At 34.4% G+C, this 72089-nt stretch overlaps 2 protein-coding genes across 2 annotated transcripts; both read right to left on the bottom strand.

Moving 5' to 3' along the window:
• Window positions 1-10294: 10294 nt before the first annotated feature.
• Window positions 10295-11925, bottom strand: LOC101964802 (phosphoglycerate kinase 1). Its single transcript, XM_005318582.3, has one exon. The coding sequence runs from the start codon at window positions 11822-11824 to the stop codon at window positions 10571-10573; it is 1254 nt and encodes a 417-aa protein (XP_005318639.2). The 5' UTR covers window positions 11825-11925; the 3' UTR covers window positions 10295-10570.
• Window positions 11926-25834: 13909 nt separating this feature from the next.
• Window positions 25835-49187, bottom strand: Crisp1 (cysteine rich secretory protein 1). The gene is made up of 8 exons (XM_013355730.4): window positions 49110-49187; window positions 46396-46398; window positions 44080-44208; window positions 40419-40509; window positions 38870-39018; window positions 33695-33792; window positions 31517-31605; window positions 25835-25962 (listed from the first exon to the last, which is right to left on the bottom strand). Exons 1-8 carry the CDS (start codon window positions 49173-49175, stop codon window positions 25835-25837), a joined length of 753 nt encoding a protein of 250 aa, XP_013211184.1. The 5' UTR covers window positions 49176-49187.
• Window positions 49188-72089: the final 22902 nt, after the last annotated feature.

The following is a 72089-nucleotide window of genomic DNA, read 5'->3' as shown; positions in this document are numbered from 1 at the left end:
AATTCTACATTATAATGCAATTCTAAGGATTAAGTGACATAACATTGATAAAGTGTGTAGTCTAAACTTTAAAGAAATTCTCAATATATAGAATCAATCATTAACCCATGTGAAAAGGATGGATAAATACTATACTCACAATTTATAATTTAATCATTTGATTTATTTAATAAAACCATTTGAACTCCTATACTGTATCAAACAATTTTTATGTGTTTTGATGCCAAAATGAATAAGACAGTCCTCCTTTGCAAAACTTGTAGAGTGAAATACGCAAAACCAGATACAAATAGAGTGAACTACTAGCAGCTATCTAGTGAACGGGGCAGTCCTTGCTCATTGTGGGCTACAAAATCATCAAAGTGGCATGTAAAATAGAAGATGTCAAATTTTCAGTACTGGTATGATAACCTGCTTCATCACTAAGGAACAGAAGAATTAAAACCTCAATTGTCAAAAGTAACTTTTAAATACTAGGAGAATGACTGGAAATTAAGCAGAGTGTACATTACATGATTTCAGAATATACTCAGCCTCAAATTTTCCAAGGACATTTGAAGACTGTAGGTAAACAAATGGATTGACAAGCATATTGTAGGAATGGTCTGCCAGTTATTATAATTGATTTCTTGTAATGTGTCTTCTTTCCGAGAGAACTCTGACCTTCTGAAAATGTTATTAACACCAAGTGGTAGCTCAGATAAGTCATTTATCCTATTATTAAGAATACAACAGTGAAATAAGCCACCCCCACCCCCCAAAACAACAAAAAACAAAAATCCAAAGTTAGAATGTTTTCTCTGATATGTGTAAGCAAACCAACTTGAGATGGGGGAGTGGATGAGGCAAAATATAGAATTTTAGTAGATTAGTCAATGGGAAATGGAGGAAAGGAATGGGGAATAGGAAAAGGAAAGATAGTGGAATGAATCTGATATAGTTTTCCCATGCACAGTGAATCGTACGATCATGTACATCCATAAGAATGGGAGCCTGGCTAGAATAAGATATATTCCATGTTTATATTATTATATTAAAATGTATTCTGTTGTCATGTATAAGTAAAAAGTACAAACAAATTAACAAAAGATAATTAACCAAGCAAAAAAAATAAAAATGATTTAAGTGGTTACAAGTTTTTGAACTTTCTGCCAAATACTCTAGTAACCAATTTAGAAAGATTGTATCTTTTTTTCTTATTAGAAAAATAATTCAGTCCCATTAAATATGGCACAGTTTATTTGAATGAAGAAAGATCCCTGAATTTTCCAGCACTCAGAACCAGAAGACGTTTACAGAGCTTTGCTCAGAGGTGGGAACAGTGTCTACAGCCTAAACATAGAGGCAAAGTAATAGCTTAGTATGCTACAGCTAGGCATATGCATGATTTGAGTGGGATAAATTGGTAACACATAATAACCTGAAAATAGGCTACTTATTATACTAAGTTATATTTAGGTTTGTTTATTTGCAAGAGAAATCACGTATATAAAATTGTACAATATAAAAATGTTTAAAAAACTCATATAATTTACCTATTTTATGACCAAATTAGAGATCTCTCTTTATTTGGGGACTTGCTATATCACATTTAAATAATTAGGATGCAACATTAAAAAAAATCACTGATAAACTGGAGCTCAGATCTGAGCAAGGTGGCACATGCTTATAATCCAGATAAATCTGTAGGCCGACACAGGATTGCAAGTTCAAGATGGGCTTTGGCAACTTAGCAAAATCCTGTTTCAAAATAAAAAAAAATAAAGGACTGTCTATGTAGCTCAGTGGTAGACTGCCCCAGGTTCAATCCTATGTAAAACAAAACAACAACCAACAACAGCAAAAATTAAAAACAGTCAGTCAGTCAGAGAAGGCTGAGAAGCTAGATACTGCCTCCCTGTCACAACCTCTCTTCACACCCACCCCTGCCTTGGGAGTCTGACTCCTCAGAAGTTCTCTTGTTTTATCAATTTCTGTTTGATTCTACTAGTGGAAGACACATAGGAAATAGGGGTATGAAGAAAGAGTTGATGCATTTAATATGACCTACTGACTCACACAAAATTTGGCTGTGGCTCTGTGCCACCAGTCTTTCTCCAACTACAACTTTGACTTGCCTCCAGGTACAATTCCCTTTCCTTATTACTTCAGGCCTAAGGCTTTTCCAGTTACTGGCCATAAGGAAATTTATCTTAATCCTTATATCCACATAAATATTATTCCTTCAGAAACAGTCTTGGATGGATTCTCTGAATGTGCCTCCAGGGATGACCAATCATTCTAGTTGGAGTGAGACGCCTTAGTCTGGAGCAAAATGAGATTATCCTGTGCTTTTTTTAAAGAAACTTTTCTAATACAAATGTCTAAGAAATTTGAAGATCTGATGAAAATATATTCTATTTATTTGAAAAACAGAGAGAGATTAATCTGGAAAGAGAGAAAATAAAAGTTTTCTTCAAATAGTTGGCTTATTTTATGCCAGGTAATGTAGAAAATTTTGAGCAGTTTTATAAGAAGTAGAAACAAACATGTAAAATGGACTTATAGTAGAATATATAAAGCACTGTGGTTGTGGGGGATTCATTTTCATTCTCAGTGCTTATGTAGAAATGCTTAATTAATTTCAGGAATATACTTATAAAATGCTGACAGAACACATTTTTTTGGTGTGGTCAAGTATGTGTTAGAAAAATCAATGACCACAGTGTGTGATATAATATACTCTATGCACTTGTATTTGTCATCATACAAATAAGTATTTTCTGTACTTAATTTTGTTGGCAATGGGTTTTATATGCTGTTCCCACTTTGCCTTTCTGAGTCTTAATCTGCTTTAATAGAAACCAGAAGAAACGCTTGAAAGCTTCTGCTCTCATAAATTTAATCTACTTTAGAAAACCTGGTACAAGTCTTCATTATTTTTTCTAACACTTCATGTGCTTTGGAATACCATATCTTTTATTTTTATTTTCTTCCCTTCAATTTCCCTTTCAAATTAGCTTTAACTATATTTTGTTATCTAAGCTAAAATAATGAATTAGTTTATCAAAACTAAAAATAAAAACAAAAACAATATTTGCCACAACAAAAATCAAACCTAGTGTTTTATATTTTTACTGAAAAAAATAAAAAGAAAAAATTGTTATACATATTTGGACACATAGTGATTTATCTCCATCTGAGAAAGTTGATATAACCCATAGCTTCAGAGGAAAATATGTGGGAACATCAAAAGGTTCCCACTCCAATTTAATGTTCAAGATTGGCCTGGCATTACTGGAAGTCTCTAAGACTGTTACATATTGGACTGAGTGGTAGCTACCTTCTGAGTGAAATAATCTTACATTTGAAATTTATAGTGGGTAGGACTTGTTGGAATGGCCGGATAGTTTTAGTATGTTATTTTTCTAATAGTAATGAATGCCGTAATATCATATTTGAAAGAATATTTAATAAGAAATTTAAAATATGTTCAAACCTAAAAATGAAAAAAAAGATTTCAATCTTCTTCTTTAGCAGGTAGGGAGCTTAGAAGTTGACTCTCTGTTCTAGCAACAAATAAAAATAGACCAAATTAAAAAATCAACACCTATGCTTAGAAATTTTATAGAAGGTGCCAGGGCAAACCACTGTCCCTTGATTAGAGAAAAAGTCAACAGGTTAACAGAGAATAACAACTTCTTAGAGCAGGTAAACACCAACAAGTCTCCATGGGACTAGTACCAGTATAGGAAAATTGGAACTGAAGTTGAGGAATTTTCTGAGTCATGAGAACTCCAGGAGCACCCAATCTTGAGGTTTTATTTCCAGGGCTTCTACCAAGTTCTCACAGTGAGGATCAGATTATCCCTTAAGCAAAACAAACCCCACAAGGTGAGCTTCAATCAAAAAACCAAGGCGATACTACCCTCTTGGGATAATACCATAAGTTTTTTTTAAAAATATGTTCTTAACAAATATAAAATCAAATATTTTAATTGCATATAATTATAATTTCTACCTATAAAATTGTTAAAACTGTATAAATACTGTATTTAAATATATGCATATATAATATTGCATGTAGATGATAAATGTGCCTGTATAAACATTCATGTATAGATAGACGATTAAACATATGTGTTACTAAGTCTGCATTGCATTGTGTTTTTTTCCCAATGTTCTAATACAAGTTACTTATTCATTTCTTAGAACTATTCTTTCATTTACTCCTCTAATAGCATTTATTATTCTGTATTAGCAATACTTGAATTTGTTATTTCCTTTTAATGCTGTTTGCTAGTTTATCATCTGTCTATATTATGGTTAACTTAATTCATTTTAACTTCTTTCAAGAAGTATTTTTTGCCTATAATTGATACTTACTTATGCTCTAAAATATTGCTTTTTAGGCTAAATCATCTACAAAAACATGCTTTGTATGGGTCTTCCAGTATATCATAAAATTTATATTGGTTCTTGTTTTGGATGGCATCTTGAATCCATTCAACTTTAGTCTTCTTTCTTTTAGTTGTAGCTTTAACTTGGCCCATGAGTATTCAGCCTGAGAATTCACTGCCCACATTCCCTATCAGTTGAATGTGTTCATATTGCTGAGTTCATATTGAGGGCATGTAAGCAAAGTTGATGCCGATGAGTTCAGATGCTCTTCCCTGAAGAAAGCATGCCTGCTCTTTCCCAGCCCACTGAGCTGAAACATATCAACATTAGAATTGATCTTCCTGCTTATAGAGATGGAAGTGAATTGTAGATAATAAAAGAATTGTGTTTGGCTATACTGGGTCCTTAAGTGAGTTCAAGAGATGTCTATTTAACCATAATTACCCAGGAATGTTATCTGAGGGAAAAAAATAGTCTTTTGAACAATTATGTTTTTAAAATTTTTCATTTTAGATTTCAGTCATGAAGATGATGTCATTTTAGACTGGTTAATTCTATGTTGTAAGAGGCAATCCTGAATATTGTGTGGTGTTTAGTAGCATCTTAGACATGCATACTTGAAGCCAATAGCATCCTCCTGGATATGACAAACAAAAATATCTCTAGAATTCGAGAAATGTCCTATATGGGACAAATTTGTCCCTGATTGAGAACTACTAGTTTATAAGCTAAATGATGTAGAAATTGCTCCCTGTAGTGGGAGCAATTAATAAAACCCATAAAAATGACACTAAAGGATCAGGTGGGAAAAAGTAAATAAAGGGACATAGAAGGCTGAAAGGTGGTGATTTTTATACTATGAAATGTTGTAAAAATGTTCCTGATGGTATTGTAGTAAGCACAACATATTCCTAAAGAGAATAAAGCTGCAAGACAAGTGCTTACAAAAAAAGAAAAATTTAAGTGCATTGCAGTTGTTAATTGCTGGGTTTTTGTTTGTTTGTTTGTTTGCAAACTAGTATAACCTTCACCCCCCCCCCACCCTGCCCACACACACACAAAAGAGCATAGCCAGGAAAAACCATACAAATGGAATGAGAACTATAGGTGATAGGGCATTTTAACTGTGTGGTATATAAATACATCCTTGATTTCCTAAAACTGCACCAGAAGGGAGAAAGCTAGGAATCCTATGCAGTGGCTCATTGTGATCTATTTCTCCCACATCTGCTTTAGAAGGAGTCATGCAAGTTTTAGAAAACAATTTTAATGAACCAATGATTTATGTTGGTGAGCATTTTTATTGCAGTTATTCTATTTCTTTTCTACCAATTTATATTGGGATGTATTGAATGGGGTTTCCGGGAGACATGAGAAAGATAACAGTGCTTTTCAGGTTACCAGACTGTTGTGGGCTCTGTTCTGGCTCACATTGAAAGGGATGTGCATCATCCTGCGAAATCCAAATTTGAATAGGATGCAGCAACTGGACAAGACATTTGACTGTACCTCTTGGAGAAAAAGTGTTTTCTATATATAGGAAGGATACATGGATATCTGAACAGCCAGAATAACAGTCTGTCAGAAACTGTAGATTTTCCCTGAAGGATAACATTCATTGATTTTTAGTTGTGTAAAATAAATCAGGCTAGAGAGAGAAAACATTCTCAAACAGGCCTTCAAATTAGGCCTTTTCTCACAACTAATAGCCAATGAATGAGTCAAAACAATTTTTAACATTTTGAGTAACACATTTAAAAGAAAACTTATTGCCTTTCACTAGATTCCCCCTTCAGGCTGCCAATCCAGTAACAAAATCTCAGAAAAGCACCTAGGAAACATATTGAATCCACCTGTTGAAAGTAGCAGAACTGCTTTACCAGTGTGGTTCACTGCATGATTTAACCAAGAAGGTGCTACATTTTGCCTTAGACTTCAATATGAGATAACTATATATTTTGACCTTGGTTCAACTACTGAAATTTTAGTTCTTTGGGTTTTACCTGATTTTCTAAGTGTATACCTTAAATACTACCTCTTTCATGGAATTACCTGGGCATTACTAGTATTGTACTTGAACTATGCTGAAATTTTAGATGTATAATGATTTAAATTCAAAATACTGGAATATAAAAAATTGACCAGGATGAAATGACATAAGACATTACAGCTGAAAAAAGTTACTCTGCATTTTTACTCTTATTTTATTTTTTATGGATGTATGTATTTTATAGTACTGAGGATTAAACTTAGTAGTGCATTAGCAATAGGCTATATCTCCATCCTTTTTTATTTTGAAACGGTGTCTTGCTAAATTGCCAAGATTGGCCTTAAACTTGCAATCCTCCTACCTCAAAAGAAGCTGGGAAAACAGGCATGTGCCTTTGAGTCCAGATGATTATTATGAATTTCTTAATTGCATTGTTCTGTGTCAAATCTTTGTTTCATGAAGTAATCACAATAATTTCACATAAGTAATTTTGCTTCTTCTTCTATACATCTTATAGTTGCATTTTCTATTTTCTAATATATATAAGAGTTGTTAAAGCTCTATTCTTCCCAATGCCAAAATACTTATGTACATATTTATCTCACAACCTGGGTTCTGTAATATGGGCTTAATACTTATTATTAAATAATATTGACCTTAAAATTAAAATAATTGCTACTTTATTTACATTCTGAGTTTAATTTGTAGTTCCCTCTCTAATACAGATATATGTGTACTTACCCTTGTATATTGACATGAACAATATGGGTATAATTACTTTCCTTTTTTTAAAAAAATGGTCTTCTTGAGTTTAATATACATCTATTATTCCCTTTTTTCATATTAAGAAATTTTCTCTTAGCAAAGTTTTTATGATACCAAGAGTTGTAATTTCTCAGCTTATTTAAGTACTTTTATTGATAATAATTTTCCATCCTTCCAAATGAAGAAAAACTGAAAGCATTCCCTCTAAAAACAGGAAAAAAGACTAGGATGCCCACTTTCACCAGTTCTATTCAACAAGGTCATGGAAACTATAGCCAGAGGAATTACACAAAAAATGAAATGAAATGAATATAAATAGAAAAAGAAGAACTAAAACTAGCTCTGTTTGCTGATGACATGATTCTATATTTAGAAGACCCAAAGAAACTCCACCAGAAAACTTGTAGAACTCATAAATGAATTCAGCAAAGTAGCAGGATACAAAATTAACACCCATAAATCAATTGAGTTTCTATACACCAATGATGAATGAGCTGAAAGAAAAATTAGGAAAACTATCCAACTCACAAAAGCCTCAAAAAACAAAACACTTGGGAAACAGAAATCTAACAAAAGTGGTGAAGGTGGCTCAGCAGTAAAGTGTGCGCCTAGCACATGCCAGGCCCTGGGTTCAATCCTCAGCACCACATAAAATAAATAAAATTAAGATATTGTGTCCAACTACAACTAAAAAATAATATTTAAAAAACTTAGAAAAAAAGTGGTGAAAGACCTCTGTGATTAAATAACAGAAAACTGAAGAAAAAACTGAAGATGTCCTAAGAAGGTCAAAAGATGTCCCATTTTTTGGATAAGTAGAATTAATATTGTCAAAATGGCCATGCTATCAAAAATACTACACAGATTTAATGCAATTACTATTAAAATTCCAATGATTTATATGAACTTTATTTGGAAAAATAAGAGGCCCAGAATAGTCAAAGCAATCCTTAATGAGAAAAGAAAAACATCACAGCACCAAACCTTAAATTATGTTACAGAGCTATAATAACATAAACATCATGGTACTGCACCAAAACAAGTATGAAGATTAATGGAATAGAATTAAAAAAAAAACAGAAACCCACATAAATATAGTTTTCTCATATTAGACAAAGGTGCCAGAAACACACATTAGAAAAAAAAAAGATAATCTCTTCAACAAATGGGGCCAGAGAAACTGAAAATCCATGCTTTTAGACCAGATACTGAGCACCTACTAGAAGAAAATGTAGCCCCAACTTCACCACCTGGGCTTGGGAAGCAACTTCCTCAATAAGTGCAAAAAGTAACACCAAAAATTAATAAATGGGATAGTATCAAACAAAAAACTTTCTTCACAGAAATGGAAATACTTAAGAGCATGAACACAGAGCCTACAGAATGCTAGAAAATCTTTGCCACCTGCCCCTTAAATACAGTATTAATTTCTAAGATATTCAACAAACTCAAAAAGCTTAACACCAAAATAAAATAAAATAAAACCACCACCACCAACAACAAAAAACAAATAATTCAATCAATAAATATTAAATAGACACTCCTCAAAAGAAGAAATATGAGTGGATAACAAATTCATGAAAAAATGTTTAATATCTATACCAAATTAGAAAAATGCAAATTAGTACTACTCTCAGTGTACTGAGGTTTCACCTCACTCCAATCAGAATGGCAATTAACAAGAATAAAAGTAAAAATAAATGTTGGCAAGAATGTGGGAAAAAGAGTATACTCATATATTTTGGTGGGACCACAAATTGGTGCAACCACTGTGGAAAGCAGTATGGAGATTCCTCAAAAACCTGGAATGGAATCACCAATCGACCCACTTATTCCACTCCTCAGTATATATCTAAAGGAGTTAAAATAAAAATACTATAGTGATGTAGCCACATCAATCTTTATAGCAGCACAATTCACAATAGCTAAACTATGGAAGCAACCCATCAACAGATAAATGGATAAAGAAATTGTGGTTTACATACACAATGGAGTATTACTCAGCCATAAATAAGAATGATGTTATGACATTTGCCTGTAAATGGATGGATCTGGAGACTATTATGGTAAGTGAAATAAGCCAATCCCCAAAATACAAAGGTTGGACGCTCTCTCTGATATGTGGATGCTGACTCCTAACAAAGTGGGCAGAACAGAAGTTCAATGGATTAAACAAAAGACAATTAAGGGAAGAGAAGGGATAAGAACAGGAGACAAAATGAAATGCATGTGACATACCTTTCCTATAACATATATGAACACAACACTGTGAATCTCACCATCATGTACATTCACAACACTGGGATCCTAAGTAGAATAAGATATATCCCATGTTTGTATAAACATATCAAACTAGATTCAGCTGTTAAGTATTACTAAAAAGAACAAATAAAATTTTAAAATAAAAATTTAAAAGAAACAAAGGGAAAAGATTGGACTACTGGTATGATGCTGACATTCTAATTTTATTGACTGATTATATATAAAGACATACACCCCATAAAAATTTTAGCTGGGGCCTTGTATTTCTCAACAGTGACCCTAAATAAAATATATAATTTAAGAGATTTAAAATGGGATCACTTTGTGATACTGTATAAACTGCTGTTTTTCACTTAATATATCATAAAACAATTTCCACATCTTCACATTGTTCTACCACATAATTTTTAATATCTGCAAAAGTCTGATAGGGCATTTTGTGATTTTTTTTAATCGATCTTTATTTAGATACTTGAATTTCCCTCTGTGTTTTGCTATTACAAATAGTGCTATGATAGATAAATCTACTACAGATAGATTTATAGCTTAATATTATTAACTTAGGATAAAACTCAGAAAATGGAATTTCTAGGTAAGTATTATTTTTAAGAATAAAGTTTGTTTTCTTGGTGGGTACTAGGCATTGAACCTAGGTACCTTTAACCACCAAGTCATATCCCTAGAGCTTCTTTTTTATTATTATTATTTTATTCAGAGACAGGGTCTCACTGAGTTGCTTAGGGCCTTGCTAAGTTGCTGAGGCTAGCTTTAAATTCATGATCCTTCTCCTCAGCTTCCCAACCTTCTGGGATTACAGGAGGGTGCCACCACAACATGCAAAAATAAAGTTTGTACTGATAGAAAACAAAAAAAGTAGTCATTCAGCATATTCAACTCACTTTAATGGGCAACTTAAGAATATATCCTCCCTATAAGGCATAGCGGTGTAGTCCAATGGTTCAAAAGAGATCTTGAAGAGGGTAGGCAAAGGCATGACAGAGCTAAAGTGAACAAGTGCTTTCACTGATGTAAGGAGAAGTGGATAACACACTGCCTGCCCGTTTCCTGGGTCTTGATATCTGGTAGTTTTTAACCAAAGTCAAGCTGAGATGTTAGAGCACTGAGTTAACCTAAAGGCTGAGGACAGAAAACAGGAGGAGGAGACTCTGTCAGTTACACATTGCTGAGGGCCTCTACTCCTGGGAGGCTTTTACCCTCCAGAAGCTCCAGACTGGCACCTCCTCCAGTGCTCACATGGCTGACTTTGTCTTCAGTGTTCCATTTGGCACAGCAAGTAGCAGTGTCCCCGCCCCCTATAATGGTGACACTACCCTGGGAGGTGGCTTTCACGATTTCATCCATGAGGGCCTTGGTTCCCTTGGCAAAGGCTTCCCATTCAAAGACTCCCAAAGGACCATTCCAAACAATGAGTTTGGCTTCAGACACAACTTGAGCATTCTTTTTAATGCTCTCAGGGCCACAGTCCAAACCCATCCAGCCCTCGGGGATGCCAGATTCTATGGTGGCATTTCCAGTGTTGGCATGCTCATCGAACTTGTCAGCCGTGATAAAGTCCACGGGAAAGGTAATCTTCACACCATTCTTTTCTGCTTTGGCCATGATCTCCTTGACAATCTTGGCTCCCTCTTCGTCGAAGAGGGAGGCACCAATCTCCATGTTGTGGAGTACCTTCAGGAAGGTAAAGGCCATCCCGCCCCCGATGATCATCTGGTTGACCTTGTCCAGCATGCTTTTGATGAGCTGGATCTTGTCTGCCACTTTGGCTCCACCCAGGATAGCCAGAAAGGGTCTCTCTGGGTTTTCCAAGGCTTTGGCAAAGTACTCCAGCTCCTTCTTCATGAGGAACCCGGCTGCCTTCTGGGGCAGATTCACTCCCACCATGGAGCTGTGAGCCCTGTGTGCAGTGCCAAAAGCATCATTGACATACACGTCCCCTAGCTTGGACAGGGACTGGCGAAAGGCTTCCACCTTCTCGGGCTCCGCCTTCACCTTGTTCCCAGAGGCATCCTGGCCCTTGCCTTCCTCCTCCAGGTGAAAGCGCAGGTTCTCCAGCAGGATCACTGAGCCGGCTTTGGGGCTGGCGCAGGCCTTCTCCACTTCTGGGCCCACACAGTCCTTGAGGAATGTCACGTCCCTGCCCAGCAAGGCTTTCAGCTCGCCAGCGACAGGCTCCAGGGAGTACTTCTCGGGCATGGGGACGCCATCGGGCCGGCCCAGGTGGCTCATCAGCACCACCGACTGGGCTCCATTGTCCAGGCAGAACGTGATGCTGGGCATGGCGGCCTTGATTCTCTGGTTGTTGGTAATCTGGTTCTTCTTCATGGGGACGTTGAAGTCCACTCTCATGATGACGCGCTTGCCTTTGACATCCAGTTTGTCCAAAGTCAGCTTCTTAGAAAGGGACATCCTGGCAGTAGGAAGGGCTAGTGGACACCTGGCTGTGGGAGCTGAAGGATGGTCTTAGGTGGGCGGCTGGGAGGCTTGTTGGTGGGGCTGCCTAACGTCTCCCCTCGGCCCGCCCCTTCCTGGTTCCTGAGTCTCCCACGTGACAGCTGTGGGCCAGGGGAAGGCAATGCGGCCTGCCCATTGGTCCAGAGTCCTGCCAATCTGCGTTTGGAATGTGTTGCTAGTTGCCCCTTAGTAATGATTGATAAAGGTAGTGAAGATGTAGTAGAGGTGTAGTCCCAGTTGGGGGAATGAAGAAAATCAAGGTAAGAATGGTCTAGAAGACTTAAGGTCTTTTCAAATTCCATTTGACAATTGCTCTTGTTCTTAAAGAAACAGAATGAACTAAACAATAACCCGCCCCCCACCAAAGCCTTTGTTACCCTGCTACTTGTTAAACCTAAATTACATTCATGTGTAAAACTCTCTGCAGTGGCAAATAAAGGGAAAATATGAAATAAGGAGTCAATGAAATCTTGTTTATTTAAGACAACAGAGTATAGTTGTGTTCTTTCCTTGTCTTGCTTTGTATTTCTGTTAAGGGCATACCTTGGTTTTAGATTTGAGTTTAGACACAATCTAGAGTGAGATGGAAATCATGTTATTTTTTATTACCTTGTTATTTCTAATTTCAGACTAATGTGCTAAAGGGCTCAGTAGAAGAATTCCAGAATATTGTAGCAAATAGGGTATCAGCAAAAATCTTTGAAAGTAATGGCAATATTTCACAGGCCACAAAATTATGATGAAGGTCTGGACTTTTTCCTCTGCTCTCTTTTTGCTGCGGGAGCTATATAATACAAATTGAGCTGAAAGAGTCATGCCTTTCTTGATGATGAAAACTTTCATTAGAAATGAAAATGAGTGAGACGTTTACCTTCAGAAGAAAATGTAGTTTGGTGATTCATTTACTAATGAAAACTGACTTCACTATTTTTCATTTGATATTTTCTTTTTTAATTTATTTTTTAATACATGACAATAGTAGAATGCATTACCTCATTATTATTCATATACAGCACATTTTTTTCCGTAACTCTGTATATAAAGTATGTTCATGCCAAATTATGCCATTGTACATGTACTCTATTTTTTTTTGCATTAGAATTCTTAATACACATATATACCACAATTTGTCATGTCTGTATATAAGGTATGTTGACACCAAATTCAAATCTTCATACATGTATTTTGTATAATGATGACTATCACATTCCCCCATCCTTGCTATTCCCCTTCCCATTTCCCTTTCCCTCTCACCCCTCTTCCCTATCTAGAAATAATATTCCTCCCATGTTCTCCAATTTGATATTTTCTATAAGTTAAATAATTTAGATGATTTAAATGTATCTCCTGGAGGTTTTGAAAGGTACATATTTGATGTGCTACCACCAGATGTAAATTTAAAAACAAAAAACAAACAAAAAAATGAGAAAACAAGTGTTGATAACAATGTGGACAAATTGAAATTCTCATATATTGATGGTAAGAATAAGAAGTAATGCAGGCAGCTTAGAAAACATTTTGGTATTCCCTCAAAATACTAAACAAGGAATTCCCATATCACCTAGCAATTTTAATACTAAGCATTTACTATACTGATGGTGCTGCACTCATTATTGAATGGATAAAATTTTAAAATCTAAGAATAACAATTACTACTAAATACTCCTTAACGATCTTTTTAAATACTCCTGATGTTTTTTTTCTTGTTGCTATTGGAGATGAAATATCCTATAGTCACGCTAGGCAACATGTTGGAAATTTCTAGTAAACTTAGGTCTACTATAGGAATCATCTATATAATTACTAGATATTTATTCAAGCACATCAAAACCTATATTCCTTCAAAATTCTGAACAAGAATGCAATCAAGATGGATTAATAGGAGTGGCAGTTTGAAGAGTACATCTAGAAAAACTTCAGGAGTCAAATGCTTGGCAAGCTTGTAATTATGGTGTCAAAGCTCAGCCAAAATGGCCTCAATATAAGGATACAGAAAAGATTTTAAAATAATAATAGATGGAAAGAGAAATTGTACCAAAATCATGAAAAGTGTTTCCTAGAAGTAGGTTTCATTTTTTTTTCTCTTACTTTGCCAATTTGAGCCAACATTGAGAAAATGCTAACCAAAACACAAACACATTACATCTGGAAGCTTCTAGCTTTTCTCAATTAAAAAGGATGTCACTAACCAGAAAGAAGAGATGTTGTTAGATTGGTTGAGTAATTTCACTGGAGATAGAAAATATCTGTCTGTTGGAAAAGAAAATAGGGAGTATGGGGCTATCAGCTATAAAGAAAGGATTTATTATATCTTTATTTTTCACCCAACACACCAAAAAAAAAAAACAAAGGAAAACTAACATATATTCTTGCCTGATCTCTGCAGACATAACTAGTCAGCAAACATATTGATTGAGGAGCTCCAGCAGAATGTGAAAATATCAAAAAATAGGACATCATATTCTAAAGGAAGCAGAACTATTTTAAAGTAACAAACAAAATTCCTTAGAGAAATAAACAAACTACAAATCTGAATGATCATCAAGGATTTGTGAATTAACAATTGGAAAATATTAAAACTGTTTTAAATGGTAAAATAAATAAAAGGAATGAAGTTCAGAAAAAAAGCACATATAAAAGTAGCTAAAGAATGAATTAATGAATGGAAATATTCCTAAAGAAACTCCTTCAGAGTCACTGATAAGTGACCAAGGTGGAAAATGAGAATACAGTCAGGTTGTATGGAAATTAAAAAGAAGTTGCCTATATTTGTCATACAAAGGTGATTAGAGTGAAAGTATAAATGAAAGAGATAAAATATGTGAGAAAACTTTGAATACCTTTCATAAATGACAGACGATTTCTAAAAATGTCTGCATAACATAATATAGAACGGTCAAATTTAAAACAAACACATATATGCCAAGAAAATTGGTAGTGAACTTGAACATTAAAACCAAAAAAAAAAAAAGGGAGCGGGGGCTGGGGATGTGGCTCAAGCGGTAGCGCGCTCTCCTGGCATGCGTGCGGCCCGGATTCGATTCTCAGCACCACATACAAACAAAGATGTTGTGTCCGCCAATAACTAAAAAAATAAATATTAAAAAATTCAAAAAAATAAAAAATAAAAAAAATAAAACCAAAAAAATTAAATGTTTTTCATAAAGAGAAATCATACCCTTTACAAAAGAAAAGATTAAGAAATAAGTCTGATTTTCCAAAATAAACATGGAAAGTAAAATAAAATGGAGAAATATCTTTAAAACATTAGAGAAAAATTACTTTTTCAACAAAAATTTCATCCAGTGATGGCTTGCAATTAAAATGAGAAGATGAAATGAAAATATTTATGTTCACAGAAATGTCAGAATATTTATGTGGCACAGGCTATCTTGAATAACAAACTCTAGGCAGAAATACTTGGACAAATTGAAATTTAGAAACAGATCACTGAGTTATGTAAACTAAGAACTGAAATCTTAGTGTATACCAATGAATAGGGAAGCACTAAAGACTGTGTTTAGTTTTTATTGCAATTGTAAACAGTAATTTTTATAATACTTCATAGTAATGAGTGCCTGGATATTAAAATTAATTATTTTGACAGCCTTAACTTTTATTTGGCATAAAACTTTCTAGTAGAATTTGTATAAAAATTATATAAACTAACCAATGAGTTTATATAAAACTCTCAATAGGAAAAATATACAAATGACTTGCATGATCATTTTTTCCTGCAAATAATCATGCTATTTTCTTTCTTTCTTTCTTTTATTTTTACTTTTAACCTTAATTCTCCTCTCCTCTCCTTTTCAAAGTGCTTGGAAAGTATTTCTGGAAACACTTCTTAACACTTAAACCAATATCACAAATATTTAATTTTTACATTATATGTAATATTGTTGCAATTTTTGCATTCTTTTTCAATTTATTTATAGGATTTATTTAACACAATTAATTTCATTAAATTCTTAATATATTAAAAAATATTGAGGTATTATGCAAACTAGAATTCATTGGCTATTATGGAGAACATTTGGGAATTTTTGGATTATTGGATCTTGGTAATTGAGAAAGCAGTAGAAGCAGGAAAGCAACTTTCATCCCCTGCCCTTGTCCTCTGAAGTAGGAAGACCTCATGTGTGGGATGTCCACTGTATATATACAGGAGAAAGAATGCCCTGATCTCAGAAAAAAAGCAGAAACACAAAGAATCCAAACACAGATGGCAATAAGTTCTCCCCAATTTATCTTTCCTTCTGCTCAGTACTTCAGGTCTATACCCTCGTCATCAAACCTCAGCATAAAAACACAAGGTTTCTCGTTCTTTGGCTCTTCACTCTGAAGGCTCCCATATCAAATGTCTTACTTTTAAAATAAATGTATACTGTTGCCTCTTGTTAACCTGACTTTTGTTATAAGTGTTTTCCTCAGAACTTTCGTGATGGGTGAGGAAAAGATATTACCTTCTCTCTCTTTTTAAAGAGTTTTAAAAGAAAATCTGGGGATTGGAGGATTAGTCCAAACACCATGTTCATAGGTAGAATCACTTACAATTAAAACAAAAATTTTCTCCTCAAGTAATCTGCAAGTATGATCTAATAGCAACTGAAATCCAATAAGATGGAATTTTTAGAAGGTGGAAGGTATCAACTTAAAATTTATTTTTTAATAGCAGAGTTTTTCAAAATGAAAATAAAATAAGTGCCATTTACCCATCAGATATAAAAATAAACACCAGGCCTAATTAATAAAATTATTGAGGCATAGACAAGTGACAAGCTGAACAGACCAGAGGGGCAGAAAAAATATGTTATGAATGATACAAGTGTATTTAGAGACTTGAGTTATGATAGAATTGGCAACACAAATCAACAAGGAAAGAGTTTATTTAGTAGACAGTATTTTGATAATTTGATTTACTCTAAGTAAGATTATATTAAATTTTACTTTATCTAAGTATAAAATAATTATTTTAAGAAGTTCATGGTGTGGAAATATTTTATTGAAAACTTAGCATCAGTTGAGTCTAGGGGTCCTGAATTTCTTTCAGCCCATTATTGTAAGGAGTTTCAGGGAAGATTTTAAAAATTCTAACAAGTAGATGGTACCTGCTAATGGAGATGAAAATTATTATGCAACTAATGGTAGTAAATGGCCGTTTTTTTCACAATAGAAAAATTCAAAATTATCTAAGTGTGGTCCTGTCAATGTGATTCAGTTATGATTACATATTGTTTATTATTCTGTTGTTTATAGAAAATAATACCTTAGTGTTATTTTTAAGGAAGAAATCCCTTGTTGTTCTGTGGTGTTGTGTCACTTTGTGTCTTATGTTTTCCAATTCTGTCTGTCTGTGTTTATGCTATGGGTACCATCAATAAAAATCTATTTAGCTTTGGTGTTTAGAATTTTTTCTAAAGTTACTACAAAGGAGAAAATAGATTAATTTATAAATGATCACATACTGTAAGAACTTCCTCTTAGAATATCTGCAATTTAGAATATCTGGAATATAACCTTCCATGCCAGATATATGCAAATATATTATGCAAGGTATTAATATTGTTTTAAAAAGTTAACAATCACAATAAATGAAAGTAGGTAAAACCAATAAAGTTTTCAGACAATTCATATTTTATTGTTCAGAAGAAAACAACTGCTTGCTAAAATTCTTTCCACTGGAAGATTTTATGCATATCATATGCCATCATGGTTTGTTCTTTCATAAACATGTTTAAATCATCTCCAAATATTTAAGATATATTATAAGATGAAGGATATCACACACACCCAAAGAGAAGATATTCTCTACTTAAATATCCAGTCTTAATCAACTAATGAGATTTGGAGATTTTTTAAAAAATCATATAAACAGAAGGTTATCAAACATCTATCCTTTTTTGTGAGCAGATAAATGACCCATTTCCAGAGTGAATTCAGTCAAAAATCTCTATGCATGTCTACAGAAAATTTTTTAAAAAGTTTACTTATTTGTATAATAGTGAGCAAAGATGGGTCCATTTCTTCCAGGTTCTCTCTCTTAAAACAGAAAATGCCAAATATAACTCAAATACAATTACAGAAGACTCCTGAAGGTAGAAGAAGAGGTGCCTGTGAATACTGAAACTCAAGGAAGAACATAACAATTGAATCCTGTATCTGTCCACAACTGGCATAGCAGAAGCCTCCACCAATATGTAAAAAACAAACAAACAAACAAACAAGCAAAATCACCAAGCATAGTACACTCTCTGAAGTAGAGTAGAAAAAGCATGGAATTATAGAATGAGAAACGTTTTGGTCAACACTTGCCCAAACCTAGTCCTACACAGAGAGAAAACCTCCCCCACTTACTTATGGTTTCTCTGGGGTCCAATTGAGAGCCCCCAGCACATCAAAATTAAATTTCTAGAAGACAATGGCAAAGAGGAGCTTTGAAAGCATCAAAAGTGAGACATTAATTATATGGAAATATTAATTCAATGAAGGAGACTTACATTCTGAAATTACAAAGGCAAGGGAGAAGAAACAACCCAAATCATTATCCTATTCTATACGCAATGAAAATATCCTTCAGAAATGAGGATAAAAAAAAGACATTCTCAGATGAAGGGAAACGACTATAGTATGCTGATAGCAAACCTGCCCTAAGATAATGGCTAAAGAAAGATCTCTATAAAGAAAAATAATTCTAACAGAAGGTGGCTTAGAATCCCACAAAAGAAAGAACAGCAAAAAAAAAAAAAAAAAAAAAAAAAAAAAACAATAGATTTTAAAATAAGGTAAAGTATACTGGAGTATACTTCTCATGAGTTTCTTAAATTTGGGTGGTTGAAAGAAAACTTGTAAGAATTTTTAGAGAGGTGTTTAGTGTCAATAGAGCAAATAATAATCATTTTTAGAATTCCAAGAAAGGGAACTTTCTATACTACATTTAAGTATTGAAACCGCATTACAGCTCGATTGATGATTTTCTATTTCATATATGTTACATGCCTATGTATAGAAAGAAGGAGAGAAACTACTAAGAAAATTACACCAGGGTATATATATTCATAAACTTTAGAAAATAAATTGAAAAGAGATCATCAAAAATATTCAACTACTTCAGAGGAAATCAAGAATAAAGAGCAGAGGAACATGAAACTGATGATACAAATAAAAAACAAATATAACAGCACACTTAGGTTTAAATATTAATAGTTTTAGAACAAGGAAGGGGAAGATTAATGTCATAGTTCAGTAAATTGAGTTTGAATTTTGGACCATATCACAGGGATACATTTTCAAGAAATTTTCATTAAAAAAAAAAAAAAGGAGTAGCATGGATCCTGGGACTCTGCACATACTGATAGTTTCTCTACTGAAACAGGAGCAGCACTAGAGACAAGTAACTACAAGCCAGTGGACAGCTCTGTGTGTTCGCCATTTTTAAAAGTGCATAACAATAGCCTAGCCTAATCAGTAAGCACCATATAGACTATAAGATATCAATAAGATAAGGTAGAATTATAGGATAAGTAGTGTTAAGCTATTCTAGTTATAAGTTACTTAAATAAGTTAAAAGTAGTTGTTAAGAACTTAGTCTCAGTGACTCCATCTTAAAAGAAACTATCTTAATTAGAATGGGCAGTTAACACAATTAAGAATCATTAATTGTTACAACCTCTACCCAACCACAAATGTCAACCACTGCCAACAAAAAATCCCCAGTGACTGCAGACAGACCCTTGCAACCTTGTAGCTGCCCGCATAACTGTTAACTTTAGCCTCTGTAACCAACTCTGCTTTGCAGATCCCTGTGGGTGGGGGGGAGTATTTTTATCTTTAAAAGGCTTATGTGCACTGAGTGGGGCACTACACCCTGAACAGCATCTTGCTGAGGAGCAATGCCAGCTGGCTAATAAAGACTCCAAATTGGACAAAATTTGGACTGAGAGTGTTTTCTGAGCGATCGGCCCACAACAAATCCTGCTTGTAGAATGATAAGAAGAAATGAAAAAGAAAATAACTACAGGCTAGTGTCAGAATATTTTAAACATGTAATTATTACTCCCTCTAGTGGCCCATTATTTCATTGCCATTGAATTTTAGAAGTAGAGGCCTTGGTGAAAAATCTATTTCATTCTGTGTGGCAATGAGGAAGTCATCTGAAATTGTTGGGAGTCAGTGTCCCCACCTCAGATACTGAAACTGTCTAAACACCTAAAGGCAGCAAGTATTTGAAACAGTAATTTTCACCATGCACAATTTCAAGCCAGAAACTTAAATATAGTTGATATTTGCTGGTGTTAAATACTTTTCATACCTTTCAGAGATTATTGGGCTTTATTTAAAGTATATACATTTTTAAAGGACATTCCCCACTGGATAATATCCAAGATTTTCGTTCATTTTGCATTTAGGGAAGCTTCAGTAAACTAGGCACAGTGGCTCATGCCAGTAATCCTAGTGTCTGGGGAGGAGCATTTCAACTTTGAGGCCAGTCTCAGATATTTAGAGAGATTTTCAGCAACTTGTGTCAAATCTGTCTCAATAAATAAAAAGGAGTGGGGATGTTACTCAGTGGTAAAGATACCTTAGGTTCAATCTCCTGTACAAAACAAAACAAAACAAAACAAATAAGGCACCATACCGATTAAGTAAACCACCAAATAATTCTGTTGAGCCTTACTAAATGCAGTATGTATATCCTGCCATCTTGTGGTCTAGTGGAGTCACTTTTCCAGAAGGTGTCTGTGTTTAAGGGGTAATGAATTCTGATTTTTAAATTCAAGAAAATACGAATGAAAATTTATCCCCTTTCTATGTGAGACTGTTGGCTCCACAGTAGTAGAATTTCTATGCTGCTTTGTCACTTTTTTTTCCCATAAAAATAAGCAGATATAAATGTAGGAAAGACCCTTGGTGAAAACTCTATTTCATTCTGTGTGGCAATGAGGAAGCCAGTGTTTAGACCTCTGGGCTGATCTAAATGTAGGGGTTGTACCACATCCTCACTGTTTTTCAACACTCTAGCATGTATGAGCCCAGAAATGATCTGATACCTCCATTCCCTTGGCAATGAGGGGACAGTTGTGCCATTTTACATTAAGGGAAATAAAGTGCTTTCGATGAAGCCCCAAATATTTAGGCTTTGAGTACATTTTGAAAATTCACTATTAACCCTACTATAGGCACTTGTCAGTGTGGACATCTTGGAAGATCCCATTATTTTGTCTCCATATGAATCTACATAGATTATAAAATATCAATATGTAGTAGTGTATCATAGATTATAATATAGCACTATATGATAGTGCTCTTAGAACAGAGTTAAAAGTGTATTGTCTTCTCAGGGCATCATGTTGGCATTCATTCACCATTCTTTGTGATATAGGTCCATTTTCATGTCTTGCTGCTATCCACTGTGACCCAACAACCTAATCAATTTTTGATCCCAACTGCTGGTTTTTTCTATGTTTTCTCCACAGGTCTTGTTGACCTTGATTAATACATGTATTCACATCACACACACACACACACACACACACACACACACACACACACCAGTTTTAGGGCACTTGTCCCATGATCACATTATCTCCACCCAACAGTGACCCTGAGATATGTTATAGGCTTTTCCATGCTATGAATAAATGTGCTGCTGATCTATAAACACTCATGATAAGCTGTGGTCACAGGAGTGGTATTGGGGAACATTAAAATAATTGCATCATCTGTCTCATCTTTTCTTGAAGACCTTTAGTCAATAAAGCACATTTAAGGTCACTCAATTTTCATCTTTGAAGCAAACTGTAGTTTCTGTTTCATGTTATTTCCAAGGGAAGGACATTACAGAAACCTAAAGAACTTTCTTTTATGTATACTTTCAGAAGGAAAGGGTGTATTTATCGAAGAAAAACAATCCCACTGACACAACAAAGATCATGAGATCATGTATTTGGCTTTATTGAACCCACACTAATTACAATGTTTCACTAATGTTCACATTCATAAATATTTATGTCCTCATTTGAAAAAGGCAAGAGTTTAGGCTTCTTGATCACTGAATATATTGACACTTTACAGCACTAAAACCTCATAATTTTAATTTTTTTTCTACTGCCCTTTTTTCTCATATAAACTTACAAAACTTGATATTATGAAATTGTATTTATGCAAGTTTTTTAAAAATTATAGGTCCACCAGTGGTGTATGCAAATGGTTGTTTCTCTGTACTTCTCTGATGGTGGGTCTTACCCATTTATTTAACTAATTACTAGCTGGACAAAAACAGCACCTTTTAAACACCAGATATTTTCTTAAGCACTATACATTTTAATTCACTTACCCATTACCATAAATCTATACAGTAGATTCTATAATTATATCTGGATTACAGATGAGAACAAAGAAGAATTGTCTTGCTTATAGTCATGGGTAATTCTCAAGAGATGAACGGGTTCTTTGGTTCTTGTTTTGGGTGGCAGTTTGGTGTGAGATGTCCCCTATGAGCTCCTGTGCTCTTTGTTCCCTTCCACCTCTCTGCTTCTTGGCTGCCAAGAATTGAGCAGCTTTCTTCTTCTGGTCACTTTGGCCATGATGTACAGCACCACCTTGGACCCTGAACAATGGAGTTGATCATCTATGGACTGATACCTGTAAAACTGTGAGACAAAATAAACCTTTCCTCCTATAAGTTGTTCTGGTCAGGTATTTTGGCCACAGGGATGCAAAGCTGACTGACACATCTTACTCTGAATATATTTCGGTCTGGAGACAACAAAAACATGAGGGGTTTATTTAGTGAAATATAAATGACACTATGAAGTGTGTGGAGTGGGCTGTGTCCAAGAAAGGATGAGGTTTCCAGCCAAGACTTACTGTACCTGCACCAATTTTGCCTTGTTGGAAATTTTCCCATTTAGAATTTGCCCATTTTTTTCCAGATTGACAGGGAGCTCTCTGGCCACAAGAAAGGTACGGTCTGAGCAGTGAAATGGCCAGTTGTGTGCTGCTCAGGAGCAGACCCTGAATTTTCTTTTCCTATCTCTCCTACTCATGTCTACTTAGCTACCTCCTCTAACAGAAGTACATGCTGTCCCCTGATTTCACACCACTGGGTGACATTACTGCCCAGCCACGAACTTCTTCATTATAACCTAGAATCAGTTTACTACTGTGAAATAACAGACTCCAACATTGTTCAAAGCAGTATTGTTTCTGCTTCAAAATCATTTGTTAATACTTTTTTTTTTCTTGTCTTGTAACTAAATAGAATCTATGCATCTGGGATAGACACTATTGTATGATATAGAAGGAGTCACAGGCATGGCTTGCTTTCATGAAGTGCCTAAATTGTACATTTTTTCCAAAATATTGAATTGAAATGGGTAAAAAAAACCCAAAAATATAGTTTCAAACTAATTTAAACTCAAATTATTAAAATTTTAGCAAATATATGTAGCTTTCACTTACCATATCAAACCTTAAAGGATAACACTAAAAGGAAAATACTAAAGAATACTAAAAGGAATATTTATAGAATTAAGTATTTACATTTAAAAAAGAAAGATCCCAAATAATTATTCTACTGCAATACCTCAAGTTCCTAGAAAAGGAAGGGTAAACTAATTCCCAAATCAGTAGAATGCAGAAAATAATTAACTTCAGAACCAAAATTAAGAAATAGAGAACAACAACAACAAAAATACAAAAGATCAATGCAACAAAGACTCCTTACTTTGAAACCTTTGGACATACTAAATAAAGGAAGAGAGAAGAACCAAACCAACAAAACAATAGATGGAAAAGGAGTTATCACCACAAAAACATTCATATATGAAATCAGAGGATCATTAGAAACTATTTTGAAAATTTATTTTTCAATGAATTAGAAATCTAGAAGACATTGACAAACATGTAGACACATATGAATTGTCCAAGTTGAAATAGGAAGATATAGAAAACCTAAACAGACCAATATTAAGCAATGAGATTTAAGAAGCAATTAAAATTCTTCCACCACCAACAACAAAAAAATCCCAGTACCAGATAGATTCTCATTCACGTTCTACCAAACACAGTGATTGGTCCTTCTGATCTTACAGGAAGGCTTTGAAGTGAGTTGCACAGAGTAAGAGGCAGGGGTTTATTGGAAAAGGTGAAGGTGAGTTCCCACAGCATACGCACTGGGTAAATTGTCTCCGGGAGAAGGGCACAGGTCTCACACAGTCTGGGTTTTTAAGCAGTTTGAGTCCCTTCCTAAGGGAAGTAAGTTGTCTTACTTCTCATACATGCTTTTGATTAATTAGTGGCTTATTACCCTTTGTTTGAGTGTTTGTATAACCCTTAGCAAATTTTTTCTATATGGGTCATGAACACTGATCATATGATATAGCTATGACTTGACATTTGAAACAAATAGTTTCTTTAAAGGGATATAATAAACTATGGGAGAGATTTGACAAACCAATCTCCACTTTCCAGATGCTTGTCTTCATTGATAAAGTTCCTGTTATTCAGAGTTCCATAACATACAGACTCACTTTGATGTATATGTTTAATGTCCTCTCTGTAAATTACCTCTCTTCATTGTCCTCACTCTACACACCTGTTCATGGATGACTATCTACCTGAAAATACTACATAATGTTTTGCATATCTTTTCCAATTTTTTTGAAATGAGGAAAATATTATCCCCTATATATGTAGTACACCTTGTAATTAATCATTGCCAAATACATATGTTGTTAAATTTATGGCCCATAAACCTTTTTTTCCCCCATGCTTCACAAATGTTTACCCAGGAATGGCAATGAAACATTTAATACACTTCCAGGTAAGCAATTGTTTTAGTCAGTTTTGCTTTGCTGTGACCCAAAGACCTGACCAGAACAACACAGAGGAGGAAAAGTTTATTTTTGGTTCATGGTTTTAGAGACCCAGCTCATGGTTCACTGACTGTATAGCTTTGGGACACAGGCTAGGCCAAATCATGATGGAAGCTAATGAAGGAAAAGAGGGAATCAGGCCAAACACCAGGAAGCAGAGAAAAATTCTGATCACCTGGGACAAAATCTAAACCACAAAGCATGGCCCCACTGATCTGTATTCTCCAGACACATCCTATCTGCCAAGAACTACCACTCAATTAATGCATATTAGTGGATTAATCCATTGATAGTTTACAACTCGAATAATCTAATAATTTCCCTTCTGAACATGTTTGTTATTATCTCACACATGAATTTTCAGTGGACACCTCATGTCTAAACCATAACAGTGATGTTTTCCCTGCAATTTGATACTTGACTCTTTTTACTTTGTGGAATTTGTTTTAATGATTGATTTAAAATAGAGGTAAAATTTAAAAGTAAAGAATTAAGTTAATTCTGTAAGGAAGACAAGCATTAGGTTGGTTGATATCAGTGGAGAAAACAGAAGGACGCTCAAAAAGTAATACACAGCTTTAACACAGATAATTGTTAAGAGATGAAGTTATGTCATTAGTTGAATTATGTCAATGTAAAAAATGTAAATTGCATTTTAAAATTTGAGAAACATGTTATACTTGACCTTCCACTTAAGTAATAAGAAATTTTAAAATATCTTTGTTTCCCAATGTATCAGAATAGGAGTGTGGCATTGATAAAAATATACTAATATCTATAAACAAATCTTAAAAATTAGGACCTTGAGTGCAATTAAAAACAAATTAAATTCAGCAGGCATCACTGGAGTAAATAGGGTAAAAATGTATGATGGTCCAACTTTGGAGGTTGAGGCAGGACTATTACTTGACTCCAGGGATTTGAGGCTTTGAGATCAGCTCTGGCCACATATTAAGATATCTTATCTCAAAAGAGAGAGAGAGAGAGAGAGAGAGAGAGAGAGAGAGAGAGAGAGAGAGAGAGAGAGAGAGAGGATCCAGAAGGCATCTCATTTTCACAACACAGAATAGTTGCACATAACAAAGGGTTATTTTATCTCAGTCTTACACAGACAAGTAGCTTTGCAGAATAATTTAACAGATGGGTGTTTACATCCAAGGATTTTTACTTTTGTCTCGCAATCGTTGTATTCATCATAGAAAAGGCACGGATTAGCTGAAAGAAAATAGTATTGTCTTTAAAAAATCACAGTCACTGAAGAAAGAGATCATTCTTTTAAAGATGTAGATAAAGTTTATTAATAGTAACTAATTAAATTTGATAAGCAAGAATAATTAATTCTGAATAGAAAACAAGCAATGACTCAAATGAGATCTCCATGAAGGAAAATATAAAATTCTTGTCTTAATCTAAAACAAGTTTTTTCCATGACAGATTTTTTTGATACATTTACCTTTAAAGACATCAGAGATGAGTAATTTTCCAGTTACCCTGTCATTTTGAAAGTACCAATAGTATTAACAATATAAAATAAATGATAAAAGTTTAATTCACTCTTATTAATTTACACTATATTTCTTAACGACTACGGATTTGCTTTGTATTATTAAAGATAACATACAATGTATCTAAAAACTGAATAAAGAGTCATAAAGGAAGATGGCAACTTAGATAAATCCACAGTGCTGGAGTAGCTTGGCAAGTATGAATTTAATCAACAGTTCTGCAGTGGCAAACTTAGAAGCATTGGAAGTTAAAAATTAATACTTGTACTAAACTGAACCTATGCATTGAAACTAAGATATACTGAAAGAGGAAGAGGACTCTATCTAAACAGATATGCAAATCCCAAACCTCTGAAAACATGAGCAATCAGGCAAACAAGTCTTCCCAAATGTTTCAGTCCTCAAAGGACCCCACAGATGTGAAACTGGATGAAATTTCAGAGAAAGACTATAGAATATTAAAATGATTAATAAGTTTAAAAAATATCTCAGAAATGAATTGAAGCAAACACAGAAGATGAAAGATGATTCCAATAAAGAGATAGGGATTCAGAAAACAAACTAATCAGAACTCCTGGAAATAAGTGAGATACAATAAATTAAATAAAAAGTTCACTTGGAAGTATCACTAACTGTTCAGTTAGATAAGAAACAGAACTTCAGTCCCTGAAGACAGGGTACAAGAATTAGAACACTCAGTGAAGAGTAAAGAGAAATAAAATACAATAAAAGACCATGATCTGAATAAACAAGAATTCAGGGACAACAGTAATGAGTCAAACTTAAAAGTTCATTGGAATTGAAGAGAGCATGGAGATATAGGATAGTGGTGTTCAGAAACTTTTCAATGAAATAATAGCAGAAAAGTTTCCAAGGTTTAAGAATTAGATGGGCATCCACATATAGGAAACATATAAAACCTCAAGTAGAATCAGAAAAGAACTTATCCAAGACACATTATAATCAAAATATCTAATATAGATATGCTGTCTATATAGATATAATTATATATATTATACAATATATATAATATTTTTATGCTCTGCATAAAAAATGACAGAGAACATTTAAAGGTAAATATTTAATGGCTCATTTCTGAATTCTCAACTCAGACTTTAAAATCCAGGAAGACCTACAAAAAGATAGCCAAAGCTCTGAAAGAAAACAATTGCCAAACAAAATTTTTATATCCAGAAGAGCAGTCACTAAAAATTAAAGGACAAATAAAGATTTTCCAAGATAACTAATAGAAGACCACTGAGCCAACTCTATAGAAAATACTGAAAGTATTTCTATCCATAGAAGAACTTAAAAACAAACCTAAGTGCTCTCAAATGAATGAAACCACTAGAAGAGGTGTCAAGCAAATAAAAATAAGGACTTTATTAAAATACAAAACAAATTAAAATGGCAGAAAATATTAGACCTCTATCTAAAGAAACACTAAGTATAAATGGTTTCAATATTGCAATTAAAAGACATAGATTGCCAGAGTGAATTAAAATTAAGCTCTGAAAATATGCTGTTTGCAAGAGACTCATCTTCTAGACAAAGACATTCATACACCGCAAGTAAAAGGAAAGAAAACTGATATTTCTTGAAAATAGGGTTTAAAAACAGGAAGGAGTAACTAAACAGATATCCAAAAAAATAGATTTTGAGCAATAATTACTCAGAAGAGACAACAAAGATCAGTATACACTGGTAAAAGTAACAATTCAACAAAAAGTATAATGGTAAATATTTATGCCCAAATTTGGTACACACAATTAAGAAAACAAGCGCTCTTCAACATTAACTCTCAGATAGCACCAATACAATAACACTGGGTGATTTCAACACTCCTGTCATCAATATGTCATCTAGATGTATAATCAATAATGATACTCCTCACCTAAATATTACAAACCAAATGAACCTATGACATCTATATAATATTTCATTTAACAAAATTTGAATTCACTTTTCTTCAGTAGCACATGGAACCTTCTCCAAAATAGACAATATCTGAGTCTGTCATATTTACACTGTCATGTAAATCTTGGAAAATTTTAAAAAATAGAATTACTCTTTGTATCTTACCAGAACATAATAAAATGAAATTAGCAATCAACGGCAAGAAATTATAGAAGCCACATAAACATATGAAAACTGAATAATAATCCTTTGAATGAGGAATTGATAATAGAAGAAATGAGAGGAGAATTTTTTTTTAAAAAATCCTAGAATTAAGTGACAATAGTGATACAACACACCAAAATTTCTCAGACACTATGAAGGCAGATTTTAGGAGGAATGTTTATTGCATTAAGTGCCCACACTTAAAAAAATAAAAAGCCACCAAAAAACCAATGTAATGATATGTCCCAAATACCTAGAAAAGTAGAAACAAACTAATATCATAACAAGTAGAAGATAGGAAATCATTAGAATCAGAGCCAAAATTGAAGAAATAGAAAATTTTAAAAATTACAAAAGAAAAAGCAATGCAATAACCACTTGGTTCTTTTCAAAGATATACAGGATTTAAAAACCCATAGCCAAACTAACCAAAATTTAAAAAAAATAAATGAGTAAAATCAACAAAATTAGAAATGAAAAGAAGGTACCACCACAGATATTTCTGAAATCCAGTGGATTATTAAGGAATATTTTGAAAAGTTATATTCCAATGAATTTAAAAATCTAGATGATATTGATAAATTTCTAGACACATATGACTTACCCATTTGACTTAATAGTATACAGAAAAGCTAAATATATCAATATTGAAGCACTAAAAAAGTCTACCAGCCAATAAAAGCCCAGGATGAGATATATAATCATCTGAGTTCTACTGGACCTTTACAGAACAAATACCAGTCCTCTCCAAATTACTCAATGAAGTAGAAAGGGAGGAGACACTGCTAAATTCTTCTATTATGCCCATATCACCCTGCTACCAAAACCAAATAAAGACACATTAAGGAAAGAAAATCTCAGACCAATATCCCTGTTGAACAGAGATGCAAAAATCCCTTCATAAAATACTAGTGATCTGCGTTCAAAAATATATTGAGAAGATTGTACAACATGATCAAATTGATTTCATCCCAGGGTTACAACATTAGATCAACATACACAAATCAGTAAAGGTAATTCATTGCATAAATAGAACTAAGGGAAAAAAAATCACTTGATCATCTAAATAGATGCAGAAAATGCCTTCATCAAAATCTATCACTCATTCTTGTTAAAAATACTGATTTTGCATCTCTTTCAAAGATGAGATTGTTGCATTAAGATTATAAGAATGTGTAAAATGTTTTGCTTACTTTTATGTGTCATATGCTTTCTCTTTCCTAAGTCACATAATTGATTCACCTTTCAGTATATTGGAGAAGGACTATAGTAGACTTATGGAAGTGCCACAGGGAGATGTAGATGTCATTTTATAGCCCAAACCATTGTGTATTTGGCAGTATATTTCTGCTTCTCTTTCTTATGACCAATAATTTGCTAAGATTATTACTAATTACCCTTTAAATTAACTACCTTTCATTATTCTAGTATGTTCTAAATGTAATACACTTTGGGAAATTATAGTATCAGAGATTTTTAAAAAATTTATAAGTAACATGTTTCTTGCTTAGTTAAGTTTTAATGCATATTTTTCTTTAATTTTTAATTTATATAATCCTCCCAATGTAATAAATAGAAATTGCTATTTTCATAAATTTTATTGGTAAAAATTAAACAATATGTCTGCATATCCAGGTCTTAAATTCTTAGCATTGTTTTTGACAAATAATGCCTATTCGTATATGCATATATTTCTTTAATTTTATGCTTAATATATTTATCCACCCATGGATTTGGGACAAACCCTCTAGCACTGAAACAAGTGATCATGTAGCAGTAGCAGAATCTTGGCAATCTGAATCTGTGTACTACCCAGTGCTGATATAACAGAAACCATAGCAAAAATGAGAAGTATGCTTAGACTTTCTGGAAGGACAGGCATAAAGTCAGATTAGGAAGATGGATAAATATCCACTCCTTCAATGTCAAGAAAATGTCATACGCCAGTAAGCATGAAGGACTTTTAGGAAACCAATCTTACCTAACAGTCAAAAATAAGGTACCAGAAACTGAACAGGCAGTAATTAGTATGGAAAACTTTTGGATAAAGAAGTTAAACCAGTTATTTTAAAGAAACTGAATGAATGTGAAGAAAATGAATTATTTGATGCTTCAACAGCAAAATGAGTGCTGATAAGGATGTGGAGAAAGGGGAAACTTTATGAACTGGAAAGAATGTAAATTAAGGTAACAATTAATCAAAAGAGTATGGATGTTCCTCATTTCTTTTTATTTTTTTAAAGTACTTTATAATGCAGCAATTCCACTATTGGGAACATATCCAATAGAAATGAAATGAGTGTGTTGAAGAGACACCTGGACTTCCATGTTCATTGCAGGATTATTCACAATAGCCAAGGAAGGGAAACAATCTATGTGTCAATCAACTGATCAATGAATAAAGGAAATATGGGGCATATATACAAGAGAATACTACTTAGCCACAAAAGAGAGTGAAATCCTGTTCTTTGCAACATGATGTGGATGGAATTGAATTCTCTATGCTAAGTGAAACATGCCAGGAACAGAAAGGCAAATCCTGTATGATCTTCCTCATATATAGAATAAAAAGATTGTTCTTAAAGTAATTGAGAGTAGAGTGGTTTTACCAGAGACTAGGGAAAGAAAGAGGAGAGATAAGTGGGAAAAGTTCATCACTGCGTGCAAAACAGATACTCTTAGATGTTTCAGAGCAGGTGCAGAACAAGAATTACTCAGTAAAACTCTGTCTGCCATAATAAGCAGTCAAGAAAATAAAAAAAACCAGAAAGCAGGTACCTTTTCTAGGATTTTGGTAAACTAAAAGCAATATGATAATTTATGGGCTGCAGGAAAGGAGCTCAGGAGCTTTTTAGAGAACTGGGAACATTCTACACTTAATGTTAATATTTTATGCACATTGGCTCTACTTAGGAATTTTAAACTTTTAATGAGGACTCAAATTCTCATACTCAGACATTCTAATTTTCATAGGAATATATTAAATCAATGGTCTTTGGTCACTCTGAGCATGATGGAAGGGTACGGAGAAATAATGCTGATGTATCCTGTCGTTAGGTTGAATCCAAAGCTGTACAAAAGTGGAGCACATGGTTCCTGAACCCATGGGTCAACTTTAAGCAATCAGCATTTGCAAAACTTACTGCAAAGTCTGTCTTCACAGTTATTTGGACAATCTTCACATGGGCTGCCCTTCTTATAAGGTACATTAATTGTGTTAGGATCGTTTCCCCTGAAAGAAGATAAAGTAAATATTGTTTAGTAAAATACATCATTGTACAATGTACATAAAATTTTACTAAGTGAATACAACCAATTTTAGAAACACATTTTGTAAACATTCTTTTAAGCAATGAGCAGTAATTTTTAAGGTGGGTATGAGATTTCTAGACTTACAGATAGGAGTATGTTTTTAGCATATACCACTTAGCAATTCTGAGGATCACAAGAATATTTTTCAGGCAATGTGCATCTCTCTTTTGATATTCTAGTCCTAACAGTACTTGGGACCTGTGAATGGTTAAATCCTAACAAACAGTATGACTTTGGAATTAATTACAATAAAATACTATTTTTTTATTAATAACCATGAGAAAGTAGAAACTCCTCATGGAAAGGGGCATGGTCCTTAACCCTATTAAGAAAAAAAAAGCTTACTTAATTTGAATGAGAGGGGTTTGAATTTTAGCTTGCACTATATTAGTATAAATATGAAACATGTTAGTGACTTTGGTAGAAATGCCTGGGATATTAAAGGAGGAAAGTACACTAGCACATATTATATTGTTATATTCTGTGTATGTATGAATATGTAACAACAAACCCCATCATTATTTACAATTATAATGCACCAATAAAAATGTGTGTGGGTGTTAATAAAGTGTTTAGGTAAGGAAAGAAAAAGGAGACAAAATCCTCCAGTTCTGAGATATTTGAAATTTAAAAAAAACACAACTCTTACCTGTAGATGTCTAAAAACTTAAAATGTAGATAATGTCTGGTTCTTAATTAATACAACTTTAAAAAAAAAGTTGTGTGCTCTGGTTTAAAAATCTTATTGAATTTATAATTATTTCTTTAATATCTTAACTATTAAACTTCCACTTTACTAAAGAAAGTTATTACTAAATTTAATAAAGGATTTAGTCAGCAATATGGACTAATGTTTTATAGAGAAAATTTCCCCATTATAGCTATTCACATATTATACTTTTCTCTTTTACATTGTTGAAAATTCATCATAGACCACTAACTCCTGCAAAGAAGTAGTGCAAATGATATGTTGTAGGTATAAATAGATCTTATGGTCCTCAGATCAAATTATTAGAAAAAAATCCCAATAAATTTTAACTAATGAAATCAAGACATGGAAGACACAGTAATTCATATAGGCCTATTATATGAATATATTTTATCTTGTTATATATTACATTCTGGTGAATATACAATGATATTAGAGGTTCCATTTGAATTTAAGTATGGAACATGTTATCAATCAACTCACATTCATTGATTCACATGGAACAATCCTTTGTTGTGGTCCTCATGTGGGAGACAGTGACTAAAGGTTACGTTTGAGCTCACAGTATCAAGTGTGTTGACCCAGAAAATGCAAGTGGCTGAAGGAATCTTGCAGATTTGTTTTCAACTCCATCAACAGAAGTGATACAAGGTGTTATTTATGGTCAAGTATCAGAGGGCTATATGCTTCTGTGAGTAACGTCCCCTATTCTGATAGCTGTCCCTGGAGTCACTCAGGTGAGCCCCTACAGTCATTCTTTTCTTACCAGATTGAACTCCACAACCAAAGTTGATAAGGCAAAGAAGTACACCTGCCTTTCGCTGAAGCAATCAGATTAACTTTTCTAGGAATTGTGCTTAGTACCTGTGATTCTATGATATACAAACTTGATTTCTGAAGAGAAAACATACAATATTACTCAATTAAGAACGCAGAATAACACTCGGCTTTTTTCTTTGTTACTTTATTGAGATTCCACTGCCATTTCTGCCCTTGAATTCTAAAACTACCTGAGCTACTTCAGATTTGTTTCCCTAACATAATACTTACCCTAGGTGTCACTGACACATAGGGAGACTACTGCTCAATTGTTTTTAATTTTTATATTCTCTTAATGAAATATAAACTTATTTAGTAAAATATGATGTAAAATATAGATGTGTTTGTGAGTTTTTTGGCTGTGTCTGTGAAGGTCTAACTGGAAAAAAAATAGGTTTTCTTTCATAATGTTTGAAAAACTCAGTTATATTTTGTAAAGAAAGATACATTTTTAAAAGTGGTGGGAAGCAGTGATACATACTCATGGCAATAATGACAAGTGTAGAGATACTGAGGTACACCTTGTTTGCGGCATAATGAGACAGCACAACCAATGACATAAGAAGAGGCCCAAATTACCTGCAAAAATAGAGTATTTTATTACAAATTTGCATTCAGCTAAATGACTACATTAGCAGTGCTATTATTCATGGTTAAAAGTGAACAAGTGCTGGATGCCACAGCCCATGTCTATAATACCAGCCACTGGGGAGGCTGAGGCAGGAGGATTACCATTTTGAGGCCAGCCTCAGCAGTTTAGCAAAGCCCTAAATAACTTACTAAGATCCTGTCTCAAAATTAAAAAAATAATAATAAAATAAAAAGGGCTGGGGATGTGGCTCAGTAGTAAATTGCTCTTGGGTTTAATCCTCAATATCATAAAACAAAAACAAATACAACAACAAACAAACAAAAATCAACATGCTTGCTTTAGGTTTGCTCTGAGCATGGCTTATTCAGAAGCCATAGAAACATGGTCCCTTGTTTCTATTAACACATACACAGGCACATGCATGGTTATAGACAATGGAAGCCAGGCAGAGGAAATCACATCTGATAGGCAAGCAAGGGTAACTTGATGGTTGGCGTTTTCTCTCTTTTTTGGCAGTTTTCTTCAGAAGTATTCTGCATTTCTGAATGTTCTTTCTAATTAAAAAAAAAGCTCTTGATATTCATTTTCTCTGAGAAATGACATGGGTAGAGCAGGGGTATAGGTAAAAGGAGAAGTGATGTTACTCATTTTGCAGTGAATAGGTTGTTCTTCAAAAGAGACAGAGATGTCATTGTGTACATGGGCTGTATATGGCTGAGCATGACACCCATCATATTATCCAGTATATTCCAGTGCATGACTCTAAGTCAGCCCTCCCTCATTTATTTTTGTTGGAACTAATGAGTCCATGACTGGACTATCATCAACATGAGTGGCTACCATCAACTATGGTTCATTCTTCTTGGTGGTTATATAAATAATCATTAAGGGAAGGACATTTTCTTATTGGTCAGAGAGCAGGAATACTGTAGAATACTGACTTAGTTTTTTAAGACAAAGTGACTAGGTTTAAATTCCATCCCTATCACTTCTTGGCTGGGTGATATTTTGGCAGTTTGCTTTGTCTCAAAGTGTCTTTTCATAATTTTTAAAAAAGTGTATATTAATGCTATCCTTGGGCTGGGAAGGCAGCTCAGTGGTACTGCACTTCCTCTGCATGTGCAAGACCCTGCATTCAGTGCTCAGCACCACAAAAAAAGAAACAAGACAAAACCAGAAACAAATGTTTAGGTTGTTGGAAGAGATGTTTTTTAAAATATGATTGCTTCCACTCCCTGTTGACTGTGTCCATGTGAGCCTGAGAGGATTTCACTCAGCAAGTCCTGTACACTTTGCTCAAGTTTCCTTTTTCCTGTTCTGGGTCAGAATGACTTTCTATGACATATTTTGATAAAATATTATTTTTTCTTCCCCTAAGGAAAAGCTTTTATGGTTGTCCATCTCTTTCCACCATATTGCTTTCAATTATCTACTGCTAGTGAGGACATGCCTTCACCCAAACTATTGCTCTACCTTAGATACAAAACTTTCATGATGCAGATTCAATGTGTGCAGTTTTCTCCTCTCATTCTAACACGTGTCTGTGTTTCTTAAGAAATTCTGAACTATGAATCTAATGGGTTAATTAGAGAAGTAATTTGATCATGAAAATAGAGTAGAATGTCTATTTTTCTCATGTTCTTATCACACATTAATTATCGGTAAGATCACTGAATTTAACTTATTCATTCCTTCCACCCATAGCTAAGAAAAAAAGTGAAGATGTAACTTTTTTCATTAGGTTTTCATGTTCTATGATTACATTAATACATTCTACAGGGCCGCATACAATTGAAAAATGTTACTGTTTTCTATTGTTTAAAATTTTAAGCAAATGAAGGCAAATTTCTTTCATTTGTTCTCTTAATTTCTTCAAAAATATCAATGAGAGAAATAATTTTAATAAAAAATATTTCTAAAGGGTGTTGAATGAGTTTGACAAAAGTAAAGCAAGATTATTTGGAGTTGATGAATTTAAGTTGCTCTATCAGAGCGGCAGGGATTACGTTTTCCTTACAGAATTAGTGAGTCAAGTTGACTTTCATAGGAAAGAATTGAAATGTAAAAACTGATGTTTCAAATTTGTCAATTTTTAGCAATCCAGTCTATTGGCATCTGCTAATCCTTCAATGACAAAAATTATATGACTAAATAGTCATATGTTAGGATACTCTTGGATTATTGAGATATATATTTTATGTCCAGGCTATCAATTTTCAAAGAGCAATGCTATTAGCTGATGTTTTCTTTAGTATTGTAGATATTGATAGGAATGTAGATGTTGTAGGAATGTAGACATTGATATTCGTATGTGACTAAGTCTATTATTTTTAAATGTTTTAACTTTGTCAGTGTTCAACATTAATTTTAATTTGGGCTTATTTTAAACAGATTTTACTTCAGATTTTATGAAACTTAGCAATGGATACATCTAAATTTCCTTGCTTTTAGAATTTTATTTTTTCATTTTAATGTTTAAATCATCTCTTTTGGGATTATTTTGTTGATTTATATGTTATTGGAAAATTCAGATATTTAAAATTATTTCTAGACATGAACTTGTTTTCTACATGGCAGCCAAATGATCTTTTAAAAACATGAATCAGATTAATCCTCTCCCTCCATTGACCATCTAATTTTTTGTCACTTCATTTAAAGTAAAATGTAAACTGTGCAGTAGCTAAGTAACAGCCCCAGTTGTTATAGCCCCCCTTCCTTCATGTTCTGAACTCCTTCCCACTCTCCTGTTAATGCTGACCTAGCCTTCCATAACACTAAGGATAAATTTTATGAACAGAAAACTAAGAAAGTGATTTTGATTTTAAAAACATCAAAAGTCAGAAACACTTAGAAACCTTTAACCAAGGACATGAGGTGTGTGTACACTGAGAACTAGAATCCTTGACTGAAAGGAATAAAATAACTGTCATTTGAAAAAGAATAGCTTCTTCCAAGAGGCCCTGTGTTGAAGGCTTGGTGCCCTGGGTGGAGGTTGGGAGGTGCTGTGGAACTTTAAGTGCTGGGGCATACGACATGCCCCCGAGGAGATGTTGAGATCCCTGTCTCTCTCCCTCTCTCTCAGCTTCCTGGATTTTGTTGTGAGGACTTGCTCTGATATGAGCTCCCACTATGGGATAGTATAGTCGTAGACATGCTTTATCCTTCAAGGGAGAGGAAGAATGATCCCCCAAAATGATTCCAAGATCACCAGGGCTGCCATCCCCACTACAGATCAGAGAGACAAGGATGCTTCCTGCTTGGTTTTAAAGGGTGGGTCTCCTCAAGTGACTTCTGACAACAGCCACGTCAGCAGGACCTTCTACTGAGACTCATGCCATGAGGCTGCCCTACTAGAATGAAAGGTCCCAAGAGGAGGTGCTGCCACCCAAGTGGGTCTGGAAGGCAGCTTGGTCTGGAATCCTTGTATAGTTTTAGATGTGCTTGGGATCCATCATCCATTCCTCTTTCTCCATTTCTCCCTTTTAAAATAGAAGGATCTCTTTTTTCTCCTGTTCTTTTATTATATATTTTGGTAGTAGATAATCTTATTTCATAGATTCATTGCTGGAGAGAAATTTTGCCTCAGGATGAATCTTGCCTTACTCCTATGAATATCTGATTTAGATAAGATTTAAATGAGACTCAATTTTAAACTTTCATATTGATTCTAGATGAGTTAGCACTTTGGGGGCTGTTAGGATGGAACTTCACATTTGAGGAAGACATGAATTATGAGAAGGGAAGTGATGCAATGTGATGAACTGAATGTTTGTGTCCCCTGGTCCCCAAATTCACATTATGAAGTCCTAATATCCAGCGTGATAGCTGTATTTGGGGATGTGGTTGCTAAGGAAGAACTTAAATGAAATCATAAGAGTTGGACCCTCTTGCAAAGACACTAGATCGATCTCTCTCTCTCTTTTCCCCTTGATCCTTCTCCCCTACCTTTTTGTTTCTCTCTCTTCATCACTTGGGAAAGACCATTTCAGGGTATAGTGATTGTTTATAATCCAGAAAGAGAGATTTCACCAGAAACTCTGCTTTTTAAGATCTCAGTCTTTAAGTGTCCACAATGTGGGAAAATTAATTGCTATTTTTCAATCCATAATCCTGTGGTATTTTATTATGGCATTCCAAATAGGTTATTACAATAGTTATGTAAAATGGAACAATTTCTATAGAAAATAGTATGCTCATTTCTCAAATAAGTGAACATACATTTAGCATATAAACTACCAGTTCCTCTTATAAGCCCAAAAGAATTGACCCCAGGGAGTTGAACAGACATTTGTATACTAATGTTCATAACAGCATTGTTCACAATACCCCAAAGTTGTAAATAAACCAAATAAATGAATGGGCAAACCAAATGTGATATATACATCATGAAAAAAAAATCTGACACATGCTACAGCATGAATGAACATGGATTTAAGATATTATATTGAGTAATAGCCACAGAAGGACAAATATTGAATCCAATACATGAACAATTTTGAGGAGTCAAATCCAGACAAACAGGAAGGAGAATGGTGGTTGCCAGAGGCTTGTGGGAGAGAGAAGAGGAGAGTTAATGAGTACAGAGTTCCAGTATGGAAGATGGAATGTTCCAGTGATGGAAGCCCATAAACTTGAATGTACTCCATGTTGCTGGGCATTAATGCTGCAGAGCATGAAAATGGTTAAAGTGGTGATATTTTAGTTATAAATATTTCACCACAAAGCTTAACTTTGGAAAAAAGGGGATTCTCTTATTACAAGGCTATTATTTACACCTTTTAAATTACAAATAATTTACAAAGGAGATTCATATTTTAGGATGTTGCAACTTCCTGAAAAATCAAATGAATGAAGATGGAAACCAAGAGGGTAAGCAACTTCTCTAAACCAGGTATGGAGCGCATTGCACTTCCTTCTGTTCTCAATTATGAAAGGAACTCAGGAGATTGAGTTAATAGTCTAGCAAGCAGGTATGATGATTTTCATTTGTTTCCTACCTGACTTTTATTCATACGTGTTTAAAGGCATTTAAACACTGTGTGTATCTTCCAGAACACAGATTACCTGAGTGTAATGATCAGTTCTTGATGCCTCATCTATTGGTGTCCATTCTCCATATACAAAATTTTTAGACTCATTGTACCAGATTTTAATTACGTGAGACCAGGAGATAGGATGAGATTCCCAGTGTGTATTTTCTCCACAAAAGGTATCTGAAAAGAGGAAACAGGGCTGAGTTACACTCTTAAGTTTTGAGAACGCCATATAAGGAGATTTCCCTCATTTTTATTTGGTAATTAGTTCACTGATGATCTAGGCAGCATCTTATAAGAGAAGGTAAAGGCAATTGTATCCTTTCTGTCAATCTTCTTTCTCATAGATCACTGGGCATGTGGTGTCAGGTTTGGTGAGAAGTTGAGAATACGAGATAATGAGCTCTGAAATCAAATCCATCAACCCTGCAGTCTCTGCTACTTCCAATCTGAGGGAAAAGGGTGAAGCCAAAGAAAAGCCTGTGAGTTATAAAAGGGCCTTGGCTCCAAAGCAGCCACATACAGGATCTAGGTTGCATAGGATCTTGATATGAATATTTGTTTATTTAACCACCTACTTAAGGTATATCTATTGACTAGACATACTCCTGAAGAATAATCTGTTTCTTTCAGGGAAAGAAAGACCCATGTTGCTATTTCACTGCTCAATAAAATTTGGGCTACAAATCCTAATAATCTGTAGATGTAAAGTTGCACTCATATTTTTTTACTATTTAGTATTAAAAAGATTCTCATGAATGTCTAGTTATGTAGGAAGTACTAATAACTGTGTAGGAATCATCTAATTGATATGCCTAAACAGGCTCCTTGTTGATCACCTACAGGTGTTCTGAAGCTCAACAGAGTTCACAGAACTCATTTCTCAGCTGTGTTAGGGTTCCATTGCTAAGGAAATTCCCAGGGTGATATTTGGGTAGCTGAGGTAACTCTTAAGGTACAAACCTTCTGGGTACCTAGCTGCACTTAGTCTTCTATAATAACGAGGGCTTTGGTTTTTTTCTACTTATGGATAGAACTCAACATTTGGAAATCAGAATATGCACATTTTTAAAAAAAAATAATAAAAATAAAACATTACACTAGGTCAGAGTTTACTTCCATGTATGGGCAAGTACAGATACAGAGTAGATGATGTAACTTATTATTTGTTTGTTTGTTTGTTTATTTGCTGGGGCTGGGGGGGGGTGTTGGGTGGGCATCAGGGATTGAACTCAAGTAAGGCTTAAGGCAGGAGCTCTCAGTAGGTGTGACGCTAAGACAACTGAGGTCCCTAACACATTCTTACTGATATACATCCACCACTGAGCCACATCTCCAGCCCTATTTTTTATTTTACTTAGAGACAGGGTCTCACTGAGTTGCTTAATGCCTGACTTTTGCTGAGGCTGGCTTTAAACTCACAATCTTCCTGCCTCAGCTTCCTGAGCTGCTGAAATGACAGGCGTGCACCACCGAGCCTGGATGATATAAGTTATTCTTGTCAGGTGACAGAAGAATCCACGTGCTTGGTGAGATTACTTTACGTTTTTTTTATAAGATGCTGGGTCATATATACGTACTTTTAATTCGCCTCTCAAGTGGGTTGCTGTCTGTCTTATCACAATACTTTGAAAAAATTCTAGCATTTCCTGCAGCTTCTTCACTCCATTTCTAAAGTGGCAAGAAAAACAAAAACAACAACAACAAAAAAACAAGCACACAATGTCATTCACATTTCCATCATAAGATGCTTATTTATTGTTTCTAAGAATTTAAGACTTGAAATATCTTTGTGTAAATTAAAGCTTAAATAATTACATTACTCTTAAATATTCAAATAGGGAAAAGGGAAAAATTACAATTCAATATATTGGCCCTTGAATTCAAAAGTTCAAAATTAAGAATAACACTCAGCAGTAGCTTCTATCTCAGAAGCAATAAAAAAATTAAGTGAACACTTTCAGGAAAACAGACAAGAATTAAAAATCTAGCCCAATAATTTATTGATAGTTTCACCTCAACATGTTATTTTACCTCTTTGCATCTCAGTTTCTGTATTTGTAAATGTGACCCATTCATGTCCTAAGACTTGTTTTAAAAGTTTAGTGTGATAATCTGTGCAATACAGTTGTAATATTATAAATTTTGTGCTGTGTGTTCCATAAACAAATTATAGATATGATTAGAAACATATACAGTCATACATCTCTACCTGAAATTATAAGTAATCTCCGAACAGTAGATAACATCACATGCTAGAATCTCTTACCAATTCTGCATGTTTTTTCTCTCACTTTATCTTGATGCAACTTTACAAATGAGGTACTATTATTTTCTCTGTAAGTAAATAAAGTAATTGAGGGACAGAAATTTTGAATAACTCTTAAGGATCACACTACCAGCAAGTGACAAGGAATTTGTGTCAACTAGTCTGGTTCCAGTGTGCCCTCTGAGATATCAATGTAGGTCAGGTGTGTAGAATCAAGACATTTTGTTGGCTGAAGCTTAGGAACAGCTATTCTCCAAGTAAGGCTTAAGGCAGGAGCTGTCAGTAGGTGTGACACTATAACAACTGAGGTCCTTAACACATCCTTACTGATATACATCCATTTAAGACTGTCCTTATATCACATGTAATACATTATCAACAAAAGGTGTAAGGTTCCCCCCACCCCCAACCCCTAATGAACTTCTTTGTAATTATTCAATTATTCTTCATTTGCAACACTGTCCTGGGCATGGGAAGAAGTTTACTATTATATGAGTATATGCTGCCACCTCGTGGTACTTTTCTAGAATTACTCTTCAGGTTGAATTTACTACTTCACTGAGTAACTTCGGACTGGCACTGTGGGAAAAACTTGGTTTTGTTGGGTCTAATTATTTCATGCAAAGAGGGAGGGAGGGAAGGAAGAAGGGAGGGAGGGAGGGAGGGAGGAGGAGGAGGAGGAGGAGGAGGAGGAGGAGGAGGAGGAGAAGATAATATTGTCTCATTGAAGGAACAGAGGTGACCACAGATATGATCAATGCATAGCATAGTATCTTTAGGCACTGGAAATGCCATTTTACCGACTAGAAAAGAAAAAAAAAACTTGTCTATTGGGATAATTTTGATAAATGCCTAGAAATGGACCTCTTTGTAGTGAATGCTGTGATGCTCTACAGAGGTTCCTTTCCAACCTTAAGGACTCAAACGCTCAGCAGGTAGGAATCTTTCTGATAGGAGCTCTATTTTCTGATTCTAAAAGTTGTCCTTATCTGTGAACATATTCCCATTCTGGGGCAGCACACTTCCAAAAACTGGTAGATGCCAATAGCAGGCTACCTTTCTCCACCTTGTGACAACTCAATGAAACCTCCTGGTGTTTCAGCTTCCCATGAAATAAGCTGAGGCTTATGTTGTAATGATATCACCAACAAAATCCTCCCTATGCAGAATCTCTCCCTACTGCCACAGGCAGGTGTAAATCTGGATATTGTTTCCATGAGCATCCTACATGATAGTACCCATCTCATAATCTCTTTATCTTATCTGGGAAAACTGCCTCCAAAACTCATTGCCCATCCTTCAGTTCAGATCACTTTGAAGCTGTCTGGGACATTACCTCTGATTAATGATGGTGTCACAGATAAGTTCCCATGGTTGTTGTCCAAAGCTATGAATTTTAAAATCTTATGTTTAAACATAAGATTAAATTGAACAACTTTTATTTTCTTTTTGGAAAATGTCTTCCTGGCATTTATTGACTCTTTCTATTTCTTTCATTCCTTAATTTTGCTGCTGCTAATTCTATTCATTTTCTCCTATATATGTCCTATTCATGGTTTCAGGCACATCTCAACCCCCATATTTCCTTTAAAACATGAATCAGTTTTACTAATACATTTAATTTACTACCTTTTGAATAACTGAACCTTAATACTTAAATATGTGTGTTCTTACCTACTTTTCTAAAGTTTCCTTTGTATTCACCTTTCATTTTCAGTAGTAAGGTCTCTGTAATGTGAGATTATAACTTCCATTCATTCCTTAATGTGTTTTGGATCTCATAGTTATTTGCTCATCTGACTGCTAAGGAGTTTGGATCCTGTTTCTCTTAAGAGAAGGAGGTGATAAAGAGCAGAGTCCCTAGAACTAGTCCCCTGGCAACAAAATCTGAGCTCCAGCACTTGGGATTTTGGATAAGCTACTTAATTTTCCTGGGGCTCTGTATTATAATTTTTTAAGTGGAGATGATTTTATTGTGAGAATTAAATAAGTTAATGTAATAAAGTACTAAAAAATGCTTATTAACAACATCATACTCCTAGTAGCTGCAATACGAGTCAAGTATACCTATAAAAGCTAAGGATTTGTTTTCTTCAAATAACACTTTCAATATTACAATGTCCAAGAAATAAATTGCAAAATCCTTTCAGTATTCTTCTGCTTCTTCCTCTTCCTCATTTTCAAGAGAAATTTGTCTGTTAGAATCACCCTCCACAGTCTGCACTGCAAGGGAGCAGGCTGAGGTTTCCACAAACCTGAGGATACTTCTGGATAGTAAAATTGAGAATACTCACTTTATATACCCAAGATTTCCCTGAGTTTGTCTTGTTGCAGAAGACACCAGGTTTATAGTGGAAGCACAATTCCTCTCTCTAACTCTTTATGGAATACAGTAAAACTGAAAATAGATTTGCCAGTACTTCACTGGCAGCATCAACTGGCACTGAATCTGGACATCTTAATCCTCAAATAAGTGTCCAATAGCCTCCGGGCATCTTCCAGATGAAGAAAGCTATGCAATGCCTGAATAATTATTTAATCCAAGTTATTATGTACTATCAGCATCAGTTCAGCTGAGGGCTTGAAATAGTTCCATGTCAGACATCCTGAATCAGAACATCAGATAGGTAGGACGCTGTGTGTTACCAAGTTCTTCAGGTGACACTTTACTGAGTTCTTTTGGTGATTCTCAAATGCACTAATATTTGAGGAACACTGTCAAAAGGTACATAGGAACTGAAGCTCAACTGTCTGAGTCAAAATTGCTGCTCTATCATTTCTGACTATACAATCTGTTAAAAGGTTACTTACCTTCTTCTTTTGCTTTGTTGTGACAACTGTATATTTAGTATATTGAAAGTTTGTTGTGACAACTGTATATTTAGTATATTGAAAGTTCAAGAACCTAACAAGATCCTGGTCAACACCATGAGTATTAATCCCTCACTGGGGACATTACTGTTGGATCTTACCATCTTTAGCATGTTCCTGGCTGGTGGAACCACTCTCCTCCTGATGGCATTATGTATATTGACGATTTCTTCTTGGACAGCTGTTAATTCTGTGTCGAGTTTAGTGTAGAGGTTTTTGGATACTTTTGTCTGTTATCAGAAAATAATTTATTAATGTTACTTCTTTCAACTGGAACTTATTACACATGGCACATTATTTGCACAGTTGTTCACAAAGTAAATTTAGAATTTATATTGAATAAACAGTGATCCCGGGCATTTTTGAATCTACAGTGCTTTAGGATGTTAGTTCATGTTATGTTTAGTTAGTATATTCTATTTCTCCAGTGTGAGTTTTAAGGAATTCTAAATGTCAGGCTGAGGTTTCACTAATCTTCAGAATAGTGCATGATTGTTCTGTGATTTAAAATTTTTCTACTATGTGATTTATATATTGGGACATGTTGAAGTACATTTTTTTATTGGGCAACAGGGAACACAATGGAACTCATCTTGAAATTATCCCATTTAACAACTTATTTCCCTTCCTAGGCTCACTCTCTATGCGTCTAGTCCACCACCCTTCACCCCACTATTTTATTTGCTTTCCAAATAAACCACTTGCACTTAAATTGTCTAATGGTACATTTCTGGGAGAACTCAAAAGTATACATTCCTTATTGAGTATGAAGCCTTAAGTGCTATCCTTTCACATTCTGTATTTGTTCTCTTTTATGTGAGAAAATAACAATGTCTGCCAGCACACATGTAAGAAAGTATAAAATAGAATTCAAAGAGTCACATGACTGTTCTTTGAGTTTGCTTACCTTTTATTCTGCGACTCACTAAGAAAAAAAAATAACGTGGCCAAAATATTCTAGGTTAGTATTAATTGTTATAAAGAGTATTTGGGGGGCATATATCACTCTGTACTTCATAACCTTAAAAAATGAGGGAGATGGTCATTATTTTATATTACCAGGTTTGTGGAAGGGAAGAGGGCGTAAATGTGGAAGCCAGAATACCCCTCTAGAGACTGTCCCTGTAGACACCATTTTCATTGAAAGTAGACTCATATGGTGCCATTTTCTTCTCTTATCACATGAAGCTCTGGTCTAAACTAGGGGAGACTTTGGAGAGTCACAAGAATCCACATACTATGTTAAGGTTAGAAGTCACCTTGCTCTTCTGGAAACCCTAGTTCTACTAAAATACATGACACTTTTGCTACCATGTCATCCTTGAATATTTGTAATTTCCTATTGTGGTTTTTCTGCCATTTCCTCTCATTCGCAGAGATTGTGCCTCCTAAAACAAATTCATCCTGTTACCCAGATTTCTGAGTTACCTGAATGGACTCTAACATCCACATGTAATTCTCCAAATCTCTACGGCCTTAGGCACTTGAACTCTTCTGCTGTTAAACCTTTCCTTCAATCCTTTTCATCTCTCCACTTTGATTGTCATAGAATATATTTCATATTGTCCTCAAATACCATACCTTCCAACTTACTTGATCAAGTATATTTCCCTGCCTGGTCAGGATTTCTAGTTCCAAGTTGTTGTGGTTGACCACCCTGTTCTTCAATGTCATCTAGCCTTTTTAGCATACACATGTCTCTGCTAGTCGACTTTTATCTTTTCCTCATTTTTTATCCATTCTATCTATTCTTTCATTTCAATAACTGACTTTCTAGAATACGAAATCCTTCATCTATCACCCACACCTACAAATATCCCACCTAGGAACACCACAGATTTGGATAAGAGTAACAGTTCCTCTGATGGCACCATGAGTTGAGTATTGACAGAAAACAAAATCCTATGAAATAACAAATAATGATATCCCTTCAAATCAATATGAATGATTTCAAATTGTCCCTTAACTGTTCTCATTGATTCTACTTAATTACCTGGTTAACTTACTTGGTCTCTCCCTACAACATTATTGAAGAACTTTTGCATTTTCTTCTATTCACACCAACCTTTTCTCAATGGATTGTGAAATATTGTACTTCCCCAGTAAAGAAAAGTGATGAGAGAGCTGCTTCCACTTCTCTTGCCTAGTCTACCAACCCAGCCTCTGTATCCGTACCCATGCTTTCCTTTTTTGGTGACATCTATCTTGTGGATAGAGGCCAGGGATGCTGCTACTAAACTTACCACAAGGCCCAGGATAGCCCTCCACAACTAGTATTATTATTCCATAATAATATGCCAATACTGCTGAAGCTGAGAAACCCTACATAGAATCAATTCCTGTTAAGGTTCCATAGAAGTTCAACTTGTGTAGCCGATATTGTTTAAGCACTTGATCTTACTTAGTCTATTGCCCACTGGCTCCTTTGATTAAGCTTTCAGTGTGGGAATATTCTTTCTTTTGGTATAAGACACATCCAGCACCTTTTGTTCCTCTACCACCTCTCAGGTTTCTCTTCTTCCTTCTGGACTGACTGTCACTATAGCTTGGCCTTCTCTTGGCCCCCCAGAGCCCACCCCCCAGTACTGTATTGCTTTTATTTTCTTTCTCCACTCCCCTTGCTATTCTTTTACCTACCCCAATAAAAATCACAGGCACCATGGAGACACTTTCCTGTTGTACTCATGAACAGTTCACAATTCTCAGAAAGATGAAATCTTTAACAAGGTATTGCTCATTTCTTGGCTTGCATTTAGGTTATGCACCCTGACTTTTCTCTACCTCAGTCACAGTGATGTCCCTTTAGTGATCCTACTGTGCCTTTTCCCATCCTGCCTTAGAATATGGGTCTGTGCCCGTTCGTTTGAGAGCTTGCAAGACCAACTTCACCTTCAGATCTCAGGTCTACCAGGTCCTCAGAGAAGATGCCAAATTCCTCAGACAATATTGAATTTTCCGAATAACTGACCACAACTCCCTATACTTTTCCTTCAAAGGTCTTTTTATGTGTTGTCTTCCAGATTCTCTTGGAAAACTGTTTATCTCCATAGTCAAGCAATTTCTGTCCCATTAGATGACTAATACCCCGGGAAACTGATACTAGGATAATTTAAAAATAAAATTCAGGCCTGAAATTTAGTCTATAGCCTTTCTACTTAAAATCCAAAAAAAGAAAGCACAAGATGCTTTGTTTACAAGTTGGTACATCTTATAATTTATTTTAACTGAGATTCATGTTTAAAGCTTATATAGTACATTTATGTTTGTGTTTAATTTGTCTAATCTTCCTGTTTCAATTTAAAATCCTGAAGTCTTAATTTTATGAGCAAACTGTCTATAAAATTATATGCAAGTGTTCCAATGAAACTCTGCCTATGGAATGTATACATTTCATTTTATCATTGCCTTCTGCTCTTATCTATGTCTTTGCGGATTTTTGATCAGTAAGTAGATCAGGTTCTGGTTACCTTGAATGGAAGGATATCTTCCTATCTACATTTTGCTCTAGGCTTGTAAATAGTGGCACTGATTCCTTCTATCCTATGGCAGCCTGGGCCAGCCCATCTCCTGGGGTTTGGGTTAAGTGGCTTGAATAGCCTAATATTAGGTCTTCAAGGGAGATTTCTGACTCGCTGCCATTCATCTTTTTCTTTGGTGTTGTGGCTCAGCTTCAAGTTAGCTTTTCCTCATTGCAAAGTGTGAAGTATGCCCTTCCCCTTCGGGGAACTAAAAAGGTTTAAGAATCAAAGGAAGATTGGGTGTGGTGGCGCATGCCTGTAATCCCAGTGGCTCAGGAGGCTTAGACAAGAGGTTGATGAGTTCAAAGCCAGCTTCAGAAAAAGCAAGGCACTAAGCAACTCAGTGAGATCCTATCTCAAAATAGAATATAACAGAGGGCTGAGGATGTGGCTCAGTGGTCAAGTGCCCCTGACTTCAATCCCTGGTATCAAAAAAAAAAAAAAAAAAAAAAAAAGAAAAGAAAAAGAAAAAGAAAGAAAGAATCAAAGGAAGAAGAAAACATCTTCAACACTCTACTTCCAGCCTATTACTAGAGGACTGTTGGGTAGTAGAAACTTGGTCTGTCTTTGTAGAGCAGGGTGAGTGATAGGATCCCAGCACCAAACTATACCCAACAGCCTAAAGCATACAGATTTTCTTTAATCAAATACCTTCTACTTGTGACTTCTCTTACCTAGCCTCTGGAAACACACACACACACACACACACACACAAACATTATCTTTGACAAAGCTATTTATTTTGAAAGGATTTTGATAAATTAAAATATTTTTATAGCATTGGAGTTATTTAAAGATGAATATTATTGACAGATCATAAATTATTGGGGACATGTTCTTTACCATATCACTGAGTGTTCTGCTTCTGTTTTGTGATTGTTGAAGTTCTTTTCTAAAATTTATTTATTTATATAGTAATTAATTTATTTATTTGTGTGGGACTGAACATCAAACTCAGGGACTCCCACATGCTAGGCAAGTTTTCTACCACTGAGCTACATCCCTAGTCAAAAGTTCTTATTTTTAACATGTAAAGAGCTAGTCCTCTGATAGTGATAACATGGTTAGCAGTCCCTCATACCTCTCTTTGTCCTTGGTACTTTCCAGTTTCATATTTGATTTAATGGCTTAAATTTTTACTATAATAATAAATCATATAGCTCAATTGGTATATTGATATAATAACTTGTCTGGGAATATAAACAAAAACAGTGTTGTCTGTTTTTGTTTTTCATTTAGTCATGGAAAATGGATATATTTTAAAGAAATAGTTCCTTTTGCATAATCTCAATTGTTTTTGTTTGTTTTGTATCACTGCAAAAATAAATAAATAAATAGGCTTGGGCTCACAGAGCTAAATAGAACAAGGTTAATTTTAGCGCCACCCCCTTCTTAGCCATGAAACTTTACCATGTACTTAATCTCATTGTTCTTTGAATCTCTAATCAGTAATAGGGTATAAAAAACTGTACTTGTCTAATAGAATTACTGTGAGAAGTAAGCAGGTAATTGTTGACGTCTCCTCATAACAGAGACTGTGAGACTGTTATATTAAAAGGTTAGTGCTTATCCTCATCTAAAAAGTAACTTTGTAACTCACCATCCTCACATACTCTTACCTCCAAAACAGGCAGGAAGCCAGCAGCAACTGCCAAAATTAAGAAGTATTTTGTTGCCATTCCTGAAAAGAAAAGATTACTCTCAACTCATGCAACAATGTTTTTAATAAGCATTTCTGAACCACTTTTACATGTGTTTGCATTTTCCGCAGAACAAAGTATGTGTTTGTTACCAGGACCCCAGAAAGAAATTGTAAATGTCTCAATCTCCTGAACCTTTGAATATGCTCTATTGGGTGGCAAAAGCGAATTAAAGTAGATGGAATTCAAATTGCTGACCCACAGACTGACTAAGAGTGGGGAGACCTGTGCTGTTTTACCCAGGTGAGTCCAAGGTGATGGCAATGTTACTTACATGTGGGAGGGGAAACCAGGAGAGTCTTTGTTAGTGACAAAGTGTATGAGAGATTTAACCGGTCATTGCTGGCTTTGAAAGTGAAGGGGAGATGGCAATCAAGGAATTCATCTTCCCTAGAAGCAGGGAAAGTCCAGGGAACAGATGTCCCCTATGGTTGGTTTTCTTAATGATACCTTGATTTTAGTCCAGTGAGACTCATTTGGACTTCTGACTTCCAAAATGATAAAATAATAATTTTGTGTTAAATTTTTGAAACCCTAAGTCTCTGATAATTAGTCACAGTGGCAAGGGGAAACTAATACCAGAAAGCAGTAAGATTAGATTTGAATTCAGCATTGTTTACAGAGAAGAGATAGAGAAGAGATGTGATCTTTCTTCTTTTTTTTATTAGAGAGAGAGAGAGAGAGAGAGAGAGAGAGAGAGAGAGAGAGAATTTTTAATATTTATTTTTAGTTTTTTCGGTGGACACAACATCTTGATTTTATTTTTATGTGGTGCTGAGGATGGAACTCAGCGCCCCGCGCATGCCAGGTGAGCGCGCTACCCCTTGAGCCACATCCCTAGCCCAAGAGATGTGACCTTGATGCTAGCAATTTGGGTATGTGATTTAGAGATGTTTCATATATCTGACACTCTCCTAAGAATGGTTGGTTGTCTTTGTGAGTCATAAAAATCAGTACACTGTCCTTTATTTTTACACGATATAGTTAGCAAACTCTAGTAGTATAGGCATTTTCTTTTTAAATACATCAAATTTATTTCTGAATCCATCCATCCTGCTGAATGGGAAGCAGAAAAGCCTAGCACTTTGGTTCTCATTTTATGGGGTACACATTTTTAATGAGCAAGTTCAATAATTTATGTAGAATAAAATAGTGAAGAGAACTCATGTTTGTTCATCTAATGATGTGGTTGGCCACATTTTTCAAACTTCCCCTGCCCACTGAAGAGCACATTTAATAAGAGGGATACTCTTTAAATCAGTTCTTTTAGGGAAAACACAGATGCAAACAATCTCATCTTTGTCTCTCATTTTCATCTACTTTCCCCCTTTCTTTTTTTTCTCCAAAGTTTCACTACCCTCACACTTTGAGATTTAAAATCATGTAAAAATTTATAAATTAGTTGAATTTACATATGAAAATATAATCAATATGAAATTTTCACCTTACTTTCCTAGAATTTGTACTATTATTACATATTCATTATGAGCATTATTTTGAAAAAAAAAGAACAACTTGTAATTTACCTCAATTTTTGGATAAAGTGATTTTTTTCTAATATAATTAATGCCATTATCAACATTTTTTCACACAGGCCCCTGCTATTTTTAGGCTTTTTTTTTTTCATAAGTTGCCATGGAGTTGGAGCCCAGAACTGAAAATTTATTGAAGTCTGTGAGTTTTTTTTTTCTGGAATAATATAAATAATGTAAATCTAATTTTACTTCTAAGTACAACCTAAATTTATTTCTAATATTTAACATTTTTTGTAAATATGTGATAGATGACTTTGTATTTTCAAATGTTAGAATTCCCTGACACACATGCTCCTCCATCACAATCTGTTAATTTAAAACTGTGTGATAAAATAAAAAGCATACTGATTCTGAAGTTGAAGTATTAGTGTTTTGTGCTAGGTTCTATTCTCCATGACACTTTAAATCCACAGTTTCCTGAAAAATCAGCTATTTTTTGTTTAAAATGAAATCCAACATGCTGTAGATACAGATGTCATTCAAGTTCATCGGACTTCAAGAAGAAAATAAAAAACCTCTTAATCATTAACTAATATTATTATGAATTACATTAATATCCTTAATGCAATTCATAACTGCAAATTGAAAGCATACTATGCTTTATAAAAGGACTCTAATTCTGACTGAAGGCATTGGAAAACACATAATATTACTTAGATTATTGGAAATACACACACACACACATATATATATATATATATATATATATATATATATATATATATCAGAGATTCTTTAGATATGAATATAAAATCTTTTGTTACAAATGGATAAAAATATTGTTTTATAATATTTGCATAAGAAATTTGATACAATACTACATAGAGATGATTTAATGCCTCAATTTATAACCTCTGCAAGCATTGAAAGAAACTACAAGAAAACACTCTGATCTCTCGAAAGTGATTGTGGGAAAGTTGGCATCAACTGGGATTATGATTACCTAGAATTTTTTATTTATCCAAAGAACTTGGGTGGATCAAAGATGAGGATACCTATGCAGAAGGGAAATTGATAAGAAAGCACCCTCATATCTTTTAGCTCAAGTTTTGGCTTGGGTAGAATGTGTGTACTCAACCTAAAGCTCTTTAGAAAACAAAATCAAATGAAAAATAGAAGGACCCCCTTGGTTTGCAAAAGTTTCAAATAGCCACTTGGAGCAACTAAGTCAAAACAAGAAAGAAAAAAAAAAGAAATTCATACTCAGACATCTGAAATATATTAAGCATTCAAGGATAAGGATTGAATCCAGGTGATCATGAGGTTATCCATTTTGAGAGTACAGACTTTGGTCTTTTGTTGTTTTTTTTTAAATAATTAAAAATATTTATTTCTTAAATTATGTGGAAAACAAAATGTAGAGTTATACACCATCGTTACAATATTAGCTTTTATAGCTGTCCATGTACTTTGATCTTTTGGATAGGAGATATCAGCTCAAAAAATTGGGAGTCAGAGCATGGGACAGGAGGAATAACAAAGAGCAGACCATAGGCAGAGGTAACAAAGATCCATATATGTAAATTAGAATTGGAGAATAGGACTCATGTTGAACAGAGATTGTGGGTGTAAGTAATGTAAATGGTCCTAGGTAAGAGACCCTGTGGAAGAAGATTGAGGTTTATTTATGAGAACATTGGAACAGGATATGTCCAGAGTCTGGCCAGGTCTAAACCTATAGCATTTGCTAAATGATTCTCTATTGCCTGGAGACTGGAAACCTGAAAACTAATTAGACATTTTGACCAATGAATCATGTAGTTGCTTGAATTTAGGTAAAATCAGTTCTTATGAACAAAAGTATTACAGATGAAGCAGAAGCATCAGCCTATTGGCTTTATTAGCATTATTTCCTTCTTAGCACAATTATTTCCAATGCATGCCCTGGGAATGCATTCTACTGTGTTAAACCGTTTGACCATGACCTTCTCCAAAAGCACTTGCATGAAGAACAGTCTTTTTCTTTCCTTGATCAAAGAATTGATAACAATGAATTATACAAAGAAAATTTTTTTCTATTTTTAAATCTTTTATTCAGTGAATCTGCTAACCTCCATTATCTATTACACAAAAGTGCAGAGGTTGATAAATTCATAAGTATGTTTATAGTTGTGCAAAAACTACCAAAATCAAGGTACAGACATAGAATATGTTTAATAACTAAGAAGGTCATTGTGCTCTCTCCAGTGTGTAGCCCCCAAGAGTAAAAGCTATCCTGATTTTTATAACTATGGATTAATTTTATCAGCTTTTAAACTTTATATAAGTAGAATATATATATATATATATATATATATATATATATATATATATTAGTGAGAAATCTCTTTTACTTAATATTGTGGCTAGGAGTTGGTTACATATCGCTTATAAGGAAGTTCCTGTGGGTTAATAGCTATGCAATATTGATAGGTAGTAGACACACATGCGTAGTGGGAACATGAGGCTAAGGGGATAATTCTATAGTCTACACCTACTGTACTGCTTTTAAAAAACAATTTGCCTGAGACCACTCTGGACCTTCCATGTCTTAAGTCAATAGGATACGCTATGTTCTTGAGCAGCAACCTATTATCCACAGCTGGCCCAAAGAGTTCTCTCAGCCAATTAAAAAAACCACAAGTTACCCTGAGAGAGTACTTTATGACCTTAATACAAACTAGATTTCAGGACTCAGGAAGACAATTATTAGAAGCAAAGCCCACCAACCATAAAATCTGTTAAGAACAAGTTACAATTAGAACCAATCAGTGTAGGCTAAAGTGACCCGAGTTGCCTTTGGATCTTTAGTGTGTCATTAAAATAGAAAAGCTTCCCCTCTATGGGGCAGGATCATAAGCAGTGGGGACTTAGAAGTCTGAGACAATCCTGCTGTCAGTCAAAAGTTGAGAGGTAGATCTGGGTGGAAATCTCTGGACAATTCCCTCAGACCCCTGATAAAACTGGAGCAAGAGAGGGGTACACCATCTCTCTCCTCTCTGAGAAGACCCACTATCTTCCTTTCTCCCTTAAAAGGTCCCGTTTTTTCCCCTTTACCTTTCCCTTCTCATAAACTCCTGCCTACTACTATGCCCAAGTAGATTGATATTCTTGCTGTGAGGTCCCAAAGAATTGGTTGCAGACCCCTGTTTTTTCTTCAGCCCTGTGGGTCATTCTTACTCTGCAATAATAATCCACTGGATATATACCATATAATTTTTTGGCCCATTATCTTTTATACGTATTGTGATTGTTTTTAGTTTGGAGATATGAAAAAGTTCTATAAACATTTTCTCTGCAGACACTGTTGTGACTGTTTTTTGATATCTGCTAAATACTCCAGAGTATAATTAACCAGTCATATTGTATACATGTTTTCTTTAAAAAGGTATTGTAAAATGTTTTTCCAAAGTTGTTTTATCAATTCATATTTCTACCAGTTTTATGTCCTCACCAACTCTTTGTATTTTTAGTCTTCTTTACTTTCACTATTATCCATCATGTTTGTGTACTATTATTTATATTTATCTAATGACTAATGATATTGAATACATTTTAATATATCTATTAGTCACTTAATACCATAATTTTTGCAGTTTCTATTCAATTTTTGTGTCCGTTTTTGTGATTATGTTGACTATCTTTTTCTTATTGCTAAGTGTTCTTTATATGAGATTATTAGCCATATGGGTTGCAAATACCTTTCTTAGTCTGTGTCTTATATTTGAAGTGTATTAATTGTACCTTTTGTTTAAATAAAAGTTAGTAATTTCCATATGTGGGACCATGCCTGGATTCTAGCTGGCTGGATTCAGCTGCTTACTTTCATAAAAAATAGGCAAAAGATGAAAAATGAATAATGAACTTTATGCAGTTTGATCAGACTGGGGAGAAGCAATTCAATTTGCTTCTCCTGCCTCTCTCTCTGAAGAAGTTACATTTCACAAAGACAAAAAAAAAAAAAAAAAAAAAACAGGTGACATGCATATCTAGGTTTATTTGGTAGGATGAGGGGGGCAAAAAGAACAAAAAGCAGGAAATACTCATATGCAGATTTAGATTGCTAGTCCTCCATAGGCCTGAGAAGGGGTCAATGTCCATTTTCAACTGCTTTTGTGCCTGTCAGTTTAGGAAGTTCAGCGGTTTAGTTTTCATTCTCACAGGAAGAATTTGCTCTGAATTTAGGGAGGGAATTCCTCAAATTCAGTCCGTTTCAGTTTGTCTTTTCCTTTATGCTTAACTTATGTACATATGTGATGTATACGTGTGTGTTCTATTTCAGAAATTCTGGTTATTCTAAATTAATGTTTCATGAAGGAATTTTCCTCCAGAAGACAATTCAACATTGACAAAATTTTGGAGAATCACAGGGCTGGGGGGACTTAAGTTACCAGGTATCAAGACCTACTATAATGCTTCCATAACAAAGACAGTGCTAGTTACATATGTGTATAAAACAAAGGATCAATGGAATGTTACGGCATACAGAAACAGATTCACTTATATAATTATCTGATTTATGAAAAAGGTTCAAATGCAATTGAATGGGAAAGGTCAGTGAGATATTTAATAGGGAAAAGATGAATTTTGATTTCCATATCCAACTATAAGTGAAAATCATTTTGATATAAGCCATAGACTTAAAAGCAACTTCTTCCTTATTTACTAAAGATCTGAATATGAAAACTGCGTTATATTTTAAGTCATGAATTTCAGTTCTATGATGATCTACTATTTGATGTGTGCAGTCACATCTCTTCTAAAGAAATGATTGTGTTGTCTATTCCTCTTGAATTTATTCCATTGCATTACATACTAAAGGTCCCTGTAAACAGGAGAGGGAGGCAGCTATTGACAGCCTTGTTATATACATTCAGAGTAAGATTTTATAAGGGCAGAGCCCAGAATAATACTTAATAAAATATTAATGGACTAGAGATGGTAATGGAAAGGGAATTAGGTGGAAGGAAATGTCCAAAGAGAAGAAGTTATTGAAAAAGGCTAAGATCAGATGTGTACAATGGTCTGTGCTTTGTGGAATCCCAGTCCTAGCATGAAGACACTGTAGACTTGAAGAAGAATTGGAGACTGAAGATAAAAGGGCTGCAGAACAAATATAGATAGCTCAAAATGTCCTCTCCCCTATGAATTCTCAATTTTTCCAGAACATGCAACCTTACAGCCTTTGTAAAGGAAAACATTTTCTTCCTCTTTTCCATAAAATGCCTATGGATTGTCCATGGTAACATTTATAACCAGTTTTGCCTTCAGTTGTAAAAAGAGATGCAGAGTACTTTCTATTTGAATACTGTCCCCTTCAGCTGGCTGGTTGTTTTGAAAGAAGCTCCAAACAGTTCATGAAAGACATCAGCCTAGCACTATCAGAATTATATAACGACATGGTAATTGGTCTCACATGAAAAATGTTTCTCTGAAGCCCTGCCACAAGAAGCTGAACTCAACAAGTTGTATTACTTTGGATTTGTATAGTATGTTATATATAAAAATCCATTTATTAAAACTGGAAACCGGTGGAATTTGCTTTTAGATTACATTGGTGTTAGGATAAGACTTTGAATATAATCTTCCATTTAACATCACAACGATGCTATTAGTTAGCCACTTATTAATGTCTATTTCCATTAAAGAAACTTAAGAAGACACAATATAACTTACCCAATCCACACAGCTTGCAAATCTGTGTCCTACTAGGAATCAGGTCTTTAGCTATTAATGTTCTCTTGCCATTAAATGATACTTCACTGGGAAGCTTTGTTCAATGAGGCAATCAGGACAAGGGAAATGCTTATAATAGATCAAGGGATTCACAGGAGACAAAGAGTGTGCATACAAGGTATTTCAAACCAATCTAGAGTCTGACGATTGTGAATCATGATTTTTTGTGGATATATTTCTAGTTTATAACCTATGCAACATCTTCAAAGGACCTTGACAATATTAAACTTTTACAGTGAGAATAAGTTGCAAAGATTAGCTGCATGATTCAGTGAAGTTTCAGTCAGCAAGGAGACTGAAAGGGAAAATGACTTAATGAACAAGGAAAGGGGAGCACTTTATTGGCTTCATTTCATTCATTTATTGATTCATTTATTCATTCAATAACTATTGAGATATTAATACGTACCACACCCTCTTGTAGATACTATAGCTACAAAAAATAACCAAACATAATCTGCATAATCTCACAGAGTTTGAAGTCTAGTGCTTGGCATTTGGTACATGCAGTGCATTTATGGGAAATGGTTCATTTATGGGAAATGTGTCATATCCTTTGAAAGGTTATGGGACTAATAAAGAAAATAGTTCATTTTCCTAAGGAACTATGGGTTTTATCAGGAAAACTGTCTGCGGCAGGCAACATTCTAACAGAAACTTATGCAAAAATAAACAAAAAAAACCCCAAAAAACAAATAAACAAACAAAAATATAGAAACAACTACCATGAGAAGTATTATACTAGATATGAAATAGTAAAACTGAGTTAGAAGGAGAAAAATGAATAGAAATTTTCAAGAAAAGGACATATCACATATATAAGGGAAATCATATATGAGAGTAGAAAAATCACTGGTTGAATCAGATGGTTTTTTTTTTTTTTTTAAAGAGAGAGTGAGAGAGGAGAGAGAGTGAGAGAGAGAGAGAGAATTTTTAATATTTATTTTTTTTTTAGTTCTCGGCGGACACAACATCTTTGTTGGTATGTGGTGCTGAGGATCGAACCCGGGCTGCACGCATGCCAGGTGAGCGCGCTACCGCTTGAGCCACATCCCCAGCCCAGATGTTTTTTTATTATTCTGAAAACTTGGGAAATGTCTGTCTTTGTGTGTGTGTGTGTGTGTGTGTGTGTGTGTGTGTGTGAGTGTACTTATATTGAAATGTCTCTCTACATGGTTTGCTGGTGTTCCCCCTCCCCCTGTGGATTGGCATTTTGCTTTGGGGAAGAAGGAAGACATTATTTAATAAAAAATACTTTACTCATATCTTTTCTGAGAGAGATCAACTGATTATCTATAAGGGAAGAATACGAGGTAAGAAGTAGGTAGTCATGAGTTGTTTAGTGTTAGTGCTGTGGTAGGAGTTAGCACATAAAAATTAACTTAATGATTGAGGCTCTTAAGACAGAATTTTATGGTCTTGACCAAAAGCTCACAATGAGTGCCTAGGAAATGGCTTTTTAAGTGTTAAACACACCAAATCTTCTCTGTAAATTCTTTAACATTAAGAAGACAGGGAATTTTACAGGATTTCTGAAGGAAAAGTCACAAATTACTGAGTGACTTTTTTCCCTACATTGTAAGAAGAAAGTTGGAAAAGAATAATGTTTCTTCACTAGACCAGCATGGTTTTTATATTGGAAATGTATGATTGTCATTTATTTCTTGCTACACTGCTGTTTATAAGGAAGAATGTTGATTCAACACCAAGTCAAGTGTTTATGGAAACTTAATTGCTTTGGTTTTATCTGTTGGTCCTGTCAATTCCTGGCATTGCTCTAACCAACACAATGCTGTCTGTATTTATATCACTGATGACTTCATATAGAGTCGCTATCCAGCTTTAAATATGGTTTTAAAAGAATTTGGGAAGTGTTGGAAAGCAGAGAACAACTTGATTTGCATGTGAGCCCCAAACATGGGTGCCAGTTGGCTGCTTCTGTTCATCTCTTTTCTATTTTCATAGATTGTTCTCTTTCTGCTTGAGCTTTTTAGCATAGTAGGAAATGATCTGCAATGACTTTTTTTCCCCTAAAACAAAAAAATGAGACACATTGGTCTAACATATGATATAACAACATGATAGAGTATTTTAATTTGGAACTATCCCAGAAAACCCTTGGGAGATAAATGAAGACTAATGTGTTTATAAGCACATAATGTTTGTTAAAATACATGCATTATAAAACTTTAAAAATCAATCATTCACTTGGGGATCAGCTACCAAAAGTTTTAGAAAACACAAACATACAAGACAGTGAAAAAGAAATCAGTATCCACGTTAAATATGACTTGAAAATATTATGTGCTAAAGAATAGTTTTATATATTCTGGCTGCAACCTCCGGAGAGCAAGATTCAACCTAGTAAGATTTCTGTGAGCCACTCATGCTGATATATCTGTATAAAATTTGCTATTGTCTTTTCATTTTAGTGGCTTCACACTTATGTTCCATGGCCCCAGACATCCTCTCTCTTCTCTTTTTCTACAGCTGAACTCTTACCTGTGAGAGTCCCATTTGTGGGTAGTTGCTTCTTCACATTATTTAGCAAAATTGTGCTTATGTTTCAAAGTCCTCCATGTAGCAAATTTGTGCTTATGTTTCAAAGTCCTCCAGGTAGCAAGGACACAAGAAGTGTAGACTTGATTAGAAACTTGGGCCAGCACATCTTAGAATCCTTTAGATCCCTTCAAATCCAAATGCATCTCACATATGAAAGAGAACTAAAGCCATTTTTTTAAAGTTTAATTTTAAGAAAGTGTGGGATTTATGGCATGTTGAACTTTTTTCCCCTTCTGTGCTAAACTTTATAGGTTTTATGATTAGTAATGAAAATCTATACAATCCTTCTATTCAACTTTGTTTTACTTCTCTACTTCTTGTAATAAATAGTCCTAAAGTTTAATAGTTTAAAACAAGGATGAATTTTAAAAAGATCATTTCGAAAGGTGTGGATAAGATGTAAGGAAACCAGTATGGACAAAGCTGTTACCAGTAATAAAGTAAAATAAGTAAATTTGTCACTCTTTGTCTGAGTGGATGAGAGGAAGGAGGAATTACTAAAATCTGGAAAGCAGGAGAGCTATGTGGGAAGGGATGCCTTGTAGGGAAATAGGATCTTAAGTGTCTAAACACAGCCAGCTCATGAGAGTCCTTCAGAGAGAATAAATGAGAAAAAAAAAAAATACCTGGGACTTTGACCAAACTCATCCCAAACCCAAGGTGCAAAGATCATGTTGATACAATTATGTAAATATATGTGTGCTAAAATCATGGCATTTGCAGGTAAATGGATGAAGTTGGAGAATATAATGCTAAGCGAAGCAAGCCAATCCCCCCAAACCAAAGGCTGAATGTTTTCTTTGACATGAGGATGCTGACTCATAATGGTGATGGGGGAGGGGGCATAGGAGGAAAGGGGCATAGGGCAAAGGGGAGGAAGGGTAAAGGAGGGGCAAAGGGGTAAGAATGATGGTGGAATGAGTTAGACATCATTACCCTAAGTATATATATGAAGACATGAATGGTGTGAAAATATATTGTGTACGATCAGTGACTTGAAAAATCGTGCTCTATATGTGTAATATGAAATAATTTACATTCTGCCATCATGTGTAACAAATTAGAATAAATAATTTAATAAAAAATAAAAATGTGTGCTAATTTCTCAACTTCAGTTGCTTTGAGACAGAGCTATATTTTCTGTTCACAAATTATGAAAGAGGTTGTTTTCTGATTGAAATCAATTTCCAAATGTTGCTTAAGATGGTTTGTGTAGGGCTTAGAAGACTTTTAAGGGGGCTGGGGATGTGGCTCAAGCGGTAGCGCATTCCCCTGGCATGCGTGTGGTCTGGGTTGGATCCTCAGCACCACATACAAACAAAGATGTTGTGTCCGCCGAAAACTAAGAAATAAATATTTTAAAAAATCATTTTTTTTGCAATCTGTATATGGGGTAAAAATGGGAGTTCATAACCCACTTGAATCAAAGTGTGAAATATGATATATCAAGAACTATGAAATGTTTTGAACAATAAACAATAAAAAAAGAAAGAAATAGCAGATAAGGGTGAATTATAATAAAAATATCATTTTTTTTCTCTCTCTCTCTCAAAAAAAAAAAAAAAGAAGAAGAAGAAGACTTTTAGGGTCCATGGTGAAAACAGCCTAATTCTGCCAAAGCCCAAGAATTTGAGGAAAGAGAGTGAAAAACTCTAGCACAAGTATTTTAGTCAGCTTTTTCTCTGCTGTAACTAAAATATCTGACAAGAACAATTTTAGAGAAGAAAAGGTTTATTTGGGGGCTTGCAATTTCAGAAGTCTCAGTCAATTTCACAGCCACATTCCTTGGGACTCAAGATGAGACTGAACAACATGGCAGGGTGATGACAGAGGGAAGTGACTCACATAATGATCAGAAAGCAGAGAGAGAAGCTCCACCCACTAGTCACAAAATATATACCCCAAAGCCATACCCATAATGGTCACCTCCTTCAATGCACCCTGCCTGCCTTCAGTTACCATTCAGTTAATCGCATAAGGAGAATAATTCACTGATCAGGTTAAGGTTTTCATAAACCAATCATTCCACCTCTGAATGTCCATATGTTATCTCAAACATGAGCTGTTGGGTGACATTTCACATCCAAACCATAAGAAGAAGCTTGGATTAAAAGGTCATCTTAAGTAGTTATAACTGCTGAGAAGAGTGGCTTAAAGAGTAGGCTCCAGAATCAGAACACTGGGGTCTGAATCCTGGGGCTGTTGTTTACAGGATGACTGACACTTCACATCTCTGTTTTTTGTGTTCCCATATGAAGAACGGATCACAACAATTCCAACTCTCAGCATTGCAGTAATGATTACATGATTTTTATGTATTTGAGGCTTGTAAATTGTTCCAAGCATGAAGCATGAGTTATTTTTATCATCATTATTATAAGTCTGATATCTGTTAGAGGGACTTAAAATTCAAATAAGACCTCAAAACAGTGCAGAAAAGTTTAATTTAAAACAATGATCAACTGCCATCCATCAGAAAACATGCTATATATATATATATATATATATATATATATATATATATATAGAGAGAGAGAGAGAGAGAGAGAGAGAGAGAGAGAGTAGGGCTTAAGGAAATAGATATAACAATGAGGACAAGGAGATGGCTGCTCCCAAAATGTCAATAAACAGGGTGATCACCCATGTTGAACAACACAAACTGGAATTAGGTTACCAAGAAATCTTGCAAGTATGAATGGAAAGAAGAAAGAAGGCGGCAGTTTGTGACAAAATGGAGAGGTTTACACAAGACATAAGCAGAAAGTAACAGCATTTGATTTTGAATGTAACAAAAATTCAGCCAAAATCAAAGCCTGATTATTCAGGGCTGTACACACCATATATTTGAAGAATGTATAGAAATTGGGCAAATGTGAATCATTTGATACTGGACTTATAGTAGCCTCAGAAATTACCATCTCCAAAATAGGTGTTTATCAACAATATTTATGAAGAATCATGCCTTGGATAAAATTTGCGGCCATTTTAATTCAGATCAAAAGCAGGAGAACACGGTTCTGAATGACATAACTCTAAAATAAATTCCATTATAAAAACCTCAATAATCTGCCAACAGTCAAAAATCATAGATCCTAGTAATTTGATTACACAAATCATTAAGATCAGGCATAAATTTGTCAAGGTATGACATATTACTTAAGCCAGTTAGAGGGGTATGTGCCTGTATGCAGTTGTAGTTATTCATGAGGCTGAGGCAGGATCGCTTGACCCAGAGGTCAAGCCAAGCCTAAGAAATTAATATAACCCTATCTCAAGTACAGACAGGCAAACAAAACTCTCTAAGGGCTGGGAAAGTAGCTCAGCGGTAGAGCATCTACTTAGCACGTGCAAAGCCCTGTGTTAAAACCAGAGTACTGCAAAAAAAAAAAAAAAAAAAAAAAAAAGCAAGCAAGCCAACTTATATTTTATATTTAAGGAGAAAAACAAGGAAAGCATATCAGCCTTTTTAACTATTTACAATGGCAATATTCCTAGGTAATAGGGACTATCATAATCTCCTTTTTACAGATAAATTGATTATGGTTCTAAGAATAATCTAAAGTCTCAGAATAGTAATGGCAGAAGTGAAATGTAGGCCCTTTAGCTTCAGAGTCTAAATTGTTGAACATTAATCATTAAGAAATTTTTGTCACTGTGCAAACATTATAAATAATACTTTATCTGCCACATTAGGGTTGTCTCCCCCACTGTCTGGCCTTATAACCTCTTACCCTGCTCAGGCACTAGCCATAGACCTGTGTCCTGATGGAGCAGATTCATGTCTCAATCTGCATCTTTGTCAGCTTTGGTATGAGCCCAGGTGTAACTCTGAGACTGTGCAGGTCCTTACAGCTGTAAGACTAAATGTGGCCCAGCTTAGAGTCAGCCTTAGTGAACAAGGGATTACCCTCACCAACCCTACCCCAATGTTGATCAGCATACCATGGTGTAAGACTCTCTTGCCTGGGACTATGACAGAGTAATAAGCATGAAGTTTTTCCTTGAAACCGTGTAAGGCTGATGAAATCTAACACTACAGATCCTACAAACCTCCATTCCCAGGTCATTGCCTATGAACAGAATCCACCATTCTAATTGTTCACTTGAACATAGCTTAGTGAAATTTTTTCTTGGAATTTGACAGATCTGAGCAAAAGTTTTAATTTTTAATGTTTAATTCATACTGCTATTCAAAATGTGCATTCTTTTATGAGAGAACATTTTGCTTATCAAACAAATCTCTAATGTTTTGTTTAGTAAATAAACGCTAAAGAAAGAAAAATATAGCTAGGCATGGTGGAGCTTGGCTTGTAATCCCAGCAGCTCAGGGAGCTGAGGCAGGAGGATCAAAAGTTCAAAGCCAGTCTCAGTAACTTAGGGATGCCCTAAGCAATTTAGTGAGACTGTGTCTCAAAATAAAAGATTAAAAAGTTTTGGAGATATGGCTCAGTGTTTAGTGCCCTGGATTCAAACTCAAACTTCTGTACCAAAAATGAAGGAAGAAAAGAAGGAAGGACGGAAGGAAGGGAGGGAGGGAGAGGAGGAGGGGGAGAAAGGGAAGGAAAAATTGGTTTATACTTCCTTTGTTATAACACACTGATCATAGGATTTTAACATAATTTGATTTTGTTTTACACATGTTGTTAGACTCTTGGTATATAAAATTAAATTCATTTTACCTAGAGTACTCACCAAGCTACTAACCAAGATTGCCTTAACATTTCTCTCAGTTTTTTCTAAACTTTAGACAGATTTTTTCTGACTAGAGGCTCCTTACCTCACTTTTCTTAGAGTATTTATTTTATAGACCTTGCAATTGTAAATTCTTTTTCTGCTTCTTTGAAATGTAGAAGGTTGTGAAATCATCACTTTGAAATATCATCATAAAAAAAAAGGCCCTGTCTTATGGACTCTCTAGGAAGAAAGAAGCCTAACTTCAATGAAAAAGGAGTAAACACAGATGGTCTAGTCACATTGACCAACCTACCTGGTGAAGTCCTCCAATGCTTTTCCTCGAGCTGGCCCGAGTATTTAAAAATCCTCCTATCTTCTGTCTCAATGTAGTTAAGTTTAATCTCTCTTTTCTGTAGCAATAGAATTTTAAACCTGTATTACAATAATCTTGAATGAAATTTTCCTTACCATCTTTAACAAGTGGTGTATGCAGATTTTTCTTTATAGTCTCTTTTTTACTGTTTCCTTACCAATTTCTCATCATCTTTTATACTCCAGGTCGATGTTATGAAGTCTCTATTTCAAGGAGACGACAGAGGAGAAATGCTCTGGCCTTCATTTTATAGTATAAAATATTTTCCATCCTTCAGAACTTATTAATACATTATTATGACTCTAAAAATTGTGTTATGTGAAACATAAAATTTGTCAGACTATTAAGAGTATCATTTTATTCAGTTGATTGTGAAAGAAAGTATGTTCATAAATCAGAAACATCTTAAAGGAAAGGAAGAGTGTGTGGTTTTTCTAAGGGCAAGTTAACAAAGGAGCCAGACACACAAGCATGAGAATGGCAAGCTAGAAGAGAGAAGTCTCTGACCTAAGACTGTGTGAGGGCAGGTTGGCCTCTGCACTGGTGCACATCCCCACAGGGGAGGGTTTCTCAATTGTTGCTTTGCATGAGCATATGGCTCAGATAAAATTCAACATTTTCAGTTATGTGCATTTGGTTAAACTTTCAAAATATTTGTATGGTACAGTCATTCTCATTTTTTACTGTTCATTTTTTTTTCTGTATAGTATGCTAGAGAATTGTGGTTAAGAGTTAATAGTTAATATTTATAGTGAAGTCTATATATGGAAAAATGTGACAGAAATGAAGGTGCTTATGTCCTTTATTTTCAATGAGAAAATTCATTTCTCTCAAAGTAGGAGTTTGTTTTAGAATGTTAAAGATTATAGAACAGTTATTATATAAATTCTTTCCATTTTTGGTGACTCTATAAATAAACCAAGACATATTAATGCTTTTGCAATTTTTTTTTCAGTTCCAATTGGCTTATTCCTTTGTTTTATTAATTAATGCTTTCCCCTACAACATGAAAGATTATACTTAACCTTCCATGTACGTGCTCAGAGGGCAAAGATTGCCTGTCATACTAGAATTATTTTTAATTATTTCAACAGATGCATCCCTATGTTCTAGTTTCTCTGTAAGAGAAGCAGTCTCTGGTAGGAATCTTGCTCCAAATTGTAGAACTGCCCCTTATCAGAAAGACATGAGGATTTTATTTTTCCTTTGGAGAAAGCTACCAAGCAAATACAAATGTCCTATGACCATCCCATAATGTCTTCTATACTCTGACACTATTTCACCCTAGCCTTCAAAGAGGCCATTACCCTTTGCTACAGGATAATTGGCTCAGAATTAATTCTGGTCTCCATTCCCTATTGCAAGAGCCCTTTTATTTCCCTTGTAATAATACTTTCAAATAATGTCTGTCTTCACTAAATGTGGATATGTTTTTTATTTGACATATATGTCACAAGTTCATTTTATATTTATTTTAGAATTGTGATTTTAAAAAAGAATTATCTTAAGTGACAAAATGTGGAGATTCCCTCACCCTAATTCACCAGATCTGAGAAAAAAATATTCTAATTTAAAAGATACAGGGAAGTTAACAGATTTAGCAGCTGATTTTCTACAAGCAGAGAATTTTGATTCATCATGTAAAGAACAACATGTAACTACCTCTCTCTTCTTTTTATTTCTTAATTTTCATTGTGCTAGGCTTCACTTTGGGTTGCTGAATCCAAAGGTCTTCTGGTTTAACTTCTACAATATGTGAGCCTCCTAATTGTCTTTAGCCTGGATAAGTAAAGGAGGGCATTAAGGGAAAGTGGGGAGAGTTTAAATGGAATTTTCAATCCATTATTCTTGGTCTCACATTTCTATCATTCATATGTATTTCTCTTTTTTATTGGTTTTTTTTTTAGTTATAGATGGACACAATGTCTTTATTTATTTATTTTTATGTGGTGCTGAGGATCGAATCCAGTGTCTCATGCAGGTGAGGCAAGTGCTCTAACACTGAGCTATAACCTCAGCTCTCATATGAATTTCTGTTCCCCAAATTGGACCATAAATTCATATCTTTTAAATTTTGCATTTTCCCCTGAGAGTATCATAATACTTTCCTTATATTTTCTAACCAAATATATGATAAACTAATAGTCACCAGATTTGTTTATAATCCAAATTGCCAAAATCTCTTAAGAGTTCGTTCTATATTTTATATGAAGTGAAATTTCTTAAAGGAAAAGCTTTATCTGAACTCCAAGTATCATCATAATTGCCGTTATGAACCTCTGTATTTCTACTACAGCAATCAAGACAGATTCCTCCAATTTAAAAAAAAATAACTATTTATAGTTTGAAAATTTTCAAGTGTGAGAATAAAAGGGATTTTTAAAATGAGTCTTATAGATTTTCTACAAAGGGCTTCCCTAAATCTAAAAGAAGAAATGACTCAGGAATTCCTCAGTTTAGGAGTAGAGGGTGAAATGTGTTGTAATTTTAGAAGAGCCTGTAAGTAGTACAGATGGGATGCAGAGATAGCCAGGCAGATGGTGCCAAGGCAAGAATAGCAGCTGCCGATGAGTGAGAGCTGAGCAGATGGTGCAATGGCATAGGCCACGGCTGCCTTCAGCTGTGAGGAGTATAATAAGTTCATGTTCGAAGATTCTGGAACAGCTGTCCTGAAGCTAGTACAATATGAGGTCATTAATTTCAGTGATCATTTGGTAGTGTGCACTTGTGTTCAGGGTTAGGTAAAGACAACCAATGATTATTGAAAAGAAGAATGACACTAGAAGAATATAGCCATTGATTTCGTATTTTCAGCAATCTGATGGAGTAAACAAACATTATTTAATTTTGCATACTGGCAGGTATAAGAAGGAGACCTAATATTTGCATCAGGCATTATTGTGGAGATTTTTCAGGCCTTACCAAGACATATTATGTCTTAATCCTTCTTGCCAGTTTTTCTTATCATATGAAAACTCTCACATGCATGAGAATCAAATGGGATATTTTCTAGAAAAATACAAAATTCTAGGTTAATTCCTTAAACTATTAAGCCAGAAATTCTAGAAGTGAAGTCATAAATGTTATTAACAAGCTTGTCCAGGAAATCTCATGGACACTAAATTTAGAGTTCCTAACTAAAGATATTTTGGGGGGAATTTAACATAAAATCTTTATGAATAGTTAATTATAAGAAAAAGAAATTGTATTTAGGACTTACGTATATGGGAAGTCAGAGAGTATGAATTTGACTTATCCATCTCTCAGGTCTTCTTGTCTTTTCTGGACCTCTCTCTAGAGACCAGAAAAGTTTACCTTCCAAACAACTCTTCTATTCAGTTCTGAACATAACTCTATGCTAAACTGGTCTATACTGTCACCCCAGGATACAGTAATCCCCAGGTCTGCTTTGGGGACTGTTATTATAGCTCAGCAAAAGTAATGACTAAAGAGTAAGTGAATATGTATAATTAAGAAATTGAGGGTCTGGGGATGTTGCTCAAGCGGTAGCACGCTCACCTGGCATGCGTGCCGCCCTGGTTCGATCCTCAGCACCACATACCAACAAAAATGTTGTGTCCGCCGAGAACTAAAAAATAAATATTAAAAATTCTCTCTCTCTCTCTCTCTCTCTTAAAAAAAAGAAATTGAATATAGCTGGAACAGGTAAGGGTGGACATGAAAAATAGGAGGGCAGAGAAAATATTTATATGTTAAAAGATTTAAACTTTCTTCTTGAGAAAATTTTTAAAAATTGAAATATTTATTCAGGTAGTTTATAGCTTTATACTATCAATATAGAAAGATCATCTTTATCATCCCTCTGATATTTAGGTATGAATACCTTTCAAAGGATCCCTGAAATTTAAGGACTCTTAGAAATAGAATTCCTCTCATATCTCCACTTTTCTGCATCAAAATATGCCCCTTTTAAAATTGATAAAGGAATTAAAAATTAGAAGATTTATTATAGGACTTAAAATTTATAATTCTGAAATACTTCATTTTTAGAAAAAGAGTGCTGAAGGGTATTATACATATTAGAAAGGAAAAAATAAGCCATGGGTAAAATGTTATTCATGCAAGAAACTTATATCTTTGTGTCATGCTGGCAAATATGTTTATAACTGCTAGTACTCTGAAGATGTCCCAACTTACAAGTGACTTTCTATATCTCTTGACCTAACTATTCAAAAAGTGTTAAAGATGAAAATATATCATCTTTTTGGACTTGTGATAATATAATAAAAATAGCTTTATGGTATTACAGGCTTACAATATGGTAAGTGTTCAACATATGTTTGTTACTTTATTCTCATAATAATACTATTCAGATGTAATTTAATAATTCCAATTTTATAAATGTAAAAAATGATCCTTGAAGAAATTAAATAATCTGGCCAAGATTGCTTAACAAATGTGTTAAGAAATGTAGAGTGCTGGGGATGTGTCTTAGTGGTACAGCACTTGTGATCTAACTTTATCCTTATCTTCCTATTTTATACAATGGATGTGAGGACAGTACCCCCATAGCATACCTAAGAGTATTAAATAAAATACACATATAAAGTGAATAAGATAATAATTTAGGCTCATATTTGGATCATGTGGGATCTAGAATCACCACAGCATTGGAAGAAAGGGCTGTAGTATTGCTTATCAGTCTGTTTTTATTTGTAAGCCTAGAAGTAACTCATTTCACATTTGCATATTGTCCAGAGGTATTCAATGGTCCCACTAACCTCAGAGTGCTAAGAGGGATAAGTAACTGATGGAATATTTGGGGAGCACCAGTGTCACTCAATCTTATATGAACCAACAAAATTGAGTTCAAAATTATTTCAATAAATGAACTCCATGCAATGAACTTTCCTCTTAGAACTGCTTTCATAGTGTTCCAGAGATTTCAATATGTTGTATCTGTGTTCCCCTTCCCTTTTAAAAATGTTTTAATCGCCTCCTTGATGTCTTCTGTAACCCATTGTTCATTCAGTAGCATCATTACTATCCAAAGTACATGTATGAAGACACAAATTTGTGTGAATATGCTATGTATACAACCAGAGATATGAAAAATTGTGCTCTATATATGTAATAAGAATTGTAATGCATTCTGATGTCATATATACATAAAAATGTACATTAAAAATTATTTCAAGAAAGGACTGCCATAAATCTTAATTTTGTCCAAGATATAAATGAAATGGATTTAAGTTGGTGGAGGGACTCAATCCAACTTTCAGATATTTTGGACTATGTAATCCAATACTTCACAATCTATTTTAATTTTTGTAAAAATTCTCATATGCTAAATAGTCCTTATTTATAGACTTTTTTAAAAAAAATTCTGACATTTATCCATCCATGTTATTTAGGTATCTGTAATTACTCTGCCTTTTCACATACTATAGTGAGATTTTTATATACCCGAATTTTAAAGCCTGAACAATCGAACTGGTCAAATTAGAGGGTAAAAGTTTATGCCTTCTTTTTTTCTCAAGAACCAGTTTTAAGGCACAACATAACTCCATAAACAGCAAAATGTTACCAGAAACTCCCCACTTTTAAAATACAAGGCCTAAATAAAGCATAACAAAGCAGTCATGTTTATTTACAATATTAATTAAAAACTTTCTCCATAACACACAGTCATGCATGGCAATTTTTCCCTTGTCTCTTATTAATGTGATAATTCTTTTGAGCTTTTCTTGTCTGATAATTTCATGAGTACATTATGAAATTATGGTTAACATTTTACAAATATTCAATTAATAAAAGCTTATTATGCCTGCAAATTTTCCTACTTCATTACCTTCTGTCACTACATAATAACCATAACTAAGGAAATAATTACTTTCCATTCTAAGAATTCCTATAGGAACAAATGATATTTTTCTGGCAGTGTTCATGAAAACTTGAAGCTATGCCAAAAATAAATCATGAGAAAGTGCTGTTTGTCATGATGCTTAGCCCCAAAATGGGTTATTGTCAGCATTCAGCAGATGTGAGGTGATGACACAGTGGCAGGTCATATTTCCAACTAGACTTGGCAGTCCTTTAAGTAATAGAAGCCAACGCGTGTTAGCCTTGACTTGGGCTAGAACACCCCTTGAAAAATCACTTTTCCTCATTAACACATAAGCAGCCCTATTCTTGACTAATGAGCATATCTTTTCTTAAAAGTAAATACCCAAAAGAGTAGGTTGTATTTCACACCCACGTTATGTATAAACTGCCTCTTCAGAGGAATTATAGTCAGAGGACCAGTGGACTTGGTGAAGGTGAACTTTATTTCGGACAGAAGGATACTTCAGTTCGGATGCCTTTTAGGATGCTAACCATGCCTATGGGGATCTAGGTGATTATTATGACCAGTTAACATAAGCCTTGTTTCTAATTTTTTTTCTGATTGTAGATACATAGGCATGCTTATAGAAATTCCACTTATTTTAGGGGAAATAATCCCCCCAAATACCTTTCCTACAAGATGTAGTTTCTTTTATGAACACAAAATTAATTCAATTCATTATTTTAAAACACTCAGTTACTTGATCTTTATAGATAGCAGTTTCAAAGACTATCAAGAAATTAAAGCTAATCTACTCTTATGTAATGAGAATACAACCCCAAAATGATATTGCAGATTTACTTTTTCTTTTTTATTTGTTATTTTTAGATATAAATGACAGTAGAAGATATTTTGACATATTATACATACATGGATATAACTTCCCATTCTTGTGGTTGTACAAGGTGTGCAGTTACACTGATAATGCACTCATATAGAATATAGGAAAGTTATTTTTAAGAAGACTATAGGGACAGGAGAAAGGAAGGACAGCAGAATAAAATAGACATTATCATTGCTGTATGTATATACGTGACTGCATGACCAATGTGATTTTGCAACTTGTAGACTCAGAAAAACTGAGAAATTATACCCCATCTGATTCAAATGCATGACATGTCAAGATCATTGTTCTGTCATATGTAACTAATTAAAACAAATTAAAAAAGTAAAAAAGAAGACTATAGGGAAATATATATTAAATAAATTAGATATAAATAATCTATTATATATATATATATATATATATATAAAACCTTCACTCTTGTTTTTAATGTACCAAGCTTTTCTCAACATTTTTGTAGTCACCAAGTTTCTAATGTGCTTTGCACTCTTCATTTTAGGTAATTTATAAAGTTATGCTTACTATACCTAAACTTAGGTGCTAAGAGGAAGACTTACTATTTTATAAGGAATGTTAAGGACCTAGCTTCATGAGTATTCTTATAGTGTAAATGTTTTGTTTTTGGTTTTAAATATGATATAGCTTGGCAAAAAGTTTTTTGAGCAAAGTATATATTCAGAATGCTTTAGTGGCTGTCCTTTGGTTGAAGGAATAGTTTCAAGACAGTAATAATGAATGTGACATAAGCTATCATGGCATATATTTTGGTGCTAAATATTCAATCACTTTAACTCTTACAACAACACTGCATTGAATTAACAGACACCAAGAAGTTAAATACCCACCTAAAGTCAAGTAGCTGTGAACTTCTTGAGATAGGATTTGAAGCCAACATTTCTTACTTCTTGCTCATGATGCATCCATGATTCTCAACACTCATCACATCTTATAAACTTTTTTCCTCAATATTAAACTTTTTCAGTCTAGTCTCCAACATTTTGATGGAGGTCAAATACTTGTAATTTTAGTCAGTGATTTAGGGATTCAATTATAAACCAAAATACATAAAATTAGAGATTCATGGTTAATTATTTTTACTGCAGCATGCTGAATTTCTTTCATCTCATGAGATTTACCCTTTTGTTTAATAGAAAATTTATAAAACACTTTAAGACTTAAGCTCTTTCACCTCTCGTAGTAACATTGGTTATTAAGAGTGGCCAGAGTGACTATGAGAACATTGACATGCATATCATTTTGTACATCTGATTTTTACCAGAAGATCTTGCTGCTCTTTGATTTGAGCTTTGACTAATGGAGCACTTATCAACTCATATTATTT

The sequence above is a fragment of the Ictidomys tridecemlineatus genome, chromosome 8, assembly GCF_052094955.1.
Source record: "Ictidomys tridecemlineatus isolate mIctTri1 chromosome 8, mIctTri1.hap1, whole genome shotgun sequence".
NCBI lineage: Eukaryota > Metazoa > Chordata > Mammalia > Rodentia > Sciuridae > Ictidomys > Ictidomys tridecemlineatus.
Note: the sequence above shows the minus strand (reverse complement) of the source record. Positions and strands in the feature narration are given on the sequence as shown.

What these genes read in the sequence shown, in the direction of transcription:
- LOC101964802 (XM_005318582.3), bottom strand. Translation starts at nt 11,824, where the DNA reads ATGTCCCTTTCTAAGAAGCTGACTTTGGACAAACTGGATGTCAAAGGC.
- Crisp1 (XM_013355730.4), bottom strand. Translation starts at nt 49,175, where the DNA reads ATGGCAACAAAATACTTCTTAATTTTGGCAGTTGCTGCTGGCTTCCTG. An exon ending in ACTTGAGAGGCGAATTAAAA is followed by an intron (nt 39,019 to 40,418) that starts GTACGTATATAT and finishes TCCTCTTTTCAG; the next exon opens with ATACCTTTTGTGGAGAAAAT. An exon ending in ACTTGTCATTATTGCCATGA is followed by an intron (nt 31,606 to 33,694) that starts GTATGTATCACT and finishes ATCTTCTTTCAG; the next exon opens with GGGAAACGATCCTAACACAA.